A 60,972-nucleotide genomic window follows, 5' to 3' on the forward strand; every position below is an offset into this window, starting at 1 on the left:
AGAGGCAAATCCCGTTGGGAATGCAATAGCTGGAACCATTTGGTGGCTGTCGATCAAGCGTCGGGTCTGGTCCCAGCTATTAACCACACCTGTAAATATTAACACAGGACTTTTGTTTAGGTTTCAGCGTTCAGAGGGAGGCAGGGACAGAAGTGGAGTGAGTTGGGGGGGGGGGGGGGGGGGGGGTGTGGTGGTGTATTTATTTATTTCATTTTTAATCCAGACCCGGGCAGATGCAAAGTGGTTTGGTGCTTCTCCTCTCACCTTTTTGTTCTCACTCCGTCGCTGGAGTTGTGGCTTGCTAATGAAATCTCTGGGACTTTTCAGCTGTAACAGGATTTCTTTTGGTCTGTGAAACAATGCGTTTGGGGTGGGGGTGGGGAGGGGGAGGAGGTGTTAATCTTTCAAAGGAGAACAATGACTTCGGGATTTGTTTGTGCATGTCTCCCGTAAAAACTGGTAGCAGGCTTGTTTGTTGTATTTCCCCCCCCCCCCCCCCTTCCCCCAGCTTTTAACATATGTTTTAGAAGTGCTTAATAGTTCCTTGTCTTGGAGTTTACCTAGCCCCAAAATGTTTAGGAGGCAGTGAAGGCTCTGCATGCAAATCTGTCCTGTCAGGGGCTCCTGTATTTATTTCCTTTCCCGTGGCAATTCTTTCTCACTTTGGGTTTTTTTCCCCCCCACCTCCTCTTTCATTTTTCACTCCTGGTTGCGGCGTCAGTGAGGAGGGAGAGGGATTTTTAAGGGAACCCTTTTATTCCAGGGTGAATTTGGTTTGCTTTTGTGCATGTCTCTGGCTTGGGGCAGAGGAGGGGGGGGATGTTTTCTACTTAATTGCCCAATATACTTTGGCAAGCAGAAGTTGCATTGTTTTGGGAGCTACGTTAATGGGTTTCTGCCTGTTCCAATTCCCCAGTTATTTGGGGGGGTTAATTAAACCTCTGTAGGTGGCTGGCTCATGGAGATGACAGATAGGAGTCTGGATTTCTAGAAATAGCTGGTGTGCACGCTGCAGGCGTGGAGCTTGTGGTAGCAGAAGAGCTGTTGTGATGCTCTTGTGGTGAAGTGGAGCTTTCAGGGCAGTTCTCTTGGTGCTCAGGGTTACCAGTACAGCAGGGCACCCCTGTTTCTGGCCGTGGTGGGGTGCTGCTCAAAGGCTAGGGGTGCTCCTGGGCTGCTGCCTCCCCTGGCAGCCAGGGGCTGAGCACCCAGCAGTTCCACCACAGAAACCCCAGCCCCTAAGATCCTCTCTGTATCTTACCTGCTTGTCCTGAGGGTGCTTTATTGCCTAAGCTGGCCAACAGCAGTAGGACGTCCCTGCTGCTGCTGTTTTAACCCCTTCAGGGAAGTGGACTTGCTGCCAGCTGTGGTGGTGCCCATGGCTTACCCACTCATCCCCAGAGCTGCTGCTGGTTTTGCCTGCCAGGAGCTGTGTCATCCCTCCTTGCTGCACAGCTCCTGGACTATGGTTGGGGGTTACCAGTGCCGTGCCATGGCAGCAGTGGTGCCAGTAGCCCTGGCTGCGGGGATGGGGAGGACAGGGCAAGGAGGGATGTGGCTGTTCTTAAAAGTGCTGCTTTGTAGTCTGCCTTCTCTGGAGGTGAAATTTTGATTATTTATTTACTTCCCTAATTTAAAAAATGCTTGGACCCCTCTGAGCCTGTCATCTGTGCATGCCTGGGGAGGGCACAGCTCCAAGCTGCCCAACGGCTCCTGTCCCCCCATCCCAAAGCACAGCGGTGCCTCTGTCAGCGCCTCCTAAACCTTTGTGTGTGTTGCTTTCTAGTTGCTGTTGGAACAGCGCTTGCCTGGTGGCCAGGGAGAGGCAAGGCAGAAGGAGCCAAGGCACTTGCATCCAGGTGAGTTAGGAAGGTAAGCTCATTTGTCCCACCTGCAGCACTCCTCTGGCTCAATCCAGCTTCCTCCAAAGCACAGATCCCCTCTTGGGTGCTGCAGGTAACACTTGGAGAGGTCAGGGTAAACTCAAATCATCCTGTTCAGCAGCTGCTGCCTTTCTGATTTAACATCCAAAGCAGAAGCTAGGTCTGAAAGGAGCTGAAGTGTGAGATGGGATGATTCAAACACAGAGCTTTATTGCTTACAGTAACAATGCTGTCATGCCACGAACACAGAGTTTCTCAGATGTGTATTTCGCTGCCTGTCCCGAATTTCCACTTGCCCAATACCTTGTGAGTACTCATTTTATCTCTCTGCTGGAGAATAGGTTGGTGAAAGTGTGTTGAGCCCTCAGCTGAGTCCTCCTTGCTGAAGAGAGCTCACTAGGCTGAAGACTGAATTGGGTTTGTTTTCCTGTGTCTAAAAACATTCATTAGACTCTGAACCTCAAACGCAATCAAAATGGACTCTAGAGCCGAGCTTGTTTGCTGTTGCTTTTTCTCTATGAATCACTGGGAAGAAATAAACCAGCCTACACAGGTACAGTAAAACACAAATAATGGTAAAATTCATTGCAAGGGGAGGGCTGTTGAAGCTTGCAGAGGCTTCACTTTGGGTACTTGTTGGCTTGGCAGTAAGCAGTGGCTGGCTGGCGAGCTGTGCCTGCTGTTATCGGTACTGAGGACACTGAAGTGGTGACAAAACTGCCTTTTTTTTGGTTGGCAAATATTTGACTTTTCAAACCTGCAATAATTTGGCAGGGCTCACGAGAGCTTTTGAAATTCCCCACTTTTGAGTTTGCTAAGCAGGCAGGGACCAGGAGGAGGAGGGCAAAGTGGAGCTCAGCTCTGTGTTTAGCACCGGGGAACCGCACGAGCGTCCAGACCGACAGCGTCACTTCTGACATTGTTCAGGGCTCGCTGAGATGCTGCTTTGACAAAGAATGAATTGAAGGAAGTTGTCACAGAACTGGGGTGAGGACAAAAAAAAGGTGTAAAGGAAACACAAAAAATATCCAACTATCTGCATGGCTCCTGGACAGCCCTTGGAGGGGCTGGCATGGGAGTGCTGCTTCAGAGCTACCTTGCCGCCCGGTGTTTTCTTCTCTGGAACCAGGCAGGGGAGGTGGTGAAGTTTCAGGGCATCTTTATAGTTGTTGGTTGCATGAAGCTTTGTCCATGGAAATAGAAAATAATTGTAAGTCTTGGGGGGTGGTGGAAAATAACAATGGTGATGATTGATGTTTTAGGTTTCTCAAAAGTCAAAGCAAGCCCAATAAAAATCCTGTAAGGGGAAAAAAACCCATTAACAGGTTTTGAGCTGTTGGCAGCTGGATTCAGCTGGGTAGCACTGGCAGCTGGATTCAGCTGGGTAGCACTGGCAGCTGGATTCAGCTGGGTAGCACTGCAACTTCCCCCCAAGCCCTCCATGTTCAGCAGCCCCCTGAGAGGAAAGTACAAAGTAACATTTCCCCCAGAGAGTGTTGGCCAGGAAGGGGCTGCAGGGTCTGCTGCAAGATGTGAAAAGGAAGGTTTACTGAGGCCCAACTCTTTTGGGGGGTGGGGGACACACAGTTCATTCCTGCTGCTTGTTTCTGGAACTGGTTTGTCTGCACTGTGTAACTGCTTGTTCTCTTATAGTTACAGACTTTCTGATAGCACCCATGAAGAAAAAGCAGCTCTGTCCTGTGGTGGTAATGCATGCACCTTAAATGTCTTCATTGTAGAGTGTTCTTCAGTGCCTTTGACACCATGGTTTTTGTTAAAACAAAATCTGTATCTATACATATATGTTCATAATACCATTTGGAATGTCAACATTCAGTGGGCTTTGAGGAGATGTAGCAGCACATCATGGTTTGTAGGGACAAGGAGATACAGACCATTCTGGGCTGCCTCATTACCTCAAGGATAAGACAAGAAGGGGAGCTTCTGGTTATCATAGATGTGGAAGCTAACACATTCCCATGTATCTCTCTAGCTCAGTTGAACACCAGGTATGTGTAGAGATGTTGTCTTGGAGCTTGTATCTGTGCACAACCTTTGCAGCTACAAATAAAGGCCCTCTGAGTGTGTGTGTGTGTGTCTCAGCGGGGCTGGCCCTGCAGGCAGGAAGGACTTGGAGCTCCTTTTTGTTCTCCATCGTGGGCAGGGGCTGAGGTTGGCTTCAGCACCGTGCCTTCAGTTGGCACCTTTCCCCCTCGCCTACTGCCCTTTGCTCCCTTCCCTGGGAAAGGACCAGCCACAGTCCTGTGTTGCCCTGTGCCTGGGAGGGAAAGGGAGTGTCTGGAGGCGGTGGAGAGGCAGTAGGATGGAGAGCTGTCAGCAGTGCTCTAGCAGCACGTAAATACTGGAGTTTGGGATTGCCTGTTGCTCTCCAGTATTGCCTTGCTGCTTTAGTGAGGCTGGAAACTGGTCCCTGCGGCAGGAGCTGGTGCTCTGGCTCCTGGGGTGCCTCCTCAGCATCCCCATGGTGCCTTCCAGGCTGCTGCTCGGGGGCGCTCGGCTCCCGCACCAATAAACCACTGCGGAGGCAGCAACCAACGAGGGCTTGGTGTCGTTCCTGGGGGGGTGGGGGAAAGGGGAGGGACCTGCACACTGACAAACGTGCTGGGGGAGTACTCCGTGCCCCACCCCAGGGATGGGAGTGGGCACAGGGGACTCGTCTGGGAGATGGTCTGTGGGGGTAGGGGAGGGAGGGCCTGGGGTTGCATGGTGGCAGTGGGGGACAGGGGCCCCTGGGTGCTTTCCCCTAGCTGTAGCCTGCTTCCAGCAGCTGGGATGGGGCCACGGGGGGGTTTCAAGGGCTCGCAGAATCGGGTATTAAACTGGGGGGGGGGGGGGGGGGGGGGGGGGGGGGGAGGGATGTGTCCCATAGTTGTGCCTGGGGTGCCCTAGGCAGGGGCGCCTCCTTCCCCAGACAAGCAGCAGACGCACACCCTGGCCACCCTCGGTACCAAGGCCAGGCACAGCCAGGGTCGATGGTGCTAGCAGTGTGCAGCATGCATGCAGCAGCTGGCAGCATTTGGGCGACGGTGGGAAGAGTTTGGTGGGTCTGGAAGACCTGGAGCTGGGGATTTGTCCACAGACCCATCCCTGCAGCAATTGGCGCCTCCAGAGCAAGCCCAGCTCCGGAGGTGCTTGCAGCCCAGGTGTTTTCCTTCCTCTGCCCTTAGCATCGCACCACTTGCAGCTTCCTAACCCTGTCGGGAGCAAGGGTTAAATGCAGGAACCACCGCGGGGTCGGGGATGCTCTTTCTGGGAAGGGCTGGGATGGTTCCTTTACGGCTGGGCATCCATCTTCCGTGGTGGGAGGGAGGTCGCGGAGCCCGTGGGTGATGGTGCAGCATCGCTGAGCCTCAGCGCGGAGGCTGCTGTCGAGTAGCGATGATTTTGAATCCCCAGAGATCTGATTTCATCAACTGTTCTCAGGAATAAATGGTCAATAGTTGGCTCTGGGGGTGGGAGGAAACGTCCTCTTGATGATTTACAGCTTAATCTGGGGGGGTGGGTGCTGGTACCACCGGGAGACTGACACAAGGGACCCTCCCTTCAGCGCACAAAGTCGTTTCTAGCACAGTGGGGAGGGTGCAAAAGCCGCTTGCACGGGAGGGAGCAGCTGCTCAAAGCCTACCCAAACCCAGGTTGAAGACACGCTCTGGACGCAGCCCATTTCAGGTCAGCCATCGCCGTTTGGTACCTGCAGAACAGCGTTTTCCCCCTTGCTACAAGTCAGTGCCGTGCAAAATCCTCCTTTTCCTCAGGAAAACAGCTGAGTTAATAACCTGGGTTGCAGGAAAATTGCTCTGTGGAGTGGTTAATTGGCTACTTCTACACTCGTGTTCATTTTACACCACGTTTTTAAAGAGAAGTTTTCTGTTGCCGGCATTTAGAGGTGAGGTGCAGTTAAAAAACAGGTTTTTCCCCTTCTTTTTTGACCGTTTCGCTGTGATCTGTTTCATTTTACCTGGCTAGAGAAAGAGATTTCCAGCGATCAGTTTGATTTTACTCAGCTGGAAAGAGATTTCCAGTGACCAGTTTGACTTTATGTGGCTACAAAAGGAGATTTCCAGCGATCAGTTTGATTTTATGTAGCTACAAAAAGAGATTTCCAGTGATCAGTTTGACTTTATTTAGTTAGAAAATAGCTTTCCAGTGATCAGTTTGACTTTGCTCAGCTGGAAAAGAAGCTTTCCATCTTGTTCATCAACGAAAGACTCCTCCTAAAACTGCTTTCAGGCTACTACCTCCTGCCAACCAGCCACAGTGACAGTAACAGGGCAGTAAAAGCACCTCGGAGCAGCAGGCAAGAGTAAACTGCAGGGGTTCAATCAAACCAGTAGGAAAAGCAATCCCAGAGGGGGTAGAAATCATTCCCGTGGTGGTGGCTGAGCTGTGAGCGAGCAGCACTAAAAGCCAAGGGGGTCCCTGCCCGGCGGCGATGGCTGCGGTGGGATCCCAGGTGGATGTGCCCCGGTCGGGATATCCGCAGGGATGTCAGGACCAGGCAAAGCAGACCCCTGGGGTGCTGGGCAGGCAGCATCAGCTCCCCTCTGCTGCTCCCAGCACCTTGTGTCTGCCCAAATACCTCAGGATATTGGTTTTTAGTAATGAGGAAAGCCCGGGGGGGGAGCCACCCAGCTGTGCTTTGCTCTTGAAGCAGCTGGGGACGCTCCTGCGATTTTTTTCCCCTTAAATACTAAAGTTTGCCTTCGACGTGTTAGCAGAGTGACTTAGCTGCTGCATCTGAGTACAAGGCACTTGGAAAAACACCCAATCGAGCAAACAAACACCCCAAAAAGCAAGCAAGGCACTTTCACAGCATCCCTGGTCTGACTCCAGTGACCCAGAGCCCCCCTGCACCACGCTGCATTGCTGGGGCAGCCGTGAGCAGCATCGGGCAGCCTTGCAGAGGGGCTCGGCACAGGCACAGCAGCTCGGGCAATGCTGCTCTGCCTGCACAGGAGAAAGCAAGAGGGAATTAGTGTTTGTTCAAATGAGACGTTTGCTGCAGCAGGAACACATGCAACTCCTGGGGGTGTGGGGGGTGTGGAATCTTTGAGCTTGCTCAGTAATTTTGGGTGTGAGTTTATAAAGTAGCTGGAAGGGGGCAGTTCCCCGGGGTGGGTGAGGAGATGCAGCACACGGTTAGGTTACAGCGCTGCCTGGCTGGCTGGGTTTAGGAGATAGGCACCAGACAAGTTCATCAACTGAGCATTTCTACACCAATCTTCCTTGTAGTTTCCCTCAGACCAAAGCCCTCCCCCATCCTACGCCTGTTCCGTGACCCTGCCGACAGTACCAGGTACCTGCATTAGAGAGGCAGTGGTGTGGGAGGCAGAGGAGGTGCTGCAGATTACTGTAAACACTAAAAACAAACAAACACACCAAAAAAAGCATCCCTCAAAGCCACCTTATCTGCCTTCAGCGGTCTCCTGCTCACCTCCTCTGATGCAGCAGGAATTTTTGGCAAAGGATAGGGGCTCCTTGTGGTATCCAGCCTTATCTTGCCTTCCTTGCTCTTCTTGCCCGCCCCCACCCCGTCCACTTCATCTGCTTTTCCTCAGCTCCCATCCAGTGTGCTGCGAGGTGTTTGTGCAGCGCTTGCACAACAGCAGCTCCCAGCGCTGGCCATGGCTAAGTTCAGGTCACGCTCTTTGCAGCAAGGCTGAGAAGAGACACTGTCAATGTCCCTTACCGAGGGTCATTTTGTCCGTGCCGCAGCTGCCTGCCCAGGTGTGCGGCTGGTTCCTGTGGGAAGCAGGCAGTGCCCTTGGTGCAAAGCTGGGTGGACAACATCTCCTTGGGTTACATCACAGGTGGAGGGCAGGAGCCACCGAGCAAAGCAGAAGCCAGCTCACCTGCTCCCCCAGGAGGGGGTTGCTGAAGTGGGAGCAGCACGGCCAAGCGATGGTGCTGGTGTCCTGATGACTGCGTGGTTCTTCACCACAGACTCCTCACATGCAAGAAATTACAGCTCAAACCTTTTCCTTCCTGAAGCAGGTGCTGCTCTGGGCAGTTTCTCACATGAACCCACCCTTGTGTGCCGGTCAAGAGGCAGAATCACAGAATTGTTAGGGCTGGAAGGGCCCCCAAGGATCATCCAGTTCCAACCCCCCTGCCATGGGCAGGGACACCTCACACTACAGCAGGTTGCTCACAGCCACCTCCAGCCTGGATGCAAACACCTCCAGGCAGGAGGCTTCCACCACCTCCCTGGGCAGCCTGTGCCAGGCTCTCACCACCCTCATGGGGAGCAACTTCTTCTTAACGTCCAATCTGAATCTCCCCACTTCTAGTTTTGCTCCATTCCCTCCAGTCCTATCACTCCCTGACACCCTCAAAAGTCCCTCCCCAGCTTTCTTGGAGTCCCCTTCAGATCCTGCAAGGCCACAATAAGGTCTCCTCAGAGCCTTCTCTTCTCCAGACTGAACAGCCCCAACTCCCTCAGTCTGTCCTCATAGCAGAGCAGCTCCAGCCCTCTGCTCATCCTCATGGCCCTTCTCTGGACACCTTCCAGCACCTCCAGATCCTTCCTGTACTAGGGGCTCCAGAACTGGACACAGAGCTCCAGAATAGTGAATGTTGCTCAAAAAAAGGATTCAAGTGGAGCACAGATTCATTTCTGAACAGTCCAGAGCTCTCATGCCTTATGCTCTGTGAGAGAAAACAGCTTCCCCCTCATCCTGCCATGATCTGAGTGTGCAGGACTGCTGGGCAAGGTGTGATGGGAGGGAGGGGACCAGGTGCTGTGGCAGATGCAGCTCGACAAGAGCAGGGGCTGTGGTTATTCATTACTACAAAGCACAGGATGGGCTTCTCAGGGCAAACCTCAGGAGTTTACACTGCAAAGGACAGGTCCTCCTCCTCTATTGTATTCTCTGCTGTTGGGTACTTTGCATTTTGTGAATGAAATAATAGGGGGAAAAAAGAAGTCAAGAAGAGGAAACTGAGGAGGAAATATCTGATAAAGGCACTGCAATGCACATTTTAAAGCACTCCCACCCCCATACCCTCTCCCCCCCCTGCCCTAGGACTGGCTTTATCACATCCCAGCTCCTCAGGTGGGAGACAGGCACTAGCACCAGCACAGGCACCAGCACTGGCAGCACTGCTCTGGCATCTTCCAGCCCTGCACACTGCCCAGAAGAGAGTGCAGGAAAGGCAGTGCCTGCTAACAGTGCCAGGGAAGCCTGTGCCCAGGGAAAAGGATGTTCTCCCAGGGAAAAGGATGCTCTCCCTCTCTGAAGGGCAGCTGAGCCAGCCCTCCCTGCTCATGCCAAACCCTACCCAGCTGCTCCACCGGCTGCATGCCAGCCATGCTGAGGACAACCTGCCTGAGGGATGTTAGGGCTCAAGCTGAAAAGCTGCCCCACACCAGCATCCATGGCTGCCACACCACTTCCAGGGCATTGCCACACCACTTCCAGGGCATTGCCACACTTCCCCGTGTGTCTCTGGAGCAGACTGAGAGGGGATCTGATCAGTCCTGATCAATAGCTACAGGGTGGAGGACAAGAGGATGGGGCTGAGCTCTTCTCAGTGGTGCCCTGTGACAGGACAATGGACAACAGGCACAAACTGGAACCCAGGAGGTTCCACTTGAACTCAAGGAGAAACTTTTCTGTGAGGATGCTGGAGCCCTGGAGCAGGCTGCCCAGAGAGGTTGTGGAGGCTCCTTCTCTGGAGACTTTCACCTGGACACTGATCCTGTGCAAACCTGCCGTGGGTTCCCCTGCTCTAGCAGGGGGCTGGACTGGATGATCTCTAGAGGTCACTTCCAACCCCCACCATGCTGGGATTCTGTAATGGATAGAGAGATGTGCTGCTTTCAGTGGCAGGATTTCACAGATGAAATAGTAGCTTCAGTGCTGTGTGTAGCAAAACACTGTGGGAGAACCAAGTTTGGTCTAAGTCTCTTCCAAAAGCAATCCTGTAGCATTCCCATGGGTGCTCCTGAGCTTCAGGAGTGTAAATTGAGCATAGCCAAGCTACTGAGCTGTAAGAAGCCTACCCAAGAGCTGGGACTGGGGTTCCTTATTTCATAGCTAGCTCTGTATTTGCACACAGACACTCTCTACTGAGGCATTTTCCTGACTGCACTCGTGGAGAGCAGGGCTGGGGAATCACCGCCTAGAGGAGGGCTCAGACTGTCTGGGAACTCTCCCCAGCCCCTAATGCCCAAAGCTGTTGATTACACACACAGTGACTTGCTGTAGGCAGCATGGAGATGTGCAGAAGACACCAGGTGGTTGGCTCTATTCCTGGTTATAGTGAGGGGGAAAATGATAATGCCACTAAGAATCACTTGTTAGAGACATACCAGCCTCTTAGGGGAACAGGTTAGCCCACCTGCAGCTTGCTTTACTCACCACCACAGGCCTGCCTCTGCTCCCTGGTGCTGCACTGGCACCTTTTGAGATGCTCCAATTCATCAGTTGGGTGTTTTGCTGGAGCAGAGCAGCCTGGGACAAAGCCTGCAGACAGAAGGGTTTGCAGGCATTCACAGGAATCCCCAACACACACTTTGCACCAGCATTTTATCCCCTGGCAGGGATCCCCTTCTCAGCTTCCACAGGGAGGAAAATTCTCAGTTCTGCCATCCTGCTGAATCACTCAGGGCTTTTCTAGCCCTCTCTTCACTTTGCTGTCTGTAATGGCTGTGGCCTTACTGAGTGCTGCTGGCATCTTTACAGAGCTAGGAAGCAGTTTCCCCATTGAAACAGACATCAAACTTTATCTGCTTGTGAAAAATAAACTCCTTAAGCCCTGAGGAAAGAAAGGAAGAAAAAAGGAAGGAAAAAGGGGGAAAGTAAAAAGAAAATAAAATTGAAAGAAAAAAGGGGAAAAGAGAGGAAGGAAAAGGGGGAAGGAGAGGAAGGGAAAGGGGAAAAGAGAGGAAGGAAAAGGGGAAAAGAGAGGAAGGAAAAGGGGAAAGGAGAGGAAGGAAAAGGGGAAGGAAAAGGGGAAAGAAAAGGGGAAAGAAAAGGGGAAGGAAAAGGGGAAAGAAAAGGGGAAAGAAGAGGAAGGAAAAGGGGAAAGGAGAGGAAGGAAAAGGGGAAAAGAGAGGAAGGAAAAGGGGAAAGGAGAGGAAGGAAAAGGGGAAGGAAAAGGGGAAGGAAAAGGGGAAAGAAAAGGGGAAGGAAAAGGGGAAAGAAAAGGGGAAAGGAGAGGAAGGAAAAGGGGAAAAGAGAGGAAGGAAAAGGGGAAAGGAGAGGAAGGAAAAGGGGAAAGGAGAGGAGAAAGAAAAGGAAAAAAAGGAGAGAAAAGGGGAAAAAAAAAAGAAGAAAAGTAACAAAGGAGAAAGAAAAGAAAAATAAAAGACAAAGGAAAGGAGGCAAAACGGGGGAAGGGGGGGGGGGGCAAAAAGAGGAATAAAAGGGGCAAAAAGGCACAAAGGCAAGAAGGAAGAAGCGAAGCTAAGCCCCTGTGCTGTCTTATCTGCTCATCGGGGTGCTTTGCACGCAGCTGAGCAGTGCCCAGCACATCCCTCACCGAGTGGCGAGCACCCAGCCCCTCTCAGCGGTGCCGGCTCCCTCCCGGCTGGGTCGGTGCCGGCTCCCTCCCGGCTGGGTCGGTGCCGGTTCCCTCCCGGCTGGGTCGGCGCCGCTCCACGGGACGCTCCGTGTCCAGCCCATGCAGCGCCTCTGCAGTCAGGATCCACAGTTCCAAGGCAACTTCAACATCCTCATTTGCCTCCGTTTCAAACTCAGCATTCACCTCCAGCTCAGCTCAAGTAGAGATTTCACTCCAGAGCAGATGCTCAGCAGTGTGAATTAGTGACATTAAATAAATTCAAAGTCTTTAGATGTTAAGAAGAAAAAAAGGAAGGAAAAAGAGAAATGGAAATGAGGAACAAAGACAATCTAAAAAGGGGGGGGGAAGGATAAAAGAGAAAAATGGGGGGAAAGGAGAAAAATGGGGGGGGAAAAGAAAGGAAAAATGAAAGGGAAAAGAAAATATTAAGGGGAAAAGAAAAATAGGGGGGAAAGAAAAAAGAAGAAACAAAATTATTTAGAAAAAGAACAAGGAAAACAGAAAAAATAGGGGGAAAGGGAAAACAGGAAAAAGAAAGGGAAAGAGGAGAGGGGAGAAAGGGAAAGAGGGGGGAAAAAGGGAAAGAGGAAGGGAGAAAAAAGAAAGAGGAGAAAAGAAAAGGAAAAGAGGAGGACAAGAAAAGGAAAAGAGGAGGAAAGAAAAGAAAAAGAGGAGGAAAAGAAAAGGAAAAGAGGAGGACAAGGAAAAGAGGAGGAAAAGAAAAGGAAAAGAGGAGGAAAGAAAAGAAAAAGAGGAGGAAAAGAAAAGGAAAAGAGGAGGACAAGGAAAAGAGGAGGAAAAGAAAAGGAAAAGAGGACAAGAAAAGGAGAAGGAGGAAAAGAAAGGGAAAAGACTAAAAAGGAAAACAGGAATAAAGGGGAGGGGGGGAAAGAGAAAGGAAAAATAAAAAAGATAGGAAGGAAAAGGAGAAAGAAACTGAGACTAAGCAAAGCCAAGAAGTCCCCCAGAGCAGAGGCAGCCACCCGTGGGAGCGAGGCAGCAGCATCAGTGCCGAGCGGCAGGGGAGCACTGCCAGGCTGCACAGAAATGCCAGGGGTGAGACAGCAAAGCCCCTAAACTTTCCCCATCATTCCCCCTGCACCTGCCTGTGCTCTGGACTACAATGGATGGCAAAGGCCACAGCAACGTTCCAGTGCAAGGTGTCCTCTGTGATTGAACAATCTGTGCCTGGGTTGTGTAAAGCTGCCAAGGCAGGAGCGAGCCCCCAGCCCTCCACCTGACAGACCCAACCCAAAGGAGCAGGCACAGTTCCAGCTTCTTTCAAGTGAGGATTTACCTTCCTGCAGTGCAGGCAGAGGTGCTGTGAAGGGCTGCAGTAAGCCAGATCTGTCCTAGCGAGGGCGAGAGAGTGGGGAACTTCACCTCTGTCAGAGAGAGTAACAAAAGCTTTTGAAGGAGGAATCCCTCTGGGGTGCTAAAATCCATCTGACAAGTGCCTGTGTGGAGGTAAGTGCAGAAAAAAAGCAGAGAGAGTGAAGTGCCTGCTCCCCAGCACTTGGAATGTGGGATCCATCAGTAAGAGTTGGTTTTATTGGTTCATTGTTGACTTTTTCCATCAGACACAGAAGAGGCTGTTAGGAGGCACACCTGGGCTCCTGCGGCATCACCGAGGCAGGCCTGGGCTCCTGCGGCATCACCAAGGCACGCCTGGGCTCCCATGGCATCACCGAGGCAGGCCTGGGCTCCCGTGGCGTCACCGAGGCAGGCCTGGGCTCCTGCGGCATCACCGAGGCACGCCTGGGCTCCTGCGGCATCACCGAGGCACGCCTGGGCTCCTGCGGCATCACCGAGGCACACCTGGGCTCCTGCGGCATCACCGAGGCACGCCTGGGCTCCTGCGGCATCACCGAGGCACACCTGGGCTCCTGCGGCATCACCGAGGCAGGCCTGGGCTCCTGCGGCATCACCGAGGCAGGCCTGGGCTCCTGCGGCATCACCGAGGCACACCTGGGCTCTGCGGCATCACCGAGGCAGGCCTGGGCTCCCATGGCATCACCGAGGCACGCCTGGGCTCCTGCGGCATCACCGAGGCAGGCCTGGGCTCCTGCGGCATCACCGAGGCACGCCTGGGCTCCCATGGCATCACCGAGGCACGCCTGGGCTCCCATGGCATCACCGAGGCACGCCTGGGCTCCTGCGGCATCACCGAGGCAGGCCTGGGCTCCCATGGCATCACCGAGGCACGCCTGGGCTCCCATGGCATCACCGAGGCAGGCCTGGGCTCCCGCGGCATCACCGAGGCAGGCCTGGGCTCCCACAGCATCACCAAAGCACGCCTGGGCTCCTGCGGCATCACCGAGGCAGGCCTGGGCTCCTGCGGCATCACCGAGGCAGGCCTGGGCTCCTGCGGCATCACCGAGGCAGGCCTGGGCTCCCATGGCATCACCGAGGCACGCCTGGGCTCCCATGGCATCACCGAGGCAGGCCTGGGCTCCCGCGGCATCATCGAGGCAGGCCTGGGCTCCCACAGCATCACCAAAGCACGCCTGGGCTCCTGCGGCATCACCGAGGCAGGCCTGGGCTCCTGCAGCATCACCAAGGCAGGCCTGGGCTCCCATGGCATCACCGAGGCAGGCCTGGGCTCCTGCAGCATCACCGAGGCAGGCCTGGGCTCCTGCAGCATCACCAAGGCAGGCCTGGGCTCCCACGGCATCACCGAGGCATGCCTGGGCTCCCATGGCATCACCGAGGCACGCCTGGGCTCCTGCAGCATCACCAAGGCAGGCCTGGGCTCCCACGGCATCACCGAGGCACACCTGGGCTCCTGCAGCATCACCAAGGCACGCCTGGGCTCTGCAGCATCACTGAGGCAAATCGGGGCTCCCACGGCATCACCGAGGCAGACCGGGGCTCTGCGGCATCACCGAGGCACACCTGGGCTCCCACAGCATCACTGAGGCAGGCCTGGGCTCTGCGGCATCACCGAGGCAGGCCTGGGCTCCCACGGCATCACTGAGGCAGGCCTGGGCTCTGCGGCATCACCGAGGCAGGCCTGGGCTCCCGTGGCATCACCGAGGCAGGCCTGGGCTCTGCGGCATCACCAAGGCACACCTGGGCTCCCACAGCATCACTGAGGCAGGCCTGGGCTCTGCGGCATCACCGAGGCAGGCCTGGGCTCCCACGGCATCACTGAGGCAGGCCTGGGCTCTGCGGCATCACCGAGGCAGGCCTGGGCTCCCATGGCATCACCGAGGCACGCCTGGGCTCCTGCGGCATCACCGAGGCAGGCCTGGGCTCCTGCGGCATCACCGAGGCAGGCCTGGGCTCCCATGGCATCACCGAGGCACGCCTGGGCTCCCATGGCATCACCGAGGCACACCTGGGCTCTGCAGCATCACCGAGGCAGGCCTGGGCTCTGCGGCATCACCAAGGCACACCTGGGCTCCCACAGCATCACTGAGGCAGTCCTGGGCTCTGCGGCATCACCGAGGCAGGCCTGGGCTCCCACGGCATCACTGAGGCAGGCCTGGGCTCTGCGGCATCACCGAGGCAGGCCTGGGCCTCCGCAGCATCACTGAGGCAGGCCTGGGCCTCCACAGCATCACCGAGGCACACCTGGGCTCCGCGACATCACCGAGGCACGCCTGGGCTCCGCGACATCACCGAGGCACGCCTGGGCCTCCGCAGCATCACCGAGGCACACCTGGGCTCTTGAACTGGGGAGCCCAGAACTGGATGCAATATTCCAGGTGTGGCCTCACCAGGGCAGAGTAGAAGGGGAGGAGAACCTCCCTGGCTCTGCTGGCCACACTCCTCTGAATGCCCCTCAGGACCCCATTGGCCTTCTTGGCCCCCAGGGCACATTGCTGTCCCATGCAGAACTTGCTGTCCACCAGCACTCCCAGGTCCTTCCCCCCAGGGCTGCTCTCCAGCAGATCACCTCCTAACCTGTACTGGTGCAGCTTATTCTTCCTTCCCAGCTGCAGGACTCTGCACTTACCCTTGTGGAACTATCTCTGTTTTTAATGAGCACATAAATCTGCACTCTACATTCCTGCCAAGCCAAAGGACAGTGCTTCAATCATTTTCTCTGAACCTAGTTTGCTTATGGAGTCCCAGGAGTGTTTCAGTATTTTCCCTCAGCACTTCACCATCTCTCTCACAGCCAGGATAATGTTAACCAAAAGCTCTACAAAGATCATTTGTGGATGACACCAAGTTGTGAGCAGGTGTTGATCAGTTAGAGGGTAGAAGGGCTCTGCAGAGGGATCTGACGGCTGGACAGATGGGCAGAGTCCAACAGGATGGCATTCAACAAGTCCAAGTGATAGGGGCTGCACTTTGGTCACACCAACCTCATACAGTGCCACAGGCCGGGGTCGGAGTGGCTGGAAAGTTGCCAAACAGAAAGGGACCTGGGGGTGCTGATTGACAGCAGCTGAACAGGAGCCAGCAGTGTGCCCAGGCAGCCAAGAAGGCAAATAGCATCATGGCCTGCATCAAGAATAGTGTGGCCAGCAGGAGCAGAGAAGTCATTGTGTCCTGTGCTCAGCACTGGTTAGGCCACACCTTGAGTCCTGTGTCCAGTTCTGGGCCCCTCAGTTTAAGAAGGACATTGAGATACTTGAAGGTGTCCAGAGAAGGGCAATGAGGCTGGGGAGGGGTCTGGAGCACAGCCCTGTGAGGAGAGGCTGAGGGAGCTGGGGTTGCTTAGCCTGGAGAAGAGGAGGCTCAGGGGAGACCTTATTGCCATCTACAACTCCCTGAAGGGAGGTTGTAACCAGGAGGGGGTTGGTCTCTTCTCCCAGGCAACAGCACCAGAACAAGAGGACACAGTCTCAAGCTGCACCAGGGTACCTTTAGGCTTGAGGTGAGGAGAAAGTTCTTCCCAGAGAGAGTTGTTAGCCATTGGAATGTGCTGCCCAGGGAGGTGGTGGAGTCCCCATCCCTGGAGGCGTTCAAGAAGGGACTGGACGTGGCACTTGGTGCCATGGGTTAGTAGTCCTGCCCTGTCTCTAGACACCTTTCTGGAAAGTCTCTCTTCAGCCTTCCTGCAGATACCTTCAGGTATTGGAAGGCAGCTGTGAGGTCCCCCTGGAACCTTCTCCGGAATGAGTGCCATAGCTGTCTGGGGCTTATTTTAAAGAGACAACCTTTATTTAAAGTACTTTGCTTTGTACAACTTTAGAAAGTAAACATTACAGCTTCTTTTATTTTCTTTTTGTTTAATTATTATTATTATTCTTTTGTTGTTTCCCCATAAATATATTAAAACTGTTTCCATTTTAAAGGCAGTTCCACTGACTGATGGACAACTTTAGAGAGAGACTTAAAAAAAACAAACAGAAGAGAGACTGACAGGCAGCTCAACTAAAACTACATTTGAAACATTCTGTTTTGTCATCCTATCTCCTGAAAAAGAAAGGGAGGGGGAAAAAAGAAAGGGAGGGGACAAAAAGAAAGGGAGAGGGAAAAAAGAAAGGGAAGGGGAAAAAAGAAAGGGAGGGGGAAAAAAGAAAGGGAGGGGGAAAAAGAAAGGGAGGGGGAAAAAAGAAAGGGAGGGGGAAAAAAGAAAGGGAGGGGGAAAAAAGAAAGGGAGGGGGAAAAAGAAAGGGAGGGGACAAAAAGAAAGGGAGGGGACAAAAAGAAAGGGAGGGGACAAAAAGAAAGGGGAAAAAGGAAGATAAAAGAAAGGGAAGGGGGGAAAAAAGAGAAGGGGGGGATAAAAAGGAAGGGGGGGATAAAAAGGAAGGGGGGGGGAAAAAAGGAAGGGGGGGGAAAAAAGGAAGGGGGGGGAAAAAAGGAAGGGGGGGGAAAAAAGGAAGGGGGGGGAAAAAAGGAAGGGGGGAAAAAAAGGAAGGGGGGAAAAAAAAGGAAGGGGGGAAAAAAAGGAAGGGGGGGAAAAAAAGGAAGGGGGGAAAAAAAAGGAAGGGGGAAAAAAAAGGAAGGGGGGAAAAAAAAGGAAGGGGGGAAAGAAAGGAAGGGGGGAAAGAAAGGAAGGGGGAAAAAAGGAAGGGGGAAAAAAAAGGAAGGGGGAAAAAAAGGAAGGGGGAAAAAAAGGAAGGGAAGAAAAAGGGAGGGAAGAAAAAGGGAGGGAAGAAAAAGGGAGGGAAGAAAAAGGGAGGGAAGAAAAAGGGAGGGAAGAAAAAGGGAGGGAAGAAAAAGGGAGGGAAGGAAAAAGGAAGGGAAGGAAAAAGGAAGGGAAGGAAAAGGAAGGGAAGGAAAAGGAAGGGAAGGAAAAGGAAGGGAACAAAAAAAGGAAGGGAACAAAAAAAGGAAGGGAACAAAAAAAGGAAGGGAACAAAAAAAGGAAGGGAACAAAAAAAGGAAGGGAACAAAAAAAGGAAGGGAACAAAAAAAGGAAGGGAACAAAAAAAGGAAGGGAACAAAAAAAGGAAGGGAACAAAAAAAGGAAGGGAACAAAAAAAGGAAGGGAACAAAAAAAGGAAGGGAACAAAAAAAGGAAGGGAACAAAAGGAAGGGAAAAAAAAAGGAAGGGACAGAAAGGAAGGGACAGAAAGGAAGGGACAGAAAGGAAGGGACAAAAAAAGAAGAACTATTTTTCCCTCAGACTTCCTTTACAGCAATAAGGCAACTCCAGGAGACCTGAAGGAGCTCCGTGGAGATTACAGATACTGTAACTGGCTGCTCCTCATGCTTTAGAACACCCAAAGGTGCAACTCTCCATTAAACCACAATCACATTTGTGCATTAAAACATTAAAAAAACCAACCCTTAAATTACAGATGTGTGGTTTGGTTGTGTTTCTTGGCCTTTTAAATATTACTAACACACTCGCTTAGCATACAATGTTTGACATTTACAGTACTTGAACTGAGAGATACTCAGTTCTGGGTCGAGGAGGTTGAAGCAATTGACCACTGCAAGAGTTTGTATTAGACTCTGGGAGCTCAAACAAACAGCACAACCCAACCAGGGGCAGCAAGAGTTAAAGAGTCATAGTGCAAATCAAAAGGAGGAGTGCAGAGCTGCACTGCTTGCTTTACGTCTTCCAAACAGAAATGAACAAGAGGAACTCTTCTATGATACATGCAATAAATTATAGGAAGCAGATGACAATGGGGCTGGGGTGGGGGAGGCCTTCTACAATTTTTAGCTGGTGTACCAGAAGTTGAAGCTTGTGAAAGATAGGACTCAGTAAACAAACAAAACCCAAACGTTTCCAAGCTCTGCTGTCGTAGCGCTTCAGAGCTGCTCTCACGCTTTGTACTTCTGCTTGCCTGTCTCGCTGATCACACAGATGTGCTGCAAAACAAGCAAACAGAAAGCTCCTGTTAGGACACTGCTGGCAGGCACCAACACTTTCACACCCTCATCACTCAGGAAGAAAGTGCAAGCATGCCACACACGTTTCGGTGTGAAAGAATCACGGAACGGGTTGGGTTGGAAGGGACCTTAAAGATCATCTTGTTCCAGCCCCCTGTCATGGGCAGGGACACCTCCCACCAGCCCAGGTTGCCCAAGGCCCTCTCCAAACTGGCCTTGAACACCTCCAGGGAGGGGGCATCCACAACTTCACTAAGCAGCTTGTTCAGTATCTCACAATCTTGTGATTCTCTTTATGAAGAACAACTTCAGCCTTTTGGTTTTGTCTAAACCCCTCACCATTGGCTTTCTTTCTCCTCCCCTCAATTGTCCCACCCGAAATATGGTGGTTTGGTGACACCCAGATCACACAATCATAGGATGGTAAGGGGTTGGAAAGGACCTCCAGAGATCATTGAGTCCAACCCTGCTGCCAGAGCAGGACCACTCAGGCCAGGTCACACAGGATCACATCCAGCTGGGTTTTGAAAGTCTCCAGAGAAGGAGAGTCCACAACTTCTCTGGGCAGCCTGCTTCAGGGCTCCAGCACCCTTACAGCAAAGCTTTTCCTCATGCTGAGGTGGAACTTCCTGTGTTCCTGTTTGTATCCCTTGCCCCTTGTCCTATCACAGGACACCACTGCAAAGAGCCTGGCCCCTTCTTCCTGACACCCATCCTGCAGATACTTGTAAACATTACTACTCTCAGCCTTCTCTTCTCCAGGCTAAACAGCCCCAGGTCTCTCAGCCTTTCTTCATCAGGCAGATGTTTCAGTCCTTTCATTATCCTTGTAGCCTCTGTTGGATTCTCTCCAGTAGTACCCTGTCCCTCTTGAACTGGGAAGCCCAGAGCTAGACACAATACTCCAGGTGTGGCCTCACCAGAGCAGAGCAGGAGGAGAACCTCCCTCCACCATCTGGCCACACCCTTCTTCATGCACCCCAGGATCCCATTGACCATCTGGCCACAAGGGCACACTGCTGTCCCATGGATAATAACTGGGACTCCAAGGTAAAGACAACATGGAGCTGCTTCCCAGGAGGTCACCCCTCACCTGTACTGGTGCAGGGGGTTGTTCTTCCCCAGGAGCAGGACCCTACATTTATTCTTGTTGACCCTCAGGAAGTTCCCCTTTGCCCAGCTCTCCAGCCTGTCCAGGTCTCACTGAATGGCTGCACAGCCTGATGGTGTACCAGCCACTCCTCCCAGCTGGGTATCAGCAGCAATCTGGCTGATGCAGAATTAATGACTTAGAATAACAAGTGACCCCCTCTTAACTTCCAAGATCTCTCTCCTCTCTTTCCCAACTAGGCACTTGTTTGTTGCAGTCATCTGGCGAGATTCGGTGAGGGACTTTTGAGGGTGTCAGGGAGTGATAGGACTGGGGGAAAAATGGAACAAAACTAGAAATGGGTGGATTCAGATTGGATGTCAGGAAGAAGTTGTTCCCCACGAGGGTGGTGAGAGCCTGGCACAGGTTGCCCAGGGAGGTGGTGGAAGCCTCCTGCCTGGAGGTGTTTGCATCCAGGCTGGATGTGGCTGTGAGCAACCTGCTGTAGTGTGAGGTGTCCCTGGCCATGGCAGGGGGGTTGGAACTGGATGATCCTTGGGGGCCCTTCCAGCCCTAACAATTCTATGATTCTGTAAGAAACTCCACATCCACTCCACAGTATTTCATAGCTGACAGGAGATGTGCAGCCTCCATCCTGCAGGCAGCCAAATCACCGTTGGTTTCCCCAGAGCTCCGAAAGGCTGCCCTGCTGCTCCAGCCTTTGCTCTCCTTGTTGCATCACCAGGGGAACATGATTTACAGAGGAGGGAGACTGATGTGAGGAGACTTCCTTCCTCCTCCTGAGTTTTAAATGGACAAAAACAGATGGGAAAGAAAGGGACTTACGTTCAAATCTCTGAAGTATTCATTGTAGTCTAGGGCGTAGCCCACAACGAATTTGTCTGGCACTTCAAATCCGACAACTGGAAGAGACCATAAGTCACCAGCACGTTAGAAAACAACTTCCTAGAGCTCACCAGACCTTTGTGCAGAGGCAGCCTGGCATTTTGCAGATAAGTTAGGCATCCTAACTCATTTATTTCTTCCCCCCCCAGGCTGACATTTGAGCTGGTTTCCAGTTTTAACTGACTTGGCTGATTTGATTTCTCAACCAAGCCAAAGATGTATTTTGTGGTTCCCACGCGGCAGCCTGCAAGGAATGAATGGAAGCACTTCAAACTGCAGGACAGGGCATTCCCATCAGAACAAAAACTCCTCCCAGATGTCCTGCAGCTTTGTAAACACACACACACACACACACACACACACACACACACACACACACACACACACACACACTTCCTAGCAGCTTGGTGTGGCAGCGGAGCAGCAGTGGAAGTGATGAGCACAGCACAAGCTCCCCTCCCGGTGTCATTCCCGCCCCAGGTAGGGCTGCAGGAAGGGCAGCTTTTTTGTGCCACAAATGATGACACCCTTGATGTATGGCACATTTGGTTTCATCTTTGAGAAGGCAGAACTCTACCAGAGTTCTTGTAGCAGGTAAAAAGGATGTGGAGACCATCGGAGGGGAGAGGCTTTGCCTATAGTTACCCCCGAGGGATGAATCTTCCAGATGAGCTTCGCCACTGCCTGGGGCTGATGTCTAGACCAAACATTTCCACATCCCCTAACCTTGAATTCCCTTCCTCTTTTTGGTTACACTTTAAACACCCTACCCTTCCTGAATTCATATTTTGCCTTCCTGTTTTGCATTATGCAAAGCAGTAATGAGTAGGCAGGTTCAGTCACCAGCTGCTCCAAAACTATGGAGGTGCAAGTCCGAGAGGACTTTCTGTGGAATGCTGGGAGAGTGGCCACAGAAGAGAGTGAGTATCAGACCCACAGTTACTGCATGGAAGCCAGCCCTTGGCCTAGATGGACTCCACTCTTGCAACTTGCAGGCAATGATGTGATATGTAGGAATGTACCCTGACTGCTAAAGCACATCTTAGCTGCTGGCTCCATGGCACAGAGGACAGTGAAGAGCAAAGAGCACTCTGATCTTCATGGAGTCACTTGTAGGTTTCAGAAACAGGTGGTGGGGTTTGTGTGTTTGGTTGTGAGCTTCTGCAGAGAAACTGCCTAAGAGGAGGACATCAGCTGTTCCACAGGTTGCCTAAGCAGCCTTTAGGGCAGCTGGTGAGTGGTCAGGCACTATCAGTCTGCCCTGTCCACAACACATCATAAAATGACTCCCAAAACATGAAATAATACAAACCACAACATCTCCAACTGACTTCCTCCCCTCATGCTACAATAAAAGACCCCTGCAGAGCTTTTTTTCTCCCTGGCTGCAGTGAGGGTCTAAGGGAAAACAGGGAGATAAATTGTGCAATTCAAAGACAAGGCTGGGTGGGCTTCTGGAAAATGAAGATGATTTTTAGATCTGCTTGGCCTCACAATAGAGATAAAGCAGGGCCCAAGCCACTCCTGCCTTGTCATCTCTCCTCTCAGAGCTCACGTGTCCTGCACTGAACAGGTTGTCACTGTGGACAGATGGCAAAACAAGTCACCTGCTGCAGGATGCTCAGCAAGCCAACCATTAACCCAGCTAAGCCTCTAATGAGATCTGGGGAATGAGGAGCACCCCTGCCTGAGGGGGACACCTCAGCTGAGCTTTAAGGCATGGAGAAACTTCAGTTGCAGAGTACTGGAGGAGGGAAAGGATGAGACTCTGCTGCTAAATTCACTCCTCTTCCACAGTGAAAGCACAGGGCAAAGATTAACAGGAATTTGGCCTTTAAAACACACAGCCCTTCCCAAGGCAGGAGGAGCTGTCTGGTACTACTGCCTGCTGTGGATGCTGCTTCTTTATGGTCTTGGGTCAGACAGGAGAAGATAAGAAATGAGCAACTCAGATGCCCAGATGTTACTGGGTTTGTGCCAGCCTTTTATCGCTGTAAACCTTTCTCAGATCAGCTACCTCATGTGATCCTGGGGACATTCACCCAACATGAGGTGGGGTGGAGGGTTGAAGTTTCCCCCAGCATTAACTTTAGTCAACCCCACAGAGCACTGGCTACCATCCATGGATCAGTGTAGACAAGAAAGCTTTGGCCATCTCTCAGGCTCCCTAAACTAAACCCTAAAACTACCACAGATGGCTCTGTTTGTGTACCTGAAGATAAATCTATCAGGTTCAGCTGATCAAAGCAGTTGACTACAGGTAAGCTGGGGAGAATTTGCACTTGAGAAAGGTGTAACCTGGAACCAAAATATCCCAGTTTGCTATTCATGTAGTAAAATGTTACCAAAAGTTAAGAAAGAAAGGATCAGATTAGCTCTGTTAAAGAAAACCCAACAACAAAAAACATTCCAAGTCATTTCAAGTCTGTAAATAACAGGGGGGGGGAATCTATTAAAAAATCATTAGTGAAAACTTACTTGGAGCATCCTTGGCCTTGGACCAAAGGGGACAACAATACATTGACATGCTTTTAGGAATGAGTAACAAAAAGTTGTGGAGGGGTCACTTACAGTCTGGCCGGTATCCCACGCTTCGAGGAGTTCTTTTCACCAGCAAGCTGTCAAAGAAAACCAGTGTCAAACTGAGACATGGAAAAGCACCAGGCACAAACAGAAGAGCCTGCTTTTGCTGACAGACAGGTTGGATCTGGCCTAACTGTGCCCAAGTGAAAGCATAACTACACGTATTTGCATCCAAAGCAGCGCTGGCAGCAGATCCAGAGAGGTGATTCTGCCACTTCGCTCTGCTCTGGTGAGACCTCACCTGCAGTACTGTGTGCAGGTCTGGAGCTCTCAACACTGGAAGGACATGGACCTGATGAAGCAGGTCCAGGGGAGAGCCATGAAAATGATCAGGGGGTTGGAGCACCTCTGCTACAAGGACAGACTGAGGGAGCTGGGGGTGTTCAGCCTGGAGAAGAGAAGGCTCTGGGGAGACCTAACAGCAGCCTGCCAGTACCTGAAGGGGGCTACAGGAAGGATGGGGAGAGACTGTTTGCAAAGGCCTGCAGGGACAGGACCTGAGCCAATGGCTTCAAACTAGAGAAAGGCAGATTTAGATTGGCTGTCAGGAAGTTCTTTACTGTGAGGGTGGTGGAACACTGGAACAGGTTGCCCAGGGAGGTGCTTGAGGCTGCTTCACTGAAGATATTCAAGGTGAGGCTCCACAAGGCCCTGGGCAGCCTGATCTAGTTGGGGATGTCCCTGATGACTGCAGGGAGATTGGAGTAGATGACCTTTGGAGGTCTCTTCCAGCCTGGACCATTCTGTGATTCAGAACTATTGTTTGCTGGTGCAGCTGATCAGAATGAAAAGATCAAAATGAAGAAATCAAAAGTGAATCAGAAGAGTCATGAATGGCTCACAATCTAAAGGACATCTGTAACAGGGCTGGAAGAAAGAGGCTAGGAGATACTGCTTTGGATGGATGTTCATTGTGGAAAGTGACTTAATGAGGTTTACAGGTGTTAGGAACTTCAGGCACAGTTTAGCTTCTAGGTAAAGAGGTGACAACTTGGGCTCTGGCCAGACCAGCTCAGCTCTTTTCATTAGTATTATGAAGCAAAAGTTCAGCTGCTTAAATGTAACCTCAACTGCACTTGCACAACGTGTCCTCAACTGCTTTTCACTGGCAGTGCTAATTACCTCCATGAAGCAAAGCTAATTGCTCCTGATGAGCAGGTGATACAAACCAGCTTCACTTTTCCAGACTGAAGAGTCAGAGGTGTAAAAAGCACAGAGATACAGAGCTGAGGGTGTTGTAGTAAGGAGAAAGTCCTGCTAGCTTAATTTGATTCACTCACTATCCATCTGAGCAGGTCCACAACCCCACAGGCCTGGCATTTGTCTGCCTTTGAGACGCAGGCTTTGGGAGGATGTCTGAATGGAAGGACTGAGGTCAGCAGAACTCTGTGCATTAAGCATGGACCTTCTGGATCACTCCTGAAGGCAGGGCTTCATTTGCCACAGTTTCAATTATTAGACAGTTTCTGAACGTTCTAAGCTGTGAGAGTTCACTTCTCTTTTGGAGAATGGGTGCAGGATTTGAAGGAAGAAATCCCCAAATCACATTAGCATTAATTGCCATCTCCCTGCTGCAAGTGCTGCATTGCCAGAGGGAGAGAAACATCCAAAACATAAGAGGGAAGAAAAAGAAGAGAGGCAAATGAAGCTATCTAGAATGATATTTACCTGCTCAGGTCTTTGGCAGCCCCAAATCACTGAAAGAGGTGTAAACAACAGGAAACTGCCCTTTGCTCCTGCTCTGTTATCCTTGTACAGTGCAGTGCTGTTAGGAGACAGCAACAAGTGTCTAACATCTGCCATATACTGCAACCAGCCAGGGAGAAATCCTCAACAACCTCACCTTCAGCAGGTCACCTCCAGGCTGTCAGCAAGAAGAGCTGTTCTCACAGGGCTAGCAACTGCTTTGGCCATTGTTATGGCAACACAAGTGATCAGGTATTACACACAGCTCTGCTTTCTCTCTAATCCCCAGCCATCGTTATGCTCTTACTGTAAAACACACCCCCACAGCACAGCAGCACCAAAGAGGCCATCTGAAACCAACCAGGAAGAATGCTAATTGGCTAATAACACAACACTCTCCTCACTATTTCTTCCTAGCTACTAACTGATCAAAGATGTGGCTAAGTCAAAAAGCCTGGAAGAGCCTAGGGCTGAGGAACTCTCAGGGAGTGACCTCTACGGCTCAGCTGCACTGCACAAACTATGAAGGGAGTGTGCAAACTAATTTGATTCTGTAATTAAAGAAGGAGAGTTTGCTGAAGACACCAAGCTGTGTGGTGCAGCAGACACCTGGAGGGAAGGGATGCCATCCAGAGGGACCTTGACAGGCTGCAGAGCTGGGCCCATGACAGCTTCATGAGGTTCAACAAGACCAAGTGCAAGGTCCTGCAGATGGGTTGGGGCAACCCCAAGCACTGATAAAGGCTGGGCAGGGACTGGCTTGAGAGCAGCCCTCAAGGACCTGGGGGTTCTGGGGGATGAGAAGCTCAACAGGAGCCAGCAGTGAGCACTTGCAGCCCAGAGAGCCAACCACAGCCTGGGCTGCAGCAAGAGAAGCAGAGCCAGCAGGGCCAGGGAGGGGATTCTCCCCCACTGCTCCACTCTGCTGAGACCACAGCTGGAGCTCTGTGTCCAGTTCTGGAGCCTCTGTGCCAGGAAGGATCTGGAGGTGCTGGAAGGTGTCCAGAGAAGGGCCACGAGGATGAGCAGAGGGCTGGAGCTGCTCTGCTGTGAGCTGCTCAGTCTGGAGAAGAGAAGGCTCTGAGGAGACCTAATTGTGGCCTTGCAGTATCTGAAGGGGGCTCCAAGAAAGCTGGGGAGAGACCTTTGCGGGTGTCAGGGAGTGATAGGACTTTGGGGGATGAAGCAGAATTAGAAGTGGGTAGACTGAGATTGGATGTTAGGAAGAAGTTGTTCCCCAGGAGGGTGGTGAGAGCCTGGCACAGGTTGCCCAGGGAGGTGGTGGAAGCCTCCTGCCTGGAGGTGTTTGCAGCCAGGCTGGATGTGGATGTGAGCAACCTGCTGTAGTGTGAGGTGTCCCTGCCCATGGCAGGGGGTTTGGAACTGGCTGATCCTTGAGGTCCCTTCCAACCCTGACAATTCTATGATTCTTTGAATAGTGGGGGAAAAAAGTCTCCACAGCACAGGTACAGCACTGCAGCTCACTGAAGCTGCAGACTTCTGCATAAGCAGAACCATGTTTGGGTAGATACTACATACACAGAAGAGACAAGCACTGCCTTTTTTTTTTCTCTAGGAAAAGCCTAAATGTATGAATCAAATTTGTGTTGAATACAGCCCTACTGACTTCAGAGGGTGTCATGGGGCTTTATCAGGCCCCAAAGACTTAAATGTCTTCCCTATACTTCTAAACCTAAACTAGGTTTCAGTGGTAAGAGCCCACAGATCTTACTATAACATGTTAAGTACCAGGCATGCACAGGCTGTCCCCTTCTGAAGCACTGAATTCTTCCAACAACAAGGTTAGAAAGATGACACAAAACTGGGTGGAGTGGCTGACACACAGGAAGGTTGTGCTGACATTCAGGGAGACTTAGGCTGGAAAGCTGGGCAGGGAGAAACTGAGTGACATTCAACAAGGGCAAGTGTAAAGTCTTGCTCCTGGAAAAGAACAACCCCATGGAGCAGGATAGGTTGGGAGTCCCAGCTGCTGGAGAGCAGTGAAGAGGAAAAGGACCTGGGGGTCCTAGTGGAGGGGAGGTTGACCAGCAATGTGCTCTTGTGGCCAAGAAGGCCAAGGGCATTCTGGGGTGGATGAGAAGGGCTGTGGCTAGCAGGTTGAGAGAGGTTCTCCTCCTCCTCTACTCTGCACTGGTGTCCACTTCTGGGCCCCTCAACTCAAGGACCTCAGGGAACTGCTTGAAAGAGTCCACTGCAGAGCCACAGAAATGATTGAGGGAGTGGAACATCATCCTTACCAGGAGAGACTGAGGGAGCTGAGGACTCTGTAGCTTGGAGAGGAGGAGCCTGAGAGGTGATCTCATTCATGTTTATGAAGGTGTGCAGGGTGACTGCCAAGAGGCTGGAGCCAGGCTCTGCTGGGTGCTGCCCAATGACAGCACAAGGGACAATGATGGAAGTTGAGGCATAGGAAGTTCCAGGGAAAGATGAGGAAAACCTTTTTCACTGTGAGGGTGACAGAGCCCTGGAGCAGGCTGCCCAGGGGGGTTGTGGACTCTCCCTCTCTGGAGATATTCAAAACCTGCCTGCATGTGTTCCTGTGTGACCTGCTCTAGGTGCTCCTGCTCTGGCAGGGGGGTTGGACTGGATGAGCTTTTGAGGAGCCTTCCAGCCCCTAACATTCTGTGAACAGTGTTGCCCCCAGCCTTTGGGAATGCAACCAAATACTACACTCCACCAGACTGCACCATATCACACTCCTGCAGGAAGGTTCCCTCCTGCTTCTCTTCTATAGAAGTGTAGTCTGGTGGGGGTTGTGGAGTCTCCCTCTCTGGAGATATTCAAAACCCACCTGGCTGTGTTCCTGTGTGATCTGCTCTAGGTGCTCCTGCTCTGGCAGGGGGGGTTGGACTGGATGAGCTTTTGAGGTGCCTTCCAGCCTCTAACATTCTGTACCTGTTCCCCCCACTCCCCTCACCACTCTGTCATTCTTAAACATGAAATACAGCACAAATACTTTTACCTGGCTACTTTCACCATCTTTGGATTGTATTGCTTAAGGAGGGACAGCAATGTTTTCATTGTTTTACCAGTATCAATTATATCCTGAGAAGAGAAAAAAACACCAACAAAACAAAACCAAAAACTCAGGTCAGAAAGAACATTCAACATCCCCAAGCAGCATTTGCAAGCTGCTCATCCACAATAGCATATAAAACCTGCCAAAAGAACTCTTTGTGATCAAATTCAGGTGATGTTAGCACCATGGGGTGCTTGCACAGCTGTGCTCAGTACAGTGCTCATGCCCATTAACACCAGTTGTTAATTGCTGTGGGTAACTCTGACTTGGAGAGCAGTTACTGAACCCTGACCTCCCTGGCTCCTTTTGGAGGTTGTATGGCTTGTGCTCCTGGTCTGTTTAATTTGAAGAGGCTAAAAGCAACATTAATCTTGCCATTGAGCTATAGAGACAGATGTGTCCTAGGCTGCACCAAGAGGAGTGTGGCCAGCAGGGCAAGAGAGGGGGTTCTGCCACTTTACTCTGCTCTGCTGAGACCCCACCTGCAATACTGCCTCCAGGTCTGGTGTCCCCAGCATATGAAGGACACAGAGATGTTGGAGTGAGTCCAGAGGAGGACACCAGGGATGGTCCAAGGGCTGGAGCACCTCTGCTATGGGGATAGGCTGAAGGAGCTGAGGTTGTTCAGCCTAGAGAAGACTCCAGGGGGATCTTGGAGCTGCCTTCCAATACCTGAAGGGACCCTACAGGAAGACTTTAGAGGGACTTTTCCTAAGGGTGTCTAGTGACAGGACAAGGGAGAATGATTTTAAGCTGAGGGAAGAGTAGGTTTAGATTGGATTTTAGGAAGAAGTTCTTCACTATGAGGGTGGTGAGACTCTGGAATAGGTTGCCCAGAGAGGTTGTGAATGAGCCCTCCATGGAGGGGCTCAAGACCAGGTTGGATGAGGCCTTGAGCCACCAAGTCTAGTTTAGAGGTGTCCCTGCCCAAGTCAGGGCAGTTGGACTGGATGATCTCTAAGGTCTCTTCCAACCTAAGCCATTCTATGTGTACAGCAGAAAGAAAAGAAGGGAGAAGAGGCAGCATAACCTCTTGTTGCCACTAGAGAAAAAAAGGAGTGCAATTTGCATTACAGATCCAAGAAACAGCTGTGAAGGAACTGCACTGGGAATAGCTGGGTGCAGCTCTAAAGTCTATACTCAAACCCACTGCAGTGAATTTGGACACACCACTTCAGTCCCATCCACTGCATGGAGAGGCAGAAAAAAAGAGCACATGGCTTACAGCAGCAGAAACAGAGCCCCTCATTTGGACTGAAATAATCACAGCATCTTTAGAGGGACAGTCCCCACCCTGCCATGAAATCAAAGCTATTTGGAGTGAAGGAGGTAGACACTGTGGAAGCAGCAATGCTCTGGTTTCAGCCTTATTCTCCCATGACTCCCAATGAAAAGAGAAATCAAACAACAAAACTCAACAGAGCACCCATCAGCAATCACATCTGGAACACTGAGTGCTTTTAATCATGGCTATAAACTCAGCAGTAAAGACACAGTAAACAAACAGAAGTAGCTACTTCCACACTCCAAGCCCAGCAGCACTTCCTGGTGTTGTAGTGTGTGATGAGCTGCTTATTGGAGGTCAGTCTCCATTTTGTTCACTACTTTTTTTCCCCATGGAAGGGATGCTGTATAGAAAAAAGCCCAGTGCTCTGGTGCACAAGACATGAATTGCTTGCCCAGGTGGCCAAGAAGGCCAATGGCATCCTGGCCTGCATCAGGAACAGTGTGGCCAGCAAGAGCAGGGAAGTCATTGTGCCCTGTGCTCAGCACTGGTTAGGCCACACCTTGAGTCCTGTGTCCAGTTCTGGGCCCCTCAATTTAAGAAGGACATTGAGAGACTTGAAGGTGTCCAGAGAAGGGCAATGAGGCTGGGGAGGGGTCTGGAGCACAGCCCTGTGAGGAGAGGCTGAAGGAGCTGGGGTTGCTTAGCCTGGAGAAGAGGAGGCTCAGGGGAGACCTTCTTGCTCTCTACAGCTACCTGAAGGGAGGTTGTAACCAGGTGAGGCTTGGTCTCTTCTCCCAGGCACCCAGCACCAGAACAAGAGGACACAGTCTCAAGCTGTGCCAGGGAAAGTTTAGGCTGGAGGTGAGGAGAAAGTTCTTCCCAGAAAGAGGAATTGGCCATTGGGATGTGCTGCCCAGGGAGGTGGTGGAGTCCCCATCCCTGGAGGCGTTCAAAAAAGGCTTGGATGTGGCACTTGGAGCCATGGCTTAGTTAGTCCTGAGGTCTGTGGTGCCAGGTTGGACTTGATGATCTCTGAGGTCTTTTCCAACCTTATTGATTCCATGATTCTATAGTAAATGTGCATTTTCATTGTTTGAGTGGTTTATTGTATGATTGGAAGAAGGGTTCCTGTTTGACACTGTGTAAGACAAGTCACTGGATAGATGAGTCACTGAACACATCAGGAACTAACCTAGTTAGCTGTCTGGGGCTTTAAAGACACAGATTCATCTGAAATGGAGCAGATCCATAATGAAATGCATCTGCCTAGCTGAAGCACAAAACACTTCAAAGGATGCCACCGGTCACAGATGCCTGCTGTATACAAACTATTTTGGTAGGAGCTTTGGAACTGAATGTGCTTCCTGTGGAACAACAAAACCTCAGATGTAAAAATAAAACCAAGCCATACACAAACTCCCTCTTTTATGAGAGGACACATCCTGCCCTTTGGCTGCTGAATCGGTTGCCATAGCTGTTTCTTTGTTTACAAACAAATCACTGCCATTATTTGGAGTCTTAAGACACAGAATCACAGAACTGCTGTGGTTGGAAAAGCCCTCTCTGATCATTGAATCCAACCATTGACCTAAGACCACCATGCCCACTAAACCATGTCCCCATGTGCCATGGCCACACATTTCTTGAGCACCTCCAGGGGTGGGGACTCCACCACCTCCCTGGGCAGCCTGTGCCAATCCCTGACCACTCTGGCAGCAAAGGCATTTTTCCTAATCTCAACCTAAACCTCCCCAGGCACAGTTTCAGCCATTTCCTCTCATTCCATCACCTGATATTAGGGAGAAGACACCAAGCCCCACCTCACTGCAACCTCCTTTCAGGGAGTTGTAGACAGCAGTGAGGTCATCCCTCAGCTTCCTCTTCTCCACGCTAACACCCCCAGTTCCCTCAGCTGCTCCTCACCAGCCCTGTTCTCCAGACCCTTCACCAGCTTCCTTGCCTTCCAGCTCCTCAATGTCCTTCTTGGAGTGAGGGCCCAAAACTGAACCTAGTATTTGAAGTGTGACAGGGCTGGGTACAAGGGCACCTTTCCTGTCTGCTGCTGCCTGCTTCCCTACCCTGAAACTGGCAATCTTACTCCAGAACAACCTTTGTCAGAGTAACATTTACTGAACAGAATGAACACTGTCCATCAAGACAGAGGTCTGAAAGCAAGAATTAACCACAGTACCTAGCATGAAATCATACTGAGGTGGACTGCCCCGGTACCATCAAAAGAACCACCTCTACTCAGCACTGGTGAGACCACACCTTGAGTACTGGGTTTGGTTTTGGATCCCTCACTACAAGAATGGTGCTGGAGGGTGTCCAGGGAAGAGCAACTATTCTGGTGAAGGGCCCTGAACACAGGTTTTGTGAGCAACAGCTGAGGGATCTGGGGTGGTTTAGTCTTCAGAAGAGGAGGCTGAGGGAAGAGCCCATTGCTCTCTAGGACTACCTCAAAAAAGGCTGGGGCCAGGTGGGGATTGGACTCTTCTCACATGCAACAAGTGACAGGACAAGAGGAAACTGTCATCAAGCTGTGCCAGGGAAGGTTCAGAAAAGGTTCTCAGGCACTGTCCCAGGCTGCCCAGGGAGGTGGAGCCACCATCCCTGAAAGCATTTAAAAAGATGTGTGGATGTGGTGCTGAGGGATGAGGGTTAGTGGCAGTGGTGGGACTGGGAGCTGAAGGCAAGCAGTTGGACTTGATGACCTCAAAGGCTTCTTCCAGGCTCACCTGTCCTATGATGCTATGACAAGACAGGAATGGGAATGTAGCAACTAATTAGGAATTCATAGAATCATTAAGGTTGGAACAAAACCTCTAAGATCATCAAGTCCAAACACCAGCTGATGTTCTCTCTCTATTCTCCAAACAAATGACACACAGGGACACTGGACTTAGACCTGTTCTTCATAGGCTGGAGGTGAGGAGAAAGTTCTTCCCTGAGAGAGTTGTTAGCCATTGGAATGTGCTGCCCAGGGAGGTGGTGGAGTCCCCATCCCTGGAGGTGTTCAAGAGGGGACTGGATGTGGCACTTGGTGCCATGGTTTAGTCAGGAGGATGTTGGGTGACAGGTTGGACTTGATGCTCTTTGAGGTCTTTTCCAGCCTGGTTGATTCTATGATTCATATATTGTAGGATATTCCTACTAGGAACTTCTTTCTACCCCTGCAGTTTTCATTTCCTAAACCCAGAACAAGAACACCCTTAGTAACTTTCTCCAGGCTACTTTGTAACATTCAAACAAACAAACAAAAGAGCTGTTTTAGAGCTGAGAGAACCCCAGCAAACTGAAACTGCAAACAACTTTAGGTGGATATTCTCCTCCTTAAACTTGGCAGCCGACTGCAATTTGAGAATTCAAAGCAGAGCTAACTCCACATTCAGAACCCACTGGCAAAATTCAGGGCTAGAATCAGAAGCTGGAAAGCCTTGAAGCCAGGAATGGTAGGTTTTTTTTTCTGGTTTAAGGACAACTGTTAGAAGATCTCTCTTACCAGTCACACAGCAGAACTTCAAAGTGGAACATAATACTTACTTCTACGATCAAAACATTCTGGTGGGAAGGCGAGAGGAAAAAAAAGAGAGAGAAAAAAAACACCCATTAATATCTAAGGAATATGGCACTTCAAAATACATATTAATCCTTTTAACTTGTCCTCTTCATTGCAGTCAGATATTTGCAGCACTATGTTCACACATGTTAAGAGTGAATTCGATGCAATTAATGTTTGCGAGGCTCTAGTAACAATTAGCTGGCAGTGGGATTCTCCTCAGCATCTCCTGCTGAGTACAAAGTGCTCTTGAAATTGTTTAGGCTTTGAGGATTCTAGATATATGCAAAAGAGATCAACAGAGAGTCCACACAATGTGTCCTCCAGAGCAGTGTCATACATATAGAGACACTTGCTGCTCTGGCCTACTTACATCCAGATCCGGAGAGGTGATTCTGCCACTTCGCTCTGCTCTGCTGAGACCTCACCTGCAGTACTGTGTGCAGGTCTGGAGCTCTCAACACAGGAAGGACCTGGACCTGATGGAGAGGGTCCAGAGCAGGGCCACACAAATGTTCAGGGGGTTGGAGCAGCTCTGCTATGAGGACAGGCTGAGGGAGCTGGGGGTGTTCAGCCTGGAGAAGAGAAGGCTCCAGGGAGACCTAATAGCAGCCTGTCAGTACCTGAAGGGGGCTACAAGAAGGATGGGGAGAGACTGTTTGCAAAGGCCTGCAGGGGCAGGACAAAGGGCAATGGCTTCAAACTAGAGCAGAGCAGATTTAGATTTGCTGTCAGGAAGTTCTTTACTGTGAGGGTGGTGGAACACTGGAACAGGTTGCCCAGGGAGGTGGTTGAGGCTGCTTCCCTGGAGGTATTCAGGGTGAGGCTCAACAGGGCTCTGGGCAACCTGATCTAGTTAGGGATGTCCCTGCTGACTGCAGGGAGGGTGGACTGGATGACCTTTGGAGGTCCCTCCTGGCCTGGACCATTGTATGATTCTCCAGTTCTATGATTTATGCTGAAGTATGGAAAGAGCCTTGATGTGTAAGAAGAAGGGGAAAGCCATGGCAGAGCAGGAGGCACTGCTGCTTCAACCCCAGGCATGTGGCTCAATGATCTCCACAGAGTCACTGGAGAAAAGCACATCCCCCATCCTCCTCTCATCACATGAGCCTGTTCTCTGTAGCAGGAACCTCTGGACCACACATCTCAACAGCAGGAATTCCCACCACTACCTCACTGAAACACCAGCAGAGCAAATAAATCATGCTGCTGTCTCCTAAGGGGAGTTTGCAGACAACAGCTCACCCAAGATTACTCCTCTCAGGCACTGCAGAAAAACAAACCTCTTCAGACTGTTGATAATGAGGATGGTGAACACAGTGAAGCCATCTTTGTTCAGACAAAACCAAGGGCTTTGGTTTGGGCTCATCCACTCACCTTGTGTACAGTGGCAAATACTGACATGCAATCTGTCAGTTTGTCCTTGTTTAAAACCCTGTAACCTTCACACCCTTAAAAGCATGCAGGCAACATGGGTGCCTTCAGTGGGTGGGGTTGGTTTCAAACATACAAAGAGCCAGCATACCTTTCCAGTCAAGGTTGAGAGGTCATCTCCACCAATGACTTTTATATCCCCTGTTGACTGGTCATTCTAAGAAAGAGGAGGGTGAGGGTTAGAATTAAAGTACTATTAATCATAATCATTGCTATAACAATGATTTTATTAATAACAACAACAACAATAATAATAAATATAAAAACAACAAACAGAATAAAGATCATAAAGAGTAAAGAGAATATAATAATAACATAATGACAACACCACCCACCATCCCCTGCTTTGGCAGGGTCTTAGGCTCGATCTCTGGATGTTCCTTCCAATCTCTAATGTAAGGCCAACAAAGCTGGGGAGGGATCTGGAGCACAGCCCTATGAGGAGAGGCTGAGGGAGCTGGGGTTGCTTAGCCTGGAGAGGAGGAGGCTCAGGGGAGACCTCACTGCTCTCTCCAACTCCCTGAAGGGAGGTTGTAGCCAGGTGGGGGTTGGTCTCTTCTGTCAGGCAAGCAGCACCAGAACAAGAGGACACAGTCTCAAGCTGTACCAGGGGAGGTTTAGGCTGGATGTTAGGAAGAAGTTCTTCATAGAAAGAGAGATTTGCCATTGGAATGGGCTGCCCAGGGAGATGGCACCTCACCATCACTGGAGGTGTTTAGGAAGAGAGTTGATAGGGTGCTTGGTGCCATGGTTTAGTTGATTAGGTAGTGTTGGATGATAGGTTGGACTCGATGATCTCACAGGTCTTTTCCAACCTGGTCAATTCAATTCAATTCAATTCAATTCAATTCAATTCAATTCAATTCAATTCAATTCAATTCAATTCAATTCAATTCAATTCAATTCTATTCTATTCTATTCTATTCTATTCTTATTCTATTCTAATGTTCTGTGACTCTGTGATGATGATGATGATAACAGTGATAATAATAGGTGTCAGGTAAGGATAGGACTAGAGGGAATGGGAAAAAAACCTAGAAATGGGTAGATTGAGATTGGATGTTACAAAGAAGTTGTTTCCCAGGAGGGTGGTGAGAGCCTGGCACAGGTTGCCCAGGGAGGTGTTGGAAGCCTCCTGCCTGGAGGTGTTTGCAGCCAGGCTGGATGTGGATGTGAGCAACCTGCTGTAGTGTGAGGTGTCCCTGGCTATGGCAGGGGGGTTGGAACTGGAAGATTCTTGAGGTCCCTTCCAACCCTGACAATTGTATGATTCTATGATAAAGATAAGACAAAGATGATAAAGATAATGATGATAATAATTTTATCAAGCTGGAATAACAAGAACTTTTTTCTCCCAGTAACCATCAAAATGCCAATGCTTTCTGAAACACCAACAGTGTCTCTCTATCAACTCAGGAATCAGAAGTGATCCAGTTCAATGATGGCATTTCAGACTGAAGACTGTTTGACAAGAGAGCTGCATGAATGAAGACACCACATCTCCTCTCTGGCTATTATCCATCCAAAGACAGGATTTGCCATGCATTCCCTACAGATATGGAAATCAGGCACAAAGCATTTCAATCTCCAAGCTGCCTGCTGCTGGATAGCTGCTCATTTCCACCTTAAACTTCAATGCCTCAGAAAGCCTTCCTCTTTGAATAAGCAGTCATAACCACAAGAAGAATAGCCAGCTTCAGATTTAGAAACACAAGCTACCAAGTAAGCCAGAAAAAGCTTCTGTTTGCCTAACTTGCAACAAATATTGGTAGCCTATCAAATGACTTCCCACAGCAACTGAAAGGCAAGACAGGTGCAGCTCTGCAGCGCAGCATTTGGCTTCAGTAAAGCTAGGCTTTGGTACATGAATTAATTGCTACCTAACTCAAAATGTATAGCAAAGAAATTCTTAACTGTGAGGGTGGAGAGACAGCGGCACAGGTTGCCCAGGGAAGCTGTGAATGATCCCCCCCTGGAGGTGTTCAAGGCCAGGGCAGGGGGGTTGTAACTAGATGATCTTCAGGGTCCCTTCCAACCCAACCCATTCTATGATGCTCTGTTCAACACAATTGCTGCATGACCCAGCAGACAACTGCTGCTGAATGCCTGAGACAGAGCTAGGCCCAGCCACAAAAAATGTGATTTAGGTAAGCTCTGTATCCATAAAGCCAAAGGACATTTCCTGTGTTCACCCTATCTTAAAATTATCTTAAAGAACAGCTTCTTTAAACTTTCCCTTGTTTATCTTAGGGGATTCCCTCTTATCTATTCCTGCACTAGGAGGGATTTCATCCCCCTTCCATGGAGGGGTGTAAAAAAAAGAAATAAACAAAAATCACAGTATCACCAAGGTTGGAAGAGACCTCAAAGGTCATCAAGTCCAACCTGGCACCACAGACCTCATGACTAGACCATGGCACCAAGTGCCACCTCCAATCCCCTCCTGAACACCTCCAGGGATGGGGACTCCACCACCTCCCTGGGCAGCACATCCCAATGGCTAACAACTCTCTCTGGGAAGAACTTTCTCCTCACCTTGAGTCTAAACTTCCCCTGGCACAGCTTGAGACTGTGTCCTCTTGTTCTGGTGCTGGTTGCTAGAGAGAAGAGACTGACACCTTCCTGGCTACAACCACCTTTCAGGTAGTTGTAGAGAGCAATGAGGTCACCCCTGAGCCTCCTCTTCTTCAGGCTAAGCAACCCCAGCTCCCTCAGCCTCTCCTCACAGGGCTGTGCTCAAGGCCTCTCCCCAGCCTTGTTGCCCTTCTCTGGACACCTTCAAGTGTCTCAATGTCCTTCTTAAACTGAGGAGCCCAGAACTGGACACAGGACTCAAGGTGTGGCCTAACCAGAATGGCAGAATGACCTCCCTGCTCCTGCTGGCCACACTGTTCCTGATCCAGGCCAGGATGCCATTGGTCTTCTTGGCCACCTGGGCACACTGCTGGCTCATGTTCAGCCAGCTGTCAATCAGCACCCCCAGGTCCCTCTCTGCCTGGCTGCTCTCCAGCCACTCTGACCCCAGCCTGTAGCTCTGCCTGGGGTTGTTGTGGCCAAAGTGCAGCCCCTGGCACTTGGACTTGTTGAATGCCATCCTGGTGGCCTCTGCCCATCTGTCCAGTCGGTCGAGGTCCCTCTGCAGAGCCCTTCTGCCCTCTAACTGACCAACCTCTGCTCCCAGCTTGGTGTCATCTGCAAATTTGCCTTACAAAATAATGATGGAGAAAGATGGCACAGGTATTTGTTCCACTGAAATGATGTGCACAGATGACAGACTCCTAACTCCCAGGAAATGCATCAGACCAGGTTCCTGAGACTGAAAATCTATTTGGCTACAAAGCAACACCCTGCACTCAAAGCAAGACCACCACAAAGCTACAGGCTACTGCAAGCCTTTGGATTAGGCATAGTTAAGTGTGATGATCAGCAGAGTAAAGACAATCTTAACCTGCAGTTTTCCTCTCCCTTCCCACCCAAAACCATACAAATTGCTACAACTTTTTTAATGCAAACCTGACTGGCATATAAACCTGCATTCCTATGCAGGTGCTGAGCTCCTGAGCAATTAAAGGATATAAAAACACACAGTTAAAAGGAACTTCTAGCACTGGTTGTAACCAGACTGCCACTGGAAAGAACTTGGTTTAATAATTAAGCCATGTTTTAATTACCTTCAGAAGCATTATTTCTGATATCAGGCCTGGTAAGACAGAATCACAGAACAGTAGGGGCTGGAAGGGACCTCTGGAGATCACTGAAGCCAACCCCCCTGCCAAGGCAGGTTCACCTGAAGAAGGTCAAAGACTTTAATGCTCTGAGGTTTAACACTTAAGAGTCTTAGTGTTTTCACTGCCTTCCCATTGTCACGGATGGAAAACAATAATGCTTTACAAGGCCATAAATCCTGCCTCAAAGTGACTCCAAGACCACCTTTTAGAAGGTGTTTTAAGCTCCTGACAGTATTTGCTCTAAGGCTTGGTTAACAGGGATCCTTCAGAACCCTGCTGTGACCAGCTAACCAGAGCTGACCATGACAATCCCTCTTCTCCCCAGCAACAGTGCAACACATCCGCTGTCTTTTCACAGTATCACAGAATCACCAAGCTTGGAAGAGACCTCAAAGATCATCAAGTCCAACCTGGCACCACAGACCTCAGGACTAGACCATGGCACCAAGTGCCACATCCAATGCCCTCTTGAACCCCTCCAGGGATGGGGACTCCACCACCTCCCTGGGCAGCACATTCCAATGGCCAATTCCTCTTTCTGGGAAGAACTTTCTCCTCACCTCCAGACTAAACCTCCCCTGGCACAGCTTGAGACTGTGTCCTCTTGTTCTGGCGCTGCGTGCCTAGGAGAAGAGACCAACCCCTTCCTGGCTACAATCTCCCTTCAGGGAGTTGGAGAGGGCAATGAGGTCTCCCCTGAGCCTCCTCTTCTCCAGGCTAAGCAACCCCAGCTCCCTCAGCCTCTCCTCACAGGGCTGTGCTCAAGGCCTCTCCCCAGCTTTGTTGCCCTTCTCTGGACATGTTCAAGTGTCTCAATGTCCTTCTTAAATTGAGGGGCCCAGAACTGGACACAGGACTCAAGGTGTGGCCTAACCAGTGCTGAGCACAGGGCAGAATGACCTCCCTGCTCCTGCTGGCCACACTGTTCCTGCTGCAGGCCAGGATGCCCTTGGCCTTCTCAGCCCCCTGGGCACACTGCTGGCTCATGTTTAGGCAGCTGTCAATCAGTACCCCCATGTCCCTCTCTGTTTGGCAGCTCTCAGCCACTCTGACCCCAGCCTGTAGCTCTGCCTGGGGTTGCTGTGGCCAAAGTGCAGCCCCTGGCACTTGGACTTGTTGAATGCCATCCTGTTGGCCTCTGCCCATCTGTCCAGTCGGTCGAGGTCCCTCTGCAGAGCCCTTCTGCCCTCTAACTGACCAACATCTGCTCCCAGCTTGGTGTCATCTGCAAATTTGCTGCTGACTGACTCAATGCCCTCATCCAGATCATCAATGAAGATGTTAAAGAGGATGGGGCCCAGCACTGATCCCTGGGGGACACCACTGGTGCCTGGCTGCCAGCTGGCTGTGGCACCATTCACCACCACTCTCCGGGCTCAGCCTCCAGCCAGTTCCTAACCCAGCACAGAATGTTGCGGTCCAAGCCACAGCTGACATCTGGCTGCCCTTCACCACTAGGTGAGGGATGCTTGCTCATTTCCAAGCTGAAATGCAGGAGACTGATGGAAAGCCATTCTGCTTGTAGCACAACCAGCATAAACTCTTTGTGAAGAACACTGAGATCTGGATCTGTTCACAACCACTACCTTACCAGCGTGCCAGACCACTGAAATTCATCCGCAAGGACTCAAAAATTGGAGTTCTGAGCAAAGTTTAATCACAGCTTGATCATGTCAGTATCCTTGGGAGAATTATTTTTGGGTGCAGAACAGTATGAGCTCTGAATTGCAAGACAAAACCTCTCCCCCCCACCCCCCCATATGCTTGTAAATATTAAATGATGGGTTTGAAACAAGAATAGAACCTAATTACATCCATTTCAGAACCATTAGACGAGTTCAGCTGCTTTGTTTATGCACCCAGGGTATTTTTAACATCTTTTATCCCATCTGTAAAGACAGGCAGCATGATCTAGTTATCAAATGCAGAGAACAAGAAATCTAGCTCCACTTTTAACTGTCCATTAGAGTTTGTGATGGCTTCCACATCACTAAGTGCAGACTGCTCCTGCCAGCAAAGCACAGATTAAAACCACAGAGCTGATTTAGCATCCTGACACTATTAGCGACGGAAGACCCAGTCAATCTGTTACATACATGTTCATGTTAGGACAATCTTATCCAGTCTGTCAAGTTATGCAATCTAGAGGATGTAAATCTGGATATTAATAACCACCTGAGAGTCCCCAGAAATTAAATGCTCCTAAACACTGTAGTGGAGGCAGCAGATAACAGGAGCTCCTCACTCCTCTAGAACAAGAAGCTGACAAAATCAACTCCCCCACCCCACGCCAACACCTCAGGGAAAATATCTTGCTTAGCTGTCTGCCCAAATTTCTCCTCTTCTCACCTATTCCTATTTACTACAAACTCCAGCTTTGAATTTCCATCAAAACTGTCTTGCTGCTCACTCCCCTGTGAACATCAAGGCACGGTATAGTTCTGGGGAGTAATAACCAAAAGCAGCTGTAGTCCAGAAATGAACCAAAGCATACCAAATGCACCACTATGAGCAAAGAAAACATGCATGTAATAAGGCTGACTTGCTTCCTAGCAGGTGTTTTGGGGTGTTTTTCAGGTGTTTCAAATAATTTCTCCATTAGTTTTTTCCCAGTTAGTCAGAAAGTGGAGCAAGGGAAAAGGTGTAGCCTTACTTAGTCAAGTCAGTCACTGGAAAGGTTCCTTGAGGACAGCAGAAGATAGACATTTTCCTCACCAAAATAAAAGGTAGGAGCCATCATTTCCTATTTTCTGGAGAACAGAAGGCTCCAGGGACACCTTTACAGTGGCCTTCCAGGGCTTCAGGAGAGTTAGGGAAGGACTTTTTACAAGGGCCTGCGGTGACAGGATGAGAGGAACGGTTTTAAACTACAACAGGGTAGATTTAGATTGGATATTAGAAAGAAAGACTTTACAGTGAAGTGGTGAGACACTGGAATAGGTTGCCCAGGGAGGCTGTGTTCAAGGCCAGGCTGGATGAGGCCTTGAGCAACCTGGGCTGGTGGGAGGTGTCCCTGCCCATGGCAGGGGAGGGTGAACTAGATGATCTTTGAGGTCCCTTCCAAGCCAGGCCATTCTACGAGTCTATGAACATGTTACCCTGTAATAGAGACATTCAGGTTTCTCTTCTGGCTTTTGCAGGCAGAATAGAGAGGCATGTGGTAGCATAGTGGTTAAATGGGCAGGCTGCAGGATCCTGAACTTTAGGAGGAGCAGAAGGAAAGGGTGTCAAACAGCTCTCTCCACTGATGCAAATACGGTGCACAAGCACCGACAGCACCTTGTGAGATACAACCAAAGGCTGGCACAAAGCTTTCTGCCCAGCCCTGCCTTCTTCTTCAGGAGCATAGCTAAATTACTGCCTTGTGTTCAGCAAATGTGAGCAGGGTTTCCAGGTAACCCCTGGACAGTCAGTTGTGTGTATGCCTCGGGCAGCCAGAGCTGCTGCTCCTCCTGAAAACTGACTTGACCAAAGCCTGGCACAGCTCTGGGCTTCGCCACAAAACATCAACAGCAATCATGAACTTATGGAGTTCTTTGACAGCTCCAAACTAAGTCTGCAAATAACTCCATCTCTGGTTTCACAGTTTAACAAAATGAAGGATGAGGCTGAGTTTCCAATTTAGTAATCTCTACTTTTTTTCCCTACTGGCCTAAGCACTCATCTACAACTGGGACAAGTAGCCTGTGTTGCTGACTCAAACACAAAGCTGCTGAGAGGGAACTAACAGCATAACCTCACAAAACAATTTGTTCAAGCACTCTGAACTAATTATTTCCATGCTACAAGTGGAACAGATCACGAAGTCTGTCCTACAAACACAAGACTAGGCTGTCAGTGACAGAATGACACAATGGTAGGGGTTGGTAGGAACCTCTGGAGATCATTGAGTCCAAGCCCTTCCAAGGCAGGTTCACCTAGAGAAGGTCAGGAAGCACACAGCACTAACAGGCATCTGACACCTGCTTCTTCCCTTGACCTGCACAAAGACAAGCTCATGCTTCCCTCTTTAAAACTTACACATTACCTCATGCTACAGAACATTCACTTTCCCTATCAAGTTCAATCTTTGTGTTCAGAATGGAGATAAAATTGTTGCCCAACAATGCAAACCCCAGGCAACCTATGTCTGTTCTTCACAAGGTTGTGCCATATTCAGTGGCCACTAATCATCAATCCAGGGGTTTGAATCGTGTTCCCCTAAGGCAAACTACAACTGATTTGTTCATTGTTTGGCTGAGCCAAACAAAGGATGGGATAGGGAACTTGGGTATAACCATTTTTGTGGCTTTCAAGCCTTCCTGTCCAAGGAATGGTGTCCAAGCTACATAGAGGCTCCTGACTTACACTTATTGTAACCACAGTTGCAGGAGAATCCAGCAGTGTGCCCAGGGGGCCAAGAAGGCCAATGGCATCCTGGCCTGCATTAGAAGCAGTGCAGCCAGCAGGAGCAGGGAAGTCATTGTGCCCTGTGCTCAGCACTGGTTAGGCCACACCTTGAGTCCTGCGTCCAGTTCTGGGCTCCTCAGTTTAAGAAGGACATTGAGAGACTTGAAGGTGTCCAGAGAGGGGTAACGAAGCTGGGGAGAGGCCTTGAGTACAAGCCCTGTGAGGAGAGGCTGAGGGAGCTGGGGTTGTTTAGCCTGGAGAAGAGGAGGCTCAGGGGAGACCTTCTTCCTCTCTACAACTACCTGAAGGGTGGTTGTAACCAGGAGGGAGTTGGTCTCTTCTCCCAGGCACCCAGCATCAGAACAAGAGGACACAGTCTCAAGCTGTACCAGGGGAGGTTTAGGCTGGAGGTGAAGAGGAAGTTCTTCACAGAGAAGAGTCATTAGCTGTTGGAATGTGTTGCCCAGGGAGGTGGTGGAGTCCCCATCCCTGGAGGTGTTCAAGAGGGGATTGGACGTGGCACTTGGTGCCATGGTTTAGTCCTGAGGTCTGTGGTGCCAGGTTGGACTTGCTGATCTTTGAGGTCTCTTCCAACCTTGGTGATTCTGTGATTCTTTGTATTATTCCAGAGCCACAGCTTTAGAGGTGGGGTAGGGGGCAGAGAGAGAACTGCTTAAGACGCTAAGAACATGGAAACTGTCCCTCTGCACAAAGATTTTACAAGGCTGCAGACACACCAAGCTCTAAAAGAAAACAGATTATACAATGAAGCAGAGAAGGAGCAAATTAGTTTGTGACTCTCAATTCCCTTCATTGTTTGTTTAATATTAGCACATTCTGGCAGCAACAATATTAAACCACCTCTGCTGCCAGTTTGACATTAGTCAGAGACGCACAAAACTTGCACGGTACCGCAGAGATACTTACACAATAACTCTTCAGTCTAATGAAGTCGACAGTCATGGGGATTGATTTGTCACTGTTTCTGTTCAGTGCTTTGATGTAGTCTAGTAAATCAGCAAAAAATTTATAGCCACCCTTGAGTACACAGAGGGCTACGATGTGGTGTCCTCCCATGCCCTTCATAATTTCTCGTGCCAGTCTCTCCGTCCTACACGAAACCAAGAAAGAGTTAGCTGTGGGAACACGTTTCGCTTGCTCACCAGACAGCAGCAGCCTTTCGTACTGCTAGCAGCAGCCTTTTGTGCTGCCAGCAGCAGCAAACACATGCAGCAAACCTGGAAACATATTTGCCTGCACAGAAATATTTGCCTAGCGCCTGGGTCGCTTTCACACGTTATCGGTCGACGAAGTTCGGCTTGTCGAGGTTACCCTAACAACAGTGGCACCGCCAAAGGCCTCTGCTTTCATATGTCACGCTTGGCCAAAACAAATCTGAACACCATATGAAGCTGTTTCGCTGCCAGAGCAGCACAGAGCCACAAAAAAATGATTAAGGGAGTGGAACATCTTCCTTGCAAGGAGAGCTGGGGATCTTTGGTTCAGAGAGTAGGAGACTAAAGGTGTTCAAGAGGGGATTGGACGCGGCACTTGGTGCCATGGTCTAGTCATGAGGTCTGTGGTGACAGGCTGGACTCGATGGTCCTTGGGGTCTCTTCCACCCTTAGTTATACTGTGATACTGTGACCTCATTAATGTTTATAAATATGTAAAAGGTGAGTGCCAAGAGGCTGGAGCCAGGCTCTGCTTGGGGATGCCCAGTGACAGCACAAGGGACAGTGGTGGAAGCTGAGGCATAGGAAGTTCAATGGAAAGATGAGGAAATATTTTGTCACTGTGAGGGTGATAGAATACTGGAGCAGGCTGCCCAGGGGGGTTGTGGAGTCTCCCTCTCTGGAGGTATTCAAAACCTGCCTGGATGTGTTCCTGTGTGATCTGCTCTAGGTGCTCCTGCTCTGGCAGGGAGCTCAGGCTGGATGAGCTTTAGAGGTCCCTTCCAGCCCCTAACATTCTGTGACATGAAAGATACGAAGGTGTGTCTTCTCCTTCCGAAATAGGAAGGGGAAAGCTTCCATGCAAGGAGCAATGTAAACTAACACAACCAAACAGGCAGCAGCATGCACTGGGGAGCAAGAAAATTCTTAAATTGTAAACTGTTTGTCTGCCAGGTTAGAATGTCAGAAATTTGTCCTGACTGCAACATAGAGTAGAGCAGAGCAGAGCAGAGCAGAGCAGAGCAGGTTGGAAGAGACCTTTGAGATCATCGAGTCCAATCCAACACCATCTAATCAACTAAACCATGGCACCAAGCACCCCATCCAGTCTCTTCCTAAACACCTCCAGTGATGATGACTCCACCACCTCCCTGGGCAGCACATCCCAACAGCCAACCTTTCTATGAAGAACTTCTTCCTAACATCCAGCCTAAACCTCCCCTGGCGCAGCTTAGGACTGTGTCCTCTTGTTCTGGTACACCAGCAAAGCAGAGCAAGGGAACGCTGCACCATTTTTTCCTGCAATCATTGTTTCTGAATTTATTTTGGACTTTATTTTAGAAAGCAATATATTTCCTGTGCTGCCAGCAGGTTTGGCAGAGGAAACTGATCGCTGTAAGCGTCACGTCAACTGCTTGATGCAACCTACTTTGTCCAATTTTGCTCTCCACAAGGCCTTCCAGTGCAAAGGTTTTACGGTACTTTTTACACACCCACACCCATTTTATGGGGCTATTTATTCTCTCTAATCAAACAGCACTATGCAAAACCCAGATGCATTCCTGCCTGCAAGATCGCCAGGAAGATCCACGCAGCGCCACGCTTAAACTGGCTGTGTGTGTCTCCAACGACTGGACGTGTTGTTCACGCTCTTAAGGGGAATTGGCAACCAGCAACACCAAGATAAAACCAAAATTACAGGGCTTGTGCACCCACGTCTGACCACACAAGATAAAACTTCCACAGCACACAGTGCAGCAAGCACAGAAGTGACAGACTGGTATTTGCAGAGGCTGATGTCCTTCCCAGAAGGCAGGAGAAGGTGGCTATCTACCAGATGAATATGCAAAAGTCCAAGATGATGCGATTAGTAATTCACTTTTATTAATATCCTAAGGAAGATCAAGAGCCTGCAATTGTTTCACAACAAATTACCTCTCCTAATTACCTTTTAAGAAGGGGAAGCCATCAAAGAAATGCTGGAAAGAGAGTTTTAGATTGCCACACACCACAAAATTTCGCTTGGGAAATCATGGTGAAATTCCAAGCATCAGCAAAACTGCAAACAGACCAACTCTTAGAAGCCAAACAAGAAAGAGTTCATTAGCACTTGTGCTTCTTAGCCTCCCAATTAAATGTAATCTACTTAGACAGTCACCAGGCAGCAAAACTGTCACTGGAAGACCGTTTATTCCAGCACCGCGGAATCAGCTGGAGCTGCATGGCACTGTCTGAAGTCAAACCAACCTGTCCATGATGAGCCCATGAGGAATATAGACTTTTTCCAAGTCGTCTGCATAATGTTTAGGGATGCAAAACAAGTCGAGGTCGTAACCTTGCTCGTCATCGCCAATCTGAAAAGGAAAGAAGGTGAGGTTTCCACAAAGTCTTACAGAAAGCCCGTGGGGAGAAACTGCAAGCCCTCTGCTTTCTTCACTGAACTGCCAAGCCCATAATCATCAGGATCACCTTGCTTTCCCTCTCTGTAACAACGTTAGTCACACCAAGCACCGCAGCCTAACAGAAGCTAAGCTCACCCAGAGCTCTTTGAAACACCGCAGAGGGCTGTTGTGCAACGCAACGTGGGGCAGAAACGATGTCCTAACAACATTCCTCTACATCGGAGAGCAGGAGAACAAAGCTGCTACTTGGTGCACCACAAGCAGCCTCTTTATTCCCCTAAAAACCAAACCAAGCCCCACCAAAACTATCAAGGAGGTTTTGAACACCTTCGTGTAATGCAATGCCTGCATTGGCAATCAAGCAAGAAGAGGTTTTGACGTGGACATCTTCCAAATCTCCACAACACCAAGTCACAACAAAACACAAGAGCCAGTTTCCAGGACACGACAAGACAGCTAAGACGTGCATGACAAGCCACGCTGCTGCGCAGCAAACCTTCTTAGACCACCACCTGCAAACTGGGGAGGTTCAAGGTCTTTCAGGATGTGAAGTGAAAGCCTTACTTCAGCAGCCTGTTCGGCACGGGCAAATTCCCGGGGTGGAACAGCCTGCAATACTAGCAAGTGTATACTAATTAGGACAAGGGATTAGCATATGTATATAATGATAACCAAACACTGTTGAGGTTGGGGGCATACTGTCACAACAGCCTTCCCTGAACCTTAACCCTGCTGCAACAATGCCATTGTGGTTTTTAATTATTCCACTCTCCAGTTATGCAGCTTAATGATTAGGTGCAAAATGAAGGCTTTCAGAGGGAAAACTGAAGTGACAGCTCACCCGGGACAGGCATTTTAAGTATCCATCTTGCTTACTGTTGCCCTTGCAGGACATAATCTTATTTCTGTGTCCAAGGAACCGGTTACCTGCCCTGTGATCAGACAGCTCTTTTTGTTGTGTAAGCCCCGATGCATATTTCTTCTTCCCATCCCAAACGGATCCACCAGACCCTGTATGAACTACCCACGGCCCTGGCTCATGCGAGTCCCTGGGCAGTGTCCCTGCAACCCAGAGCAGGGTGTGACTTTAATAACGGGTCCCCCACCCACCAAACGTATGGCATTTTCCCGTGGTTCAGACCCATCGTTGTCTCTAGAGTCGTCTCCTAAACCTCCCTTGCTGCTTTTGGTGGGGAATGGACCCTTCGTACGGAATTTTATCAGCTTATTTTTATTGACTGCAGGGATTTACAGTCACAACCTCGGGGCCGGCCGAGCTCTCAGCCATCAGACGCCACATGGATTTCGTGAGCACCTGGCTTCAAATAAATAAATAATATGAAATGAATACGTAAGAGCTTTAGCAGCTATGGCAATGATGAACAAACAAACAAACAAATTAATAAAATAATAATAAAACACATCCCCCCCGAACGCTCTTCCTCCGAAATCGCATCCTGAACTGAAGCACCGAAACACTCTCGCTGCCCAGCCGCTGCCTCCCCAGCACGCCGCGAAAAGCAACAGGAATAGGAAGTTGTGCGGCGCAGGGCTCTGGCTGCTGGAAGTTATTTCACCTTCATCTCCCGAGGCGGCAACTCCGGCTCTCCCCAACGTCCTCCGCCTTTCACTCCTCCCGAGACGCCACCCGGGACCGCCAACCCGCCCTGCCGGCTTGCCGCCCGGCGGCCCGGAGCGGGCACCGAGGCCTCCGCAGCGCCCGGGGCACGGGACCGCGCCATGCCCGGCTGAGCGAAGCCACAGAGCCCCGGGCCCGGCGCCGGGAGGCCGTTGCTCCCCTCAAGGTGACTCGGCGGGGCGGCGGCCCCCGCCGCCGAGGGACGACTCCCGCCCCGCTCCCTCCCGAGTCACCGGGGTCTTGCGGGGGGCAGGCAGGACCCCCCCTTTCCTTAGCCGGCGACGGCAAGGCGAGAGTCACCCCCGCAAGGCGCCCGGCAGACCCCGGCTCGGCGCGGCGGCGGCAGCGGGCAGGCGTCCCCGCCGCGGGAGGAGGGGGGGAGGCCGCGGCGGCGCCGAGAGCCGCACTCACCACGATGCAGGGGCTGGGGGTCGCCATGGAGCGGGACGGCCCGCCGGCAGAGGCTGCGGGCGGCGAGGTGGAGCGGCGCGGCGGCAGCGGCAGCTGGCGGCGAGGAGGCGCCGCGCCCCGCAGCGGCCCCGGCGCCGCCTCCGCTCCCTCCGCGCTCCCCGCCCTCAACATGGCCGCGGCGCCGCCGCTCGCTCCGGCGGCCTTCGCTGGCCCCGGCCCAGCGCGGGGGCCAGGGACGGGCACGGGGAGAGCGATAGGAATGGGGAGAGGGAGGGGGACGAGCGTGAGCATGGGGCGGCCCCGCCCCGCCGGCAGCCGCCTGCCTGGGGGCGCGGAGAGCTGCTCTCGGCCGCCGCGGCACCGCTACCCGGGATGGTCTGGGAGGTCGTTGATCATCGCCGGTCCCCTCTCCTAGCCTGAGCAGTCCCTGTGCCGTCGCGGGCACCCTTCCCTCGCTAGGGCTGTCCCCATGCCGGGAGAGGGGCAGCAGTCCCTCGGGCACACACTCATCCCTATCTCGGGGTCTCCAGAGCTGCGCGGCCCCTCTGCTCCAGCACGATGTGGGGATGTCCGGCTGTTCCCCTCGCGTCTCCATGGGAAAGTCACTCGTGTCCCCACGGGGGAATGGCTTGTGCAATGGCTGTCATTCAGAAACCCAAGCACAGGGGATGCTCTTCCTTCTCATCCAGTCATTAAGGTTGGAAAGGACAGAATCACAGAATCAACCAGGTTGGAAGAGACCTCCAAGATCACCAAGTCCAACCGATCACCCAGCCTGAACTAATCAACAAGACCATGGCACTATGTGCCTCATCCAGGCTTTTCTTAAATACCTTCAGGGATGATGACCCCACCACTTCCCCCTACACAGCTTGAGACTGTGTCCTCTTGTTCTGTTGCTGGTTGCCCAGAAGAAGAGACCAACCCCCACCTGGCTGTAACCTCCCTTCAAGATCATGAAGTCCAACTGTCAACCCACAACCACCATGGCCTGAAGTACCATGCCTGCACATTTCTTGAACACCTCTAGGGATGATAACTCCACCAACTCTCTGGGCAGCCTGGTCCTATTTTCCTAATATCCAACCTAAACCTCCCTGGGTGCAACTTGAGGCCATTTCCTCTCCCTAGTTTCTTGGGAGAAGAGCCCAATCCCCACCTGGCTCCAGCCTTCTTTCAGGGAGTTGTAGAGCAAGGTGGTCTCCCCTCAGCCTTTTCAGTCTCCAGACTATACAACCCCAGTTTTCTCAGCTGCTCCTCACAAGAAGGTCCATGTTCTTGGAGGGGCTTCACTGATGGACACATTAACACTCCTGCCAGGTGTTGCTCAGGCTCGTCTCCATCACCTGTCTTTCACCATGGCTTTGTGGCACCTTGAAAGGAGAAAGAAAAAGGACTGTCTTCCTACAAACTATGGGATTTGGTGGAGTATTCTTTTCCCCAAGCATGGGAAATCCATTTCCCAGCTGAGGGTGTGGGGAAAAATACACCTAAATACCCATCAGACCAACACACAGGGGAACTAGGGTGCTGGGGCAGCTCAGGGCTCTGGGCAGGGCAGGGTTGCCTGCTTTGACCTCAACACACTAACGATTCTGGCAGCTTTGTGTCAGGATAGTTGAGATAACCCAGTGTCATGCTCAGGCCTCCAGTTGATCATTTGCAGGAGTCAAGCCCCTGGGTGCATAACTGAAAGTATTGGTAGGATTTTTCTCCTCTGCTTTCCTTTGCAGCTTGGGAATCTTCATGTAGGCAGAACCATACAAATGATCAGGGGGCTGGAAGCCCTCTGCTGTGAGACCAGGCTGAGAGAGCCGGGGTTCTTCAGCCTGGAAAAGAACGGCTCTAGGGAGACCTTCTGGTGGCCTTTTGGTGCTTGAAAGGGCCGGTCAGAAAGCTGGAGAGAGACTTTTTAGCAGGGCCTGTTGTGACAGGACAAAGGGTGATACTTTGAAACTAAAAGAGGGGAGATTCAGACTAAAGACTTTTGTTACACTGAGGGTGGTGAAAACACTGCTCTAGGCTGCCCAGAGGGGCGGTAGAAACATTCCAGGGCAGGTTGGATTGGAGCAGAAAACTGATCCGGTTAAAGACGTCCCTGCTCACTGGAGGGAAGCTGGACTAGGTGGTCTGCAAAGGTCCCTTCCAACCTAAAGCAGTCTGTGATTCTGTGATTGATGTGGGCACAGCTAGCAGCTGACCGTTGCTCAGCATGGTGGAGGGAACCCCTTTGCGGATGCCACCGTGCATCTGACAGAGCAGGGACCTGATCTAAAAGGAGGGGCATTAGCTGGGAGTGTGTGCCTTTTCCCCAGGTGAGGAAAGTGACAGGTAGCACTTCCCCAACCACAGAAGAGAAGGAATCCCCTGCACCCCTGTTACCTCTCTGCACAGGGTGGACAGAAGATGCCCTTTCCATTTGATGCAAGATAAGGCTCAACTGTGCCTCCAGATGCTGTCCACATCTTTCATTGTCTGAAGGAGAAATGATCTTGAGGTAAAATAATAAGCAGGCATTGAAATATCTGGATAGCTTGAGCAGTCTCAAATGGGAAAAGAATCTCAAGAGTGCCAACTATTCCTGTAGGTCTGGAGTGAAGGACAGTGCAACAGTGCCATGCTTGTAGTGAAGGAGCGCGTGTCAGCTGAAGACTCTTCCCTTCATTCTCTGAGGGATAGAGGCTGAGCTTTATTTTATGCTGCATCGATGTTGCAGCCATGGCTGTGAGGGCAGCTGCTGGATGCATGCAGAGTGCAGGATTCCTTAGCTGACCGATTCCTTAGCACACTGCCCGGAGCCAAACAATCACAATCCATGGGTGCCAAGAGCAACATCCTCACGTTGGCACCCTGGGATTGGAACATGCTGCAGAAGCCACCTCCTTGACATGCTGGCACCTCTCACTGGGAAAAGATTTTAGCTTATCTGTGTGGTTGGATGTCACTGGTTTAAGGGATTGATAACAAAGAGTATAAAAAACAGGCACTCTGAGTAATAGCTACTGGGGTGAGAGACTCGAGAATGGCTTGCGGGGTTTAGGGTTGCTAGGGACTTCTGCTTCTGTTAGTTAGGTGCTACTTCTGGTCAGGGCTTGGTTTAGGGATGCTGCTAGGGACCACAGGATGCTAGGGGTTGGAAGGGACCTCCAAAGATCATTGAGTCCAACCTTGCTGCCAGAGCAGGACCATAGAATCTAGCACAGGCTGCACAGGAACACATCCAGATGGGTCTTGAAAGTCTCCAGAAAAGGAGATATGCTTGGGACTTCCACTTCTGTTAGCTGCTTTGTCTGTTAAGGCCTTCCAGGACTACTTCTGTAAGTGGGCCTCTAAGACTCTGTAATGCAAGGGATTCTACAATGCAGCAATGAAGGACTTCTGGGAGGACTTCTGAGGTTCTCTGCATTTCTGGACTCTCGTTGCTGTATGGCAGTGGGGTTCGTGCCTTCATTCGTCACCCAGTGGCTCCCCAGTCAGGGAGTACAACACATAAACACTCAGTGTCACAAGGATAGTGGTTCTTAAAAATAACTTTATTCAGCCAGAGCTGGAGCATTCACCTCCTGATACACAGCTAGCATTAGTACTGTCAGCTCAGAAAGCACAGGATCAATGAAACCACCGATTTCAGCACATTCTAACTAAGCAAACAGGCACAATCCATAGAATCACAGAATCAACCAGGTTGGAAAAGACCTCAGAGATCATCAAGTCCAACCTATTACCTAACACCTCCTGACAACTAAACCATGGCTCCAAGTGCCACAGCCAAGCCTTTTTTTGAGCATCTCCAGGGACAGCAACTCCACCACCTCCCTGGGCAGCACATTCCAATGGCCAATTACTCTTTCTGGGAACAACTTTCTCCTCACCTCCAGCCTAAACCTCCCCTGGCACAGCTTGAGACTGTGTCCTCTTGTTCTGGTGCTGGGTGCCTGGGAGAAGAGACCAACCCCCACCTGGCTACAACCTCCCGTCAGGTTGTTGTAGAGAGCAAGAAGGTCTCCCCTGAGCCTCCTCTTCTGCAGGCTGAACACCCCAAGCTCCCTCAGCCTCTCCTCATAGGGCTGTGCTCCAGACCCCTCCCCAGCTTTGTTGCCCTTCTCTGGACACCTTCAAGTGCCTCAATGTCCTTCTTAAACTGAGGGGCCCAGAACTGGACACAGGACTCAAGGTGTGGCCTAACCAGTGCTGAGCACAGGGCAGAATGACTTCCCTGCTCCTTCTGGCCACACTGTTCCTGATGCAAGCCAGGATGCCATTGGCCAAACATGGCCTTGTTGCAGCTAGTTTGGGTGGCTTAGCTCTGGAAGGAGAGAAAGGAGCTTTTATCAAATGGCCTGGAGCAGCAGAGCAAAATACGCCCTGCAGCTCACTCATATCAAGAACACGTCGTAGCTGGCCTGCTTCCAGAAGGCTGGGAAGAGCAGCAGCTGCCCTGTCAAGTTCAGGGGGAGCCTGACATTATTGGGCAGTAGGCACTATCTGTCAAGAAACTATGCAGCTGCAGGAGTGTTTCAGGGTCTGACTCTTAGTGACTGAAGATGTTTCTCATTACTGACCAATATCAACGTCTGCCACTGAAGGAAGCATCCAATGGCACCTTCTGACTGCATGCAAGAGTTGTTGGCTCGACTTCTGTGCAATTTCTCCCCATCAGACAAAAGCATTAGTCCTGTTTTGCCCTTCTGGGTGAGCAATTTCTTTGTTCCTCCTGCCAACCAGCACATTTCATAGACCCAAAGCATTCCTGGTCCCGCTGGCACCCCGTTCTGAAGGGAAGAAAGGGCGTACAGAGCAGAAATATTTGCTGATGCCACAGGAAATTGGTTAGCTGAGATCAGCAGCAGGTTTAAGTAGATGATCAGTTTTGTTGTGGCTGGTATGGGGGCCACTGAGGTTTGCAGGGCTGGGTGAAGGGAGGGGGTTCAGAGGGATCTGGGAGCTGCGTGGTTTCTGGCTAGACGATGCACTAGGTGGGAGAGGCGATGTTCTGCTTTCTCTGAAGCACGCAGCTTTGTGGAAGGCAAAATGATTGAATCAATATGTTTTATCTCTGAGTAGAGTCCTGATTTCATAATCATTTTGTCCTCTGTTGCCAGCCAGCCATACCTGAGTGCTTCAGGCCCAGTGACCTGGGGGAACATCAATTGTGTGGAACTTTATTAACAGGCTTTTAAAAGCCTTGCTTGGAAACCACATGCCCTAAGTGGCAGGACACCTGGAGATAAAAGCTGAGTATTCATCCTCTGGCACCATTTGAAACAGGCTGCTCTGACTCAGATCTGCAGGTCACCCATTCCCCAATCCCTCTTTTTTATCCATCTCAGCTACGCCATCGCTGCCGAGTGACTCACAGGGAATTAGCAGAATTTATCTGCTGGGGGATTCTGGTGTTGGTTGGTGGTGTTATTTTGGGGGGGCTGTTTTGTTTTGCTTTCACAAGACAAGCCCCCTAAAAAACCCCCCAAAACCACAAAGAGCAAGGCAGAAGCACAGCAGATTTTCAGCACATTGAGAACTGAGACCAGCTTTGTGACCAGAAATCAGGCTGTGCAGACACCACTGGAGAAAAAAAGCAGAATTCAAGGCATGCTAGCCCGGTTCAGAGACAAGCACCAACATCCCTAATCAAAAGGAACATCCAAGAGCAGTGTCTCACTAGATGATAGAGAGAGCATTCGTGAAAATAGGAATTTGGGATGGAAGCTTCCTGTCTTCATCGAATCATAGAATTGTCAGGGTTGGAAGGGACCTCAAGGATCAGCCAGTTCCAACCCCCCTGCCATGGCCAGGGACACCTCACACTAGATCAGTTGCTCACAGCCACATCCAGCCTGGCCTTCCACACCTCCAGGCAGGAGGCTTCCACCACCTCCCTGGGCAACCTGTGCCAGGCTCTCACCACCCTCATGGGGAACAACTTCTTCCTAACATCCAATTTCAATCTACCCATTTCTACTTTTGTTCCATTCCCCCCAGTCCTATCACTCCCTGACACCCTCAAAAGTCCCTCCCCAGCTTTCTTGGAGCCCCCTTCAGATACTGGAAGGCCACAATTAGGTCTCCTGGGAGCCTTCTCCAGACTGAACAGCCCCAACTCCCTCAGTCTGTCCTCATCAGAAATGAGCTCCAGCCCTCTAAACATCCTTGTGGCCCTTCATCATGGCTACAGAGAAAACCCTCTACTCTGATTAGTATTTAAATAGCCTACCATTACTTTTCTAGCCTCCTGTTTCAAATGGGAGAAAACCATAGAATCATTGAATGGTTTGGGCTGGAAGGAACCTCCAAAGGTCATCTAGTCCAACCCCTGTGCAGTCAGCAGGGCCATCCCCCACTAGATCAGGTGGCTCAGAGCCTTGTCAAGCCTGACCTTGAGTATTTTTGGGGATGGGGCCTCAACTATCTCCCTGGGCAACGTGTTGTGGAAGCCAGGTGTACCAAAACAACATTTAGCAAGAGACAAACCCTCCCTAAGAACCTGGGAATAGATGTTCATTGCAAAATACCTATTTTAATAATGCTATTCCTGTCCTCCTCCTTGTTGACTTTGGCTGATTCTCAGTGGGGACAGTCTCCAAGGATGTTGGAAAGTGGTGTCTATCTGCTCAGTTGTTTCAAGACTGGGATTTCCTGGATGATTAGAGTTCCCCAAGAGTCCTTTCCCTGCTCACCTAAGCAATGACAGGATGCTTACCAAAATGAAAACAAGCCAAACCCCTGGAGCTGTTGGTAACTTTCTTTGTCACATGAATCTTTGCCTCTTTCAAACCTTTGTGGGAAAGAGTTTTTCACATTCCAGGCAGGGAGCTGGAGGAATTACAGACTGTTTGCTCTTTATTCAGCAGTGCAAGGAAGGGTCACTGACACACCATAGAATCATACAGTTGTTTTTGGTTAGAAGAGAACTTTAAGACCATCGAGTCCAACCATCAACCTCTCACCACCATGGCCACTAAACCATGTTCCCAGGTGCCATGTCCATACAGTTCTTGAGCACCTCCAGGGATGGGGACTCCACCACCTCCCTGGTCAGCCTGTGCCAATCCCTGACCACCCTTGCAGCAAAGACACTTTTCCCAATCTCCAACTTAAACCTCTCCTGGCACAACTTGAGGCCATTTCCTCTCATTTTATCACTGGATACTAGGGAGAAGAGCACAACCCCCACCTCACTGCAACCTCCTTTCAGGGAGCTGTAAAGAGCAATGAGGTCTCCCCTCAGCCTCTTCTTCTCCAAACTAAACATCCCCAGTTCCCTCAGCTGCTCCTCACCAGCCCTCTTCTCCAGACCCTTTCCCAGCTTTGGGGCCCTCCTCTGGACACACTCCAGCCCCTCAATGTCCTTCTTGCAGTGAGGGGCCCAAAACTGACCCCAGTGTTTGAGGTGTGGCCTCACCAGTGCTGAGCACAGGGGGACAATCACTTCCCTGCTCCTTCTGGTCACACAACTCCTGATCCAGGCCAGGATGCTGTTTGCCTTCTTGGACACCCGAGCACAGTTCATACAGCTGCCAACCAGCTGGGGGTCCAGGGCCACCATTTACACAATTACTACAACACACTCAGTGTTGGCTTATCCCAAAACATCAGCTCTCCTCAGAAGGACCAAGCTGGATGGCTGCAGACAACACCAGACTTTGGGCTGGTATTGGTGGCATTTACCAGCTTCTGTTGGCAAACACAGGTTTCAGCAGGACCAGCCACACCACAGCTGTCACAACACAGGGAGAGGCTGGCACTTGGCACTGTGCATGCCTAAAGACACAGTCAAGTCCTGCCCAAAGGGATTTACCGAGTGCCAGCACGTTGCCAAGGTCCAGCAGAAGCTGAAACAAGGATTATGTTAAAATGGCAGGAAGCAAGCAAAGGCAGATCCCCTCACTCAAGCAGAGCTGCTGGCATGAGCTCACTGCTGCCAGACCTGAACCAGAACCCCACGTCTTAGGTTGACAAATGGACTCCATGAGGTCTTTTCCAACCAAACCAATTCCATGATTCTATCACTTACACATTTGGAGGCACCCAAGACTTGGAGCAGCCCAAGACCCACTGCCATGACCAAGCACATGGAGCTTTTGTCCTCCCACAGCTTCCAAGCTCCTCTTTTTTCCCTCCAGAGAACTTGCTCCCCAGGCACAGGAGGGCTGTGAGAAGTGGCTTGGATGGGGTGGAAGACACACCTGAAAGTGGGAGACCTGCCCAAAGGACACTGTTTGTGTTTGAACCCCTCATGACACAAAGGCTGAAGTCTGAAGTCTGCACAATGTTTAACTACCAGGAAGGTTTGTTCTTGTTTTGTCCTCCTTGTTGTTTGGAACAGCTTTGCTGGCTTTTTATCATAAGCTCAGCTTGGCTGCCTGAACAATGCAGCCTGATGAGGTTGTCCACTTTTCAAGCAGCACTTCTGTGGCAGCAGCCACATGGCAGCAGCTTTGTGCTTACTGCAAAGAGCTATGAGGGTACTTTGTTTGCTGCATGTGCAGCATCTCTGCCACCACACGAGGGGAGCCACCAGTGTTTTATCACAGAATGCCAGGGGCTGGAAGGGACCTTGGAAGCTCACCCAGTCCAAGCCCCCTGCCAGAGCAGGATCACCTAGAGCACATCACACAGGAACACATCCAGGTGGGTCTTGAATATCATCAGAGAGGGAGGCTCCACAACCCTCCTGGGCAGCCTGTTCCAGGGTTCTGCCACCCTCACAGGGAAACAAATTCTTCCTTGTGTTTCCATGGAACTTCCTGTGCCTCAACTTCCACCCACTGCCCCTTGTGCTGTTTATCAGAGATGTTGTCACATGGCACCAAGAACCCCATGCACAAGGACACTGTAAAACCCAGGCTGACCTCTTTTTACTCCTCCCATCCATCTCCTTTGACTGCACACATTACTCTGAAGTCACCTGAGGTCCCCAGCAACCCCTTGCAAAAACAAAGCAGAACAAAGAGCAGGGCTAAGATCAGTTATGAAAATCAGATTCCTTCTTTCCCTGTGCAGCAAGCATTGGTGAGAGGAACATCTCAAGAAAAATACTGCTGCCCTCATTCATGGGAGCCCAGAAGGGTAGGGGTTGGAAGGGACCTCTGGAGATCATCGAGTCCAACCCCTCTGCCAAGGCAGCTTCACCTAGGAAAGGTCACACAGGAACACATCCAGGTGGGTTTTGAATGTCTCCAGACATGGAGACTCCATCACCTCCCTGGGCAGCCTGCTCCAGTGCTCCAGCACCCTTAAATTCCTCCTCATGTTTGGATGGAACTTTTTATGCTTAAGTTTATGCTGTTACCCCTTGTCCTGTCACTGGGCACCACTGGGCAGCACTTGCCTCACCCCTGGGTGACCCAGAAGCTTCTGTGTGACCACAATGAATGTGACTGATGCCAGCCACGTTACTGTGATGCCTTATTCAAACTTGGGTGGCCTCTGTGAGCACAGGAATGGACAGATGGCCACATGCAGCAAGCTCCCAGGACTACACAGACAGAAAAGGACCTCTGGGAGGTGGGCTGTGCATGGGAAGTGCACAGTTCACTTAGTGAACACAGCCTCCATTGTTTTTTAGGCAATGTTTAAATGAAAGTGTGCTAGCAAGAAACCAAGGGAACCCTGCAGCAGGACTTCAGCCCAGGGTATCTGCACTGGAAGTTTGTTTCATAGATTCATAGAATGGTTTGGACTGGGAGGGACCTTAAAGATCATCTAGTTCCAACCCCCTGTGGCATGGCCAGAAACACCTTCCACTAGAGCAGGCTGCTCAAGGCCTCATCCACCCCGGCCCTGAACATCTCCAGGGAGGGGGCATCCATGACCTCCCTGGGCAGCCTGTTCCAGTGTCTCACCACCCTTACTGTAAAGGATTTTTCCCCCTGTTTCTACCATACCTTCAGCTGAAGCCTGAGGGAAAGCTGGACAACTCCAAAGGCAGTTTGGTGCTGGCAGAAGGTTCTCCCACCAGGGAAAGGGGAGTGAGAATGAGATGTGGGGCTCTCCACCTTGCTCAGTTGCCTTCTGAGGAACCAGCAGGTTAATCTGCTTTCACCAGGCACCTGCATGCTGCACCTATGGGCAAACCCCAGGAAGCCTACCTGTGTCCCATGCCTCAGAAGAGCTGTCTGTACAGCCACATGCAAGGACTGGCTATAAAAACAGGCAAACCAAACCTGGAACTTGTTGATACCAGCATGGACACGGGCCAACAGGCTGTCACATGAGGACAGCAACTCGAGAGAAGGCAAGAGGAGGTGACAAGGCTGCTGCAGCAGGAGGGGAGAAGAATGAGGAAAAGCAGCAAGAGAGCACAAGGAAGGCAGCAACCCGATCAGATAAGTGCTGCTGGAAGGCTGTGTTTGCTGAGGCCTGCAGATCCTGCTGGCACTGGCTCAATGCAGACTAGGCATCAGGTGGCAGAGCTCACACGCAGAGGCCCCTGCCTCCCATGTGGAACGTGGCAGCCATTCAAGCATCTCAGAAAACTCCTCTGGGCAGACTACAGGGGAAGCAGAGATGAGAAGTACGTGCCAGGCTGTCAGGGAACGGCACTTCAGGGCTCCCCTCTCCTCTGCAAAGCCTCTTGAGTTGCATGGTATGAGCTGCACAAACTGTCATTCAGATGCTCAGATGTTAAATGCTCTCCTGGGACTAACACCAGACCCCAGATTTGGGTTTGGGAGAAGGGTGCAAGGCTGTGCGAGATGCATGGTGAAGGCAGTCAGACAGTTCATTCAAAGAGTGCTTTCCATAGAATCATAGAATCAACCAGGTTGGAAAAGACCTCAAAGATCATCAAGTCCAACCTGTCACCACAGACCTCATGACTACTAAACCATGGCTCCAAGTGCCACATCCAATCCCTTTTTGAACACCTCCAGGGATGGGGACTCCACCACCTCCCTGGGCAGCACATTCCAATGGCCAACAACTCTCTCCAGGAAGAACTTTCTCCTCACCTCCAGCCTAAACCTCCCCTGGCACAGCTTGAGACTGTGTCCTCTTGTTCTGGTGCTGGCTGCCTGGGAGAAGAGACCAACCCCCACCTGACTACAACCTCCCTTCAGGTAGTTGTTGAGAGCAATAAGGTCTCCCCTAAGCCTCTTCTCCAGGCTAAACATTTACAAGGCCAAACAAGTGAATTTCTGGGGTCTCAAGATAAACAACCAGGCAGCAGGGAGCCTGAATTCCTATGCACTGTCACCCACCCAAATCTTGTTTGGCCCACTGGAAACCCCCTTCACAAATCTCATGAGATATGGATGGGAAGGGGGTGAGCTGTTCTCAAAAGGACTGCTGAGCCCCATAGCAAAGGGAGAAAACAACCTTTCTTCTGGGACACAGACAACAGGACCTCATCTGAGGCTCTTTCCAGACAGCTAGAAAGTCCAAGGGGAAAAAAAAACCCATAAGGTTGATGCTTTTTGACGCTGTCTGGCTCCAGACACTGACCCTACTTAGCAAACTGTGTGTTCAGTTAATTGCAGAGCAGAGCACCTGCACCTACAGTTGCAGAAGAAGTTGTAAGATACCATGAACTGCTCCACAGAGATGGCAACAGGAGAGTTCTGCTCCAAACCCCACTTCTAATTATCTCTTTTTTTTCCCTGCCCATCCTCTCCACTTAATTTCATCTCTGCACTGAAATCCACTCCTCAGCTTGTCCATCTCTGCTACCTGAAGGAGGAATGCAAGTTTGACACAGTGACAGCACCTAGAGTTTTTAAACTCACCAAGATTTATCTGGGTCTCTTCAGAGCCTGGAGAGGTTTCCCAAAACTCAGTTCCCTCTTGCTGCAAACATTGTTTGGCAGCATCAGAAAGGCTTATCCAAGGGGAAGTCAGACAGACTAGAGCTCCTGTGTCTTTGAAGCCCTGCCAGGCACGTCTCCAGTTACCAACTTACAGACTAAGTGTGGTCCTGCTACTGACGAGAGCTGAAAAAGAATCTGAAGTGCAATGACACTGATCTTCTGTTTAATTGCTGCACAAATCAGATGATTGGATACAGAGGATTCAAAGAAGAGCTGAGGATCTGATGATGCACAGCTGAGGTGGGGAAGACAGAAGACACACAAAATTCCTGCACTTGCAGTGATTCCTGGGAGGCAGCTGAAAATGATCCAGAGATTTAATTGCTACAAATGAGAAATCATAATGCAAATGTGGCCACCGAAGCAAGGAACAAGGAAGCTTGATGCTTACATTGAAACATCACTCTTCATACTCAAAACCTGTAGGATTATAGAACTGTTGTGGTTGGAAAAGCCCTCTAGGATCATTGACTCCAACCTTCAACCCAACCCCACCACGGCCATTAAATCACGTCCCACAGCGCCATGGCCACGCGCTGTTTGAACCCCTCCAGGGATGGGGACTCCACCACCTCCCTGGGCAGCCTCTTCCAGTGCCTGACCACTCTTGCAGCAGACATCTTTCCTAATCTCCAACATAAACCTTCCCTGGCACAATTTCAGGCCATCACCTGGTACTAGGGAGACCCAAGACCACCATGGCCACTAAACCATGTCCCCATGTGCCATGGCCACGCATTTCTCGAGCACCTCCAGGGATGGGGACTCCACCACCTCCCTGGGCAGCCTGTGCCAATCCCTGACCACTCTTGCAGCAAAGGCATTTTTCCTAATCTCCAACCTAAACCTCCCCAGGCACAATTTCAGCCATTTCCTCTCATTCTATCACCTGATACTAGGGAGAAGAAACCAACCCTTGCCTCATTCCAACCTCCTTTCAGGGAGCTGCAGAGAGCAATGAGGTCTCCCCTCAGCCTCCTCTTCTCCACACTCAACACCCCCAGTTCCCTCAGCTGCTCCTCACCAGCCCTCTTCTCCAGACCCTTCCCCAGCTTCGGGGCCCTTCTCTGAACACACTCCAGCTCCTCAATGTCCTTCTTGGAATGAGGGCCCCAAAGCCAAACCCAGGACTCAAGGTGTGGCCTTCAGGAGAATGTGACATGATTTATTTTGGGGCAAAATGTGGGCACTAGTAAGAAGGCAACTAAATAA

The 60,972-nt window shown here is 50.7% G+C and overlaps 1 protein-coding gene across 1 annotated transcript; it reads right to left on the reverse strand.

Moving 5' to 3' along the window:
* Positions 1 to 18,243: 18,243 nt before the first annotated feature.
* Positions 18,244 to 48,090, reverse strand: HPRT1 (hypoxanthine phosphoribosyltransferase 1). Its single transcript, XM_054169650.1, has 9 exons — positions 47,954 to 48,090; positions 45,749 to 45,855; positions 43,254 to 43,437; positions 34,301 to 34,366; positions 32,757 to 32,774; positions 27,929 to 28,011; positions 23,248 to 23,294; positions 20,617 to 20,693; positions 18,244 to 18,659 (listed from the first exon to the last, which is right to left on the reverse strand). Exons 1-9 carry the CDS (start codon positions 47,978 to 47,980, stop codon positions 18,612 to 18,614), a joined length of 657 nt encoding a protein of 218 aa, XP_054025625.1. The 5' UTR covers positions 47,981 to 48,090; the 3' UTR covers positions 18,244 to 18,611.
* Positions 48,091 to 60,972: the final 12,882 nt, after the last annotated feature.

This window comes from Dryobates pubescens, chromosome 18 (genome assembly GCF_014839835.1).
Source record: "Dryobates pubescens isolate bDryPub1 chromosome 18, bDryPub1.pri, whole genome shotgun sequence".
NCBI classification, from domain to species: domain Eukaryota; kingdom Metazoa; phylum Chordata; class Aves; order Piciformes; family Picidae; genus Dryobates; species Dryobates pubescens.

Bases quoted from the DNA above. Each gene is read 5' to 3' on its own strand.
- HPRT1 (XM_054169650.1), bottom strand. From the start codon at position 47,980: ATGGCGACCCCCAGCCCCTGCATCGTG. The intron at 20,694-23,247 runs GTAAGTGACCCC...GGTCTCTTCCAG, and splicing joins CGTGGGATACCGGCCAGACT to TTGTCGGATTTGAAGTGCCA. The intron at 18,660-20,616 runs GTAAGTCCCTTT...CTTGTTTTGCAG, and splicing joins AATACTTCAGAGATTTGAAC to CACATCTGTGTGATCAGCGA.